Source organism: Emys orbicularis, chromosome 2 (assembly GCF_028017835.1).
Source record: "Emys orbicularis isolate rEmyOrb1 chromosome 2, rEmyOrb1.hap1, whole genome shotgun sequence".
Classification (NCBI taxonomy): Eukaryota; Metazoa; Chordata; order Testudines; family Emydidae; genus Emys; species Emys orbicularis.
Window position 1 is genome coordinate 73,991,582 of NC_088684.1, and position 72,089 is coordinate 74,063,670.

Here is a 72,089-nt window from a genome sequence, read left to right on the forward strand (position 1 = left end):
AGTGTGAAAAAGCAGAGGCCATGACGTCTTCTCATCAAAGTATGACGTACAAACCAGCCTGTGCTCTGATTCAATAGCATGTAGGATTTCCTGATTTTCAGATTTACCATTTGCTGTCATTGTAAAATACAAATTGCTTCATTGAGCAGGCAGTTTGCTTTGGAGCTGAACCCAGTTGTGCTAAATCCAAGTTAGAGATTTATTTCTGATCTCCTGCCGCCTACACAGTCATTACTAACTGAGTTATCAGAGAATAAGAAAGGGAGAAAGGGATCTTTTTATTTATTTATTTTTATAGTAAGTTCACATGAGCTACCCAGCCTCAAGTTGACTATAGCTGTGTTTGCTAATTGCTTATTGAGGGTTTGGGTTTTTTTTAATGCCAATTCCAATGACCAAAACATTGGGGTTTTTTTCTCCTGGTGCCAATTTTAAGAATGTAAATAAATGTTAAATTGAAACAGACTCACTTTTATTTGCAAATAAGGACTTTAATGGCAGCCATATCTGGGTATCTAAAAATAGAATTTCACCCTCATAATTTATTTTTTATTATTATTATTATAGTAGTGCCAATTGTGCTAGGCACTGTACAGACAAGTAACAAAGAAGACAGTCCCTGCCCAAGGACTTCACACTATGGGTATTCTTAGTGCACAAAATGAAATGTCAGCATCATTGGTGAACAGCACAGCTGCAGAATTGCCAATTCCAAACATTCAAGGATCATGAATCAGGCTCCAAAAAAATCATGAGGTTGCCTCAAAAATCAAGAGATTTTTTTAAAAATAAATGTAGGGTTTGGGTTTGGTTTTTGAGCTTTTAGGGTTCATGTTTTTAAGCTTTTCTCCACAATCACCAGGACTAGAGACTTTCCTTTAAAAAAAAAAAAGAATGCTCAGATTCTCACATAATTATATGATTCCTGGAACTAAGGCTTTAAGAAAAACACCAAATATTACAAGACTCTCAATAAAATCATGACAGTTGGCAACGTGGCAACCAATGACAATACAGGAACTGATTCACCCTTTGCCCAGCACCATCATTGGTAGCATTTTAAACTCACTTTGCACTAGGGTAAACTACTGATCCTGCAAGCTGCTGAGCCCTATAGCAAAACACTTAAGCAAGTGATTAAAATCAATGAGACTATTCATGTGCTCAAAGTTAATCACAACCTTCAGTACTTTTTTTGAATCAGGCTCAGAGTGCTCAAACCTTGCAAAACTGGTCCCTAGATGATTACATAAGGTGCTGGGCAATAGAGACTTGGCTACATTGGCGGTGTACAGCGCTGCAACTTGCTGCGCTCAGGGGTGTGAAAAAACACACCCCTGAGCGCAGCGAGTACAGTGCTGTAAAGCGCCAGTGTAATCAGAGCCTGCAGCGCTGCACGCTCGCTTGCAGCGCTGCAAGCTATTCCCCTCAGAGAGGTGGAGTACATACAGCGCCGTGAGAGCTCTCTCGCAGCGCTGGCAGCACGACTACACTCGTGCTTCACAGCGCTCGCTGCCGCGGCAGCGCTGTGAAGTCCCGAGTGCAGCCAAGGCCTTAGATCCACAGTTCCTGCAAAAGGGTGGAGATGACTCATTAAAAGCTATTTGCAGAAAGAGTGTAGCACAGCTCACTCTTACTTATTGACCAGAGGGAGGCACACTTTTTGTCTCAGTTGTTAGAGAAGTTGCCTATGATGATTCTGTAGGATCTCAATCCCCCTTGCTTTACACCTCGTGTAGTGATTTACATTTGCAATGTACGTGCAAAGTGGGGATACCTCATCACCACGACGAGACTGGTTTTGCCTGCAAAATTTAAAATTACTCTGGGCCAAAGCACTAGTAAATGTACAAGGATCAATCTTATATTGGCAGGAACGTGGACTGGGTACCCTAACAGGTGTTTTCAACCACTAACATTTATATGAAGAGAGGCCATACAGACACATTGCATTAGCCTAGTTGCTCAATTCTTTTAGGAATCTGTCTTGTCCCACCTGATCATGAATCATCAATTCTGGAGAAAGATGATATGTAGGAAGAGACAGGGAGCTTCATGTTCTTAAGCCATCCATGGAAATAATGGCACCAGTTTGAGAATAAGTGAGCATAAAGCTGATAATGACTGTCTACAGAGAACATTATGTGATGGTAAGATGAGAGGAGACAGTGCTAAGTGACCGTGGAAGAACGTATCTAGTAGCCAGGAGACAGAGAGCGCGAAGCATGAAGAGGGTGTTGAAAATGAATCATTAAGACAGAGCTGAGCATAAGAGCAATAGGTCCAGCATCTGTTCTCTTTGGTATGGTTATAATCTAAGTTTTCATCTTGGAGGTTAGAGATCCCACCCTACTATTACACTCCTACCTAATTACAAAGGGTTTTCTTCCACCTTGGGTTTATTCATATTTTTATATCAAAAGGCACACTTGATCATAAAAAATCAAGTCTTTGTTGTACATGTTTAGCACAAATGTGTATTTCAGCCTGTCAAGTGTACATTCACAATCAGAAAAATTAGCACGCCAAACCTGGAACCCACCCCCACACCCCCAAGGGCAGTGATCAACTGAAGATCTTACTGAAAATACTATCTGATAGTACCTTACTCCTCAAGTAGTTGCACTGAAAGTAATGGGACTACTTGAGGTGTATGGTACTACTCAGACTGAGTAAGGGTATCAGAATCTGGACTTTAGAGGTCAGGACACTTCACATCTCCAACAATAAGATTCACAAAGGTAATTAGGGAATGTGATGCTCAGCATCACAACATCTAACTTTTAGGAACAACAATGGGATTCACAAAGCCTGCGTTAGGAACTTTGGCTCCCTATAAAATGAATGGAGAGAGATAGGTGCCTTAAACTGCGATTCCCAAAAGCCAACATGCTAGGTGGGAAGGTGCCTAAACTAGCCAATGGGAGATGCCAACCACAGCATGTCTGCTAAGTCCTGCCCCTCTGTGATGAAATGGGAGGTTTTTTCTTAATACTTTGTGTGTCTCAGTTTCCCCTGCGTGTTACACAAAGACCTAGGTGGTGGGACAAGGGTGTGTGATTTTTCCTGAGACCCTAATGGGCAGGTGTGGCTGCCTCTAGCTGCCTGCACATAGAGAATGGCCAAAGCACTCCATAACCTGGCAATAGGTGGTCGGGGGCATCTCACCAGGAGCCAGCCAGCTGCGACAAGTGGGAGCAAGCGGAGGGGTGGAGACCAGGTGACCCTTTTGCCTGGGAAACGAGATAAAGGATGGAGGAGGGGCAACAGGTGTGTCTGATGCTGGGCTGCAGGAAGCTGGTCAGTGTGCTGGCTGGGGCTCAGGGGTGAGGGCTCCGGGCTCTGGGCCCTCCCAAGATGGACTACTGAATGTTCCTGGTTTCTGTGATGACAAGATCTGTTCTATGGTGTATTCCGAAATGACTAATAAACTCTTCTGTTTTAAAACGATTCTAAGGCGAGCCCAGCGCTGCTGCAGCTGGGGGCTGGCAGAGGCCCAGCACCAAAAAAAAAATTATTTGGAGGTGGGGGGGCAGGGATAGCTCAGTGGTTTGAGCATTGGCCTGTTAAACCCAGGGTTGTGAGTTCAATCCTTGAGGGGGCCATTTAGGGAACTGGGGTAAAAATCTGTCTGGGGATTGGTCCTGCTTTGAGCAGGGGGGTTGGACTAGATGACCTCCTGAGGTCCCTTTCAACCCTAATATTCTATGATTCTATGAAAACACTGCTTGAGAGTCTCTTCTGACAGCTCAGTTGGGGTGCATGGTGCTTTGGGAGTGTACAAGTCTTCCCTGGGTGTTCCATCAAGGTGGACTTGCTGCAGGGAGCTCATGGTGTGAACAGGAGTGCTGAACACTCCGAAGTCGGACCCAGGAAGTGCCGAAGCCAAGCAGGCTTCTTGCCCTACTGAGTGTGCCCTGAAGGGAGACACACTGCACCACAGTCCTGGCTGCGCTTCATTCAGAGCACCGAGATTGTGACTCTGTGACACAGAGCTAGGCCCCTAAATCCTGGCTGCAGGGGGACACCTAGCTCTGCTAGTGATTCTCAGCTGTGACCCTCTTTGTAGATAGGTGCCTAAGGGGGTTGTTTTGCAAGAAGCTGGGGGGAGGAACAGGACATCCTTCATAAGTGTTAACCCAGTGCTTAATGTACTCACCACAGATGTGGAAGCCCCCCAGTTCAAGTCTCCCATCCTCCTGAAGGGGAGCAGGTATTTGAACAAGGATCCACAATTTCTCAGGAATCTAACAGCTCTAACCACTGGGCTGTGGGATAGTCTGATCTCGGGCTCCCTCAATCTTTCCTGTTGAAGCTGTTCCACTGTGGATAAATAATTAAAGATTCAGTGGGGGAGGGGACTGGCCTCTGGATCTCCCACATCTTGGGTGAGTGCTCTAACCACCAGGCTACAATGCGCCCTCTCTCTCTCTCCTCTCCTCCCCTCCCCTCCCCCACCCCCGGCACACATCCACCAGATCAGGTCCTGCATACAAGTTAGACAGGTGAACATGTATTGTTCCCAGTTCATGAATTGCTCTGGGGCTTAGTTGAGAGACAGGCATCTGGATGCCTTTAGTGAGGCAGAAGTGTGCGTGCTCACAGGCAAAAACGTAGGCACCAAGGTAACATTTTACTGCAAAAACTTATTTGACAAGTGACTTAGGGAGCTTTGTTCAATGAGAGTTTTGTGAACTACAGTGGAGCCTAAGACTAGGATTTAGACACCTAAACACAGACGTGGGCACTTGGCATTTAGGCATCTAAGTACCATTGTGAATCTAGGCCTAACCCCTTTTTAACCAGGCATCACTAACATGGGCCTACTATTTACTTGATTTTTATATTATGTACATTTCATTGCTCTTGAAAATAAAAGGAAGAACAGCATTGACCAAGCATTGTGCAGGCAGATGCTTTTCAAATTTCCCCTTACAATTCTGCTAAAGCTCCTTGCTACTGACCCCAACACCTAGATTATTTGGAAGGGTTATTTTTGTACCAATGACTTTCCACTGGACAAGACCAGCAAACTTGGGACCAAACTGCAGAACAGATCTGCAAAAAACTGTGGGGCACATGGATCCTTCCCCACACAATACCTTTGTGCAAATGTCTCACACAATAGTAGGTAACTAGAAATACAAGGACTGCTCACTCCTGATATCCCCAAAGAAGTGTGGAGGAGTAAAAATTCCCAATGCATCGTTTCTCCAGCTGTTTGAACAATAATGTTTTAATCTAAAGTGGCTTGCAAGGATATTCAGACTGTATTTGATTGAAATATTAGAGTGTTGCAGTACTAGTTTAAAACTTTTGACTGCTATGGCAGTTTACAAATGAGTTATGAATGTGTGTGTCAGTTTTAAACACATTAAATGATGTCTAACGTGCTCTTTGTGATGCTCTTGACACCTGCTGATAAATTACATGAAATCTGCAGCGACAGTATTAGGTAATGCACCAGAGTTCAATGTTCAAAACATCCTGTTCTTTACTTAGTCGCTCTCTTTGTGATCTAACACAAAAGCAGATAAAAATAATAGAGGCCGTTCAAGTGCCAGACTTACATGGTTATGTTTATTGAAATAGAATTTGTAAGCCTCTTCTTGCAAGACGTTTTTTGTTATATCTAACCAAAAAAAGGAAAATGTTGTGAACTCATCTTTGCAATACAACCAAGTCTGAGTCTTCACTTCTACTATAGTCTGCATTTCTGAGAATTTTGCTGGAAAATAAATTTTTTGATGGAAACACAAAAATAGCATTCTCCAGTTTGATGGGGATGGGTTTAAGCCACACTGCTAATTTTAGCAGACTAGTTAGTGTATGTAAGTTTACCCACAATGGGAATTACACCTTCCAGCTTCTGTGTAAACATACCCCAAATGTAGATGGGGAGTAGTTTGAGAACCAGGATTTTGGTTCAGCACCTTATTAAGACAGAGGCCCTTAGCAAAAAATTGAATGCGGGTCTAGATTTAGATTTTGAGCCCCTTCAAAGTTTGGAAGTGTTCATAACAGAGGTAGTTTGGCTCCCATCTCTAAATATAACATTTTAAGATTCTAGCTGGATTCTGTGCTGGGGAACAAAATTTTAAAACCTGTCTGTGGCCTTGTATAGACATCCAGAACCTTATTATTTAACATTTGTATTATGGTAAACCCTAAAGGCCTCAAACAGCTTGAGCCTCTTTGTGCTAGGTTATAGACAAACATGTAATTAATGACTGTAACTGCCCCTAAAAGCTTCACTGGGAAAGAAGTCCCTGGGCCCCAATCTGGCAATGAGATCCGTTTATGCAGACCTTTATGTCCATGTGAAGTAGTACTGTCACAGATCCCTTTGTGTCAGGGCCCATAATTGTAATTAGCCTCCTATACGCATCCTCAGAAAGCAGGGCCATATTCTACATTCACTCTATGTAGGACATTATCATTTACATTGGAAAGCAGCATGTTCGTAGCACATTGGATTTGAAGTCAAGAGGCCTGACTCAGACAGCATGTCAGTGGATTGTATTCCCAGCTCAGCTATTCATCTGCAGCATGACTGACTTTTCTGTGCCTCTGCTTTCCAAGCTGTAAAAAGTGGATAAAGATATTTACCATTGCTTTGTCAAGTGCTTGGAGATCTACAGATTAAAAGCACCAGTAAGGAGTAATTATCATCACTGGTGGAAGATCTTCTCCAAGATAAAGCATCAGATCGTCAGCTGGCCTACATCAGCACAGCTTCTTTTGAGTATATCAGTTTGGCCCCAAAAATACAATACAGATGCTTATATAGATACAATCTATATACTCCACACAAAGTCCTTATTATTTCCTGTGAACATCCATGTCATAGAACTGCACCTCATGGGAAGCGGGCATTCTAATGCTTTGCAGATAGCAGATGGAAAATGTGATGGAAAACTAAAACCCAAAGATATTATTCTTCCATATGTTTTAATTGCTGTTAATAAAGATTAATTGGTTTGACAATAAAACACACATCAAAATCTCCATTCATTCATGTCTTTCTTTCTTTTTTAATCTTTGGCTGTCTTCAGGGACAGAATCTTTCTTTCTTATACAATTCGTTTTCTTCTCAACCCCAACCAAAGAACAGATTCTGGTAACTGTCTTTTTACCAAAGACAGCAAAAAATCTCATTTTACAGCAAGGAAGTGAACCATAATTGGTACAGGAAAAAAAACCTTCTTGGTGTCTCACAAGGTAAGTCACTAGAGTATTTGTAATATTGTCTGTTTCTGCTTTGGAAGCTTAATTTAAAAAATGAGCATCTAGTTAAGCTCTGAAATTCTTATTTAGGCTCCCAAATAAGTGGCTTGGTTTTCAATTTCTTAGCATCCATCAGCACTTTTGAAAATCAGGCTGTTTATTAGGGATCCCAAATATGGATTTTTGACAGAGAAAACCTAGGCTTAAATCCCTCTAAATATCAAATTATTCTCAGGGTCTTGTCATCTGCAGTTTTTATTGGCCACAAAAGATTGATGCTGCCCTGTAACTGTTTGCTGATTAACACATTCCTGTGGATGCCTAATTAATGAGGGGACTGCATTGTGAAAACACTGTTTACACAGAGCATTTGATCCTCTCTAAATCAATTAGATGTGCCTTCTTGACTGCATTCTCCAGCCAGGACAGCACTTTACTTTTCACCTGGGACCAGAATTCCAAAGCCATGTCACCTCTCAGAAGCCACAGGGTGTCTTGTAAATAGCATGGCCCTACCAATGGAGCCTAATCTATAATAGAAATGCAATTCAAGGGATCTTCTGAGGAATTTCTCCAGCTCTGGAGGAGGTTGACCAGCAATGTGACCTCCAGCAAAGACAACAGAAGGAAGCTCCATTTGACAGATAGAAGAAACTTCTTTATTTGAAATGCATTCTTAGATGCTGTCTGCTCTCTATTGGTTGATGTAGTGCAGACCTATTGCCTGAGGTCCAGACAAGTCTGTGTTACTGATTATGACAATATACCTCATGCCGTTCACAATGCCTTATCTAAGAAAGGGAAAAGTCAAGGGAGAGCAAGTGAAAATCAAAGAGCCAGAGACCTACCTAAAGGACAACTTTATAATCAGAAATGTCCTAAATGTATTCAAAGCAATTGCCCTGTACACACTTTATATTTTATAATTTTACTGCTTTATTGCCCCTCTGAAATCAAACAGGCCCACATTTTCAACCACAGACAACTAAATTGTGCCGATAATAGGGTTACCATTCGTCCGGATTCTGCCGGACATGTCCGGCTTTTTTGAGTTAAAAATAGCGTCCAAGGGGAATGCGTAAAGGTCCGGATTTCCCCCCAATGCAGAGAGCGCGTGGCTGACAGGGCAGCCGGCCGGATCGTGCCACTTGCATGGGGCTCCGAGAGCCAGAGCCCCTCCTCCGCTTCCCCCTCCTCTTCCCTGCAGCTTGAAATCACTCCCCTCCTCTGGCTCTCTCCCTCCCCCTCCCTGCATTCACAGATCGCCGGCCGCATCGGGCCTCCGACAGTCTGGAGCTCCTCCCCCTGCTCCCCCCGCGCTGCCCAGCGCGCCGCTCTGCAGCACTCTGTTCTGAGCGGCACGGTAAGGGAGCCAGGGGGCCGGAGAAGGGGCAGGGAGGTTCTGGAGGGGGTAGTCAAAAGACAGGGAGCAGGGTTGGATGGGTCGGGAGTTCGGGGGGGGCTGTCTGGGGGTTGGGGGGTGTAAGGTTTTGGGCAGTCAGGGTACAGGTAGGGGGTAGGGTCCTGGGGGGCAGTTAGGGTGGGGGGATCTCAGGAGGGGGCAGTTAGGGGACAAGGAACAGGGAGGCTTAGGTAGGGGTTGGGGTTCTGGAGGGCAGTTAGGAGCAGGGGTCCCAGGAGGGGGCAGTCAGGGGACAGGGAGCAGAGGGGTTTAGATGGGTCGGGAGTTCTGTGGGGGGCTGTCAGGGGGTGGGGAGTGGTTGGATGGGGCGTGGGAGTCTCTGGTGTCTGTCTGGGGGTGGGGGTGTGGATAAGGGTTGGGGCAGTCAGGGGACAGGTAGGGGGTAGGGTCCTAGGGGACCAGTTAGGATGGGGGGAAGGTCTCAGGAGGGGGCAGTCAGGGGACAAGGAGCAGGGAGGCTTAGGTAGGGGGTGGAGTCCTGGGGGGCAGTTAGGGGCAGGGGTCCCAGGAGGGGGCAGTCAGGGGAGAAGGAGTTGGGGGGAGGGTTGGGGGTTCTGAGGAGGGCGGGAAGTGGGAGGGAGTGGAAGGGGCAGGGGCGGGGCTAGGGCAGGACAGGGGCGGGGCTAGGGTGGGGCTCCTCCCATCCTCTTTTTTGATTGTTGAAATGTGGTAACCCTAGCCGATAAGCTAGGTGGATACAAATGCAAACAAGTAATTGCATTTGCAAAATATACATTGTGCATGCAAAATAAATAGTTGCACATAAATACAAGCATTAGTGTGGAGAGGTTCATGTGCCATCAACCTGTTTTCCACTTTGCACTGTGAATACAGTATTTGCTTTGCATGGAAAGGTAACCATCGGGGAACAAAGTTACCTGTTGCATCAGCAGGTTATGACTAAATAGGTGGCTGGATTCAATCCAATCAACAGCTCTCCTACAAACCAAAGGGACTCAAACAACTAATCAAGCCCATCCACACCCTGCAAAGGTTCGCATAATACTATTGACTCACGCTCTGCCAATCCTACCTCTGTCTCCACAGCCCTATAGTGGGCTAAACCACTATCTAGGAGGGATCCTTGGATCTAGGGTGACCAGACAGCAAGTGTGAAAAATCAGGACAGGGGGTGGGGGGTAATAGGAGCCTATATAAGAAAAAGACCTAAAAATCGGGACTGTCCCTATAAAATCGGGACATCTGGTCACCCTACTTGGATCTGAACTCTCTGGTGTTGTGGCCCCCTCCAAGCCCAAGGCCCAGATCCATGATTCTGCCTTAACCCGCTGCTGAGTATGTGTGTGTTTTCTTGGCAGAATTTAGGTTGTCTATATTGGGAAAGTTTCACCCAGAGTGTTTAGCTGACCAAAGGAAGCCCAAGAAAATGTAAAATTTAGTGGATACCAAAACTGGAAATATCCCTAAATATTGTCTTTCCTTATGCATTTATGGCCTGCATATGCATCTCTCAGACCTTTAAAACTTAGGGCAGGTCTTCACTACGGGGGGGGTCGATTTAAGATACGCAAATTCAGCTACGCGAATAGCGTAGCTGAATTCGACGTATCGCAGCCGACTTACCCCGCTGTAAGGACGGTGGCAAAATCGACCTCTGCAGCTTCCCGTCGACGGCGCTTACTCCCACCTCCGCTGGTGGAGTAAGAGCGTCGATTCGGGGATCGATTGTCGCGTCCCGACGAGACGCGATAATTCGATCCCCGAGAGGTCGATTTCTACCCGCCGATTCAGGCGGGTAGTGTAGACCTAGCCTTAGTCTCCTCCCTGTGTCCAAGGCATTAGCATTTTTATTTATACTTTTAGAGGAAAGGGATGAGAAACAATTAATCTCTGTGGAGTTCTCCAGATATAGTCCAATGTGCTATGCATTAATTAAAGGATTTTTTATTTTTACGTTTTATTATTAATTATTATTATTAATTTATTATTTATGTATTTATTTAATGCTGCTGGACAGTTGTATCTCTCTGGGGTGCATCAACTAATACATGTTATTTTACATGCAGAGAACTTTTTATAATTTAATCTTTTCTTTTCAGTTTGTACTATACTACATGTGGGGAAAAACAGTATGTCTTTATAATACTGCAAAGAAATGTATACAACCCAAACAAAAATAAGAAATACGGAGTGATCAGAATTGAGGATTATGAAGAAAGTTGATAAGACAAGTTAGCTCTATAACAGGGATGATGCATCTGGGCAGAGGAGAGAGATTTCCAATAAATCTGATTGTGCCAGGTAATTATAATAAATGCAAGCCAGGGAAAATGTTGTACTATAAATAATACTTAGCATTTTTCATTCATAGATCTCAAAGCACTTAACCAATATTCACTGAAGTCAATGGGAGTCTACTGCTGACTTCAGTGGAAAATGGTTCTGGCCCACCCCCATTTCACAGTTGGGAAAATTGAGGCACAAAGAAGCTAAATGACTTACATGATATTACCCACCAAATCAGTGGAAGGGATAAGAGTAGAACTCATGTCTCCTGCCTCTCAGCCAGTGCTCTATCCACTGCAGCCCACTACTTCTTTATACTATAGCACAGTAACAAAGTTTGCATTTCAGTTTTTAAATAAGAATCTGTAATGGAGAGATTTAGAGGCTTGCTCATTTGGTAACAGAATACTGGACTTGTAAAAGAGATGGTTCCATCTAATGTGGAACAGCTGACAGTAGAATCTGAGCATCTCTTTGTTCATATGCAGGATAGTTATGTAATCAGGGTTTATCACAAGTAAAGCATTTTAGTAACACAAACTCAGGCTGTGTGTCTCTGGGCCATAACCGAGTTTGAAACCCACATCCAATCTTGCTTTAAACTCAGTTTCAGCTAAAATAGCCTAACGCAATTTGGTTGACTGGTCTGAATGGGGTCTAAATACATGAGTGTGATTTTACCCAAACCCCATATTACATCTGGTTTTGGAAAAATTATTTCCTGTTCAGCTTTAAAAGAGTGGGGAGCATTTACTGGGGAGCATTATTTATAGTATGATTATTCGTATCATACTACAATATTACTAATCTATTCTTATTAATTAATATTACTATTAATATTAATCTATTACTCTACTTTTGAGACCAGATAAGATTAGGTCCAGGCATGTTCTCCAAACCCAAAGTGGATGTCTAATCATCTAATCATTGTGCTAATTAACCTCAATTATAAATATGAACCCATCTTTACCCCCTCTCCCTCCCTCCAACTCACTGCAATACACAAGCTAGTATTTTGAAAGAGAAAAAAAAAGCAGACAGTCCCTAACTGTCCTCTAACTGCTGCAATCAAGACATGTTCAGTAAAATCAGCATTATCCTGGCAATAAGAACATGTGTTGCCTCCTGTTGTAAATCAAAGCCCCTCCACACATACATACATACCTCACTTCCTGGCCGGCTCTCTGTAACTGCCGCATTATAACGATTTTTCTTTTTTAACAGGCATAGCATCACTGGAGGGAAAAGCTAGCCATAGCAATTTATACATAAGTAGAAGGAAAAGTTTTGTACAAGTTTTGGCTATTTAAAGGAGGTCCCACATCCTCAAGGAAGCAAGTCTGAAGCCCCAGTTATTACAGGGCCAGAAGCGGAGGTATCCTCTCTTCAGTATCTTACTGTAATGGATAATGTATGGATCTAAAAATTAAAACATGTCATTTTGGGATGCCCTGTGGTGAATGGTTCAAACTCTGCCTAAACACACAAAAGAACCAGGTTTGAGCTCTTCTTCCTCAGGCCAGAAGGTAGTTCTGTGTGGGGAGAATGGTCAGCCCCTAGAGTGGAGTGGCTTATGGTGCACTGGTGCAAGCACACTAAGGAGTAGATCTGATGGCCTCCTTGGGTGGAGGGAAGATTGCCTTGATACAATTTCTTACTTGTTAGCGCCTATATACAGTGTTTCTTCCAGGATATAAAAGCACATTGGAAAGATGGTTGAAAACTATTAGCCCCATTTTATAGAAGGGGAAACTGAGGCAGAGAGGGATTATGGACAACGTTTTAAAAAATGGCCACTAACTTTGGGTGCTTTAAACTGGTCACCAAATTTAAAAAAATGAGGGAATGGTAGATACTTTTGAACATTTGAGCCTACCTGACTTACCTCAAGTCAAACAGCATGTCAATGGCAGATCTGAGAACAGAACTCAAGGCTCAGGTCTCCCAGGCCAGTGCCCTTTTAGATGGACCTCACTACGTACACGGATTTGGGGGTGGTAAATTAATCAACTGCAATACTCTTTAAACCTCGCCACTCCATTTCTTTGAGACAAGTCAACTACAAGTTAAGCTTCATGACTGTCAATGGAAAATACATGTTCTATTCCTTGGAACTCCAGTTCTTCAAAAGTTTTAAACTTTTCCTCTTTTTATTTTAATCTTTGAAATCTTGTTATTTTCTCCCAAGACATTACATAGAAATTAAGCTAACTCTTTTTTCTTATTGGTATTTTCCTTACTATAGTAAAATTTCCACCTACCATGAACCTTTTTTTTTTTTTTTACAGAATGTCATAATACAGCTGTATCAAATATGACAATAAAAGGTGACAAATACCATCACAATTTCATCGTTCTCAATTTGAAATCCAGTTGAGTTCACAATATAGCTGATAGAGGTGAAGCTGGTGAAAATGTTTTTGTGAAACATTTCCACTAGTTTATTTTTCGGTTTTGCACAAACGCAAAAGACTTCTATTTTTCCCCAAACTTCATAGACTGAGAGGGTGCAAAAACTCTAAAAGCCATTAATTTCATACATTTCATAAATTTTCACTGCCAAAGCTGCAAGAGGAAGCATCTCTCTAAAGCCCTCTAAAGGTCTAAGAGAAATGAACATAGTGGTCAGATACAGAACGTCCTCAGTTTTAATCCCATCTTTGCAATTCATTAGCCTCAGAATGACTTTTCTCTTGCATAGCATTTCACAACTATTATTCAGTTAGGGCTCACAACACTCCTAGTAGGTAGCTAAATATCATTACCCCCATTTTGCGGATGAGTAACTGAAGCTCAAAATGATTGATGACATGCTCAGGGACACCCAAAAATTCAGTGTCAGAACTGAGATTAAAACTAGTCTCCCAATTCCCACTTCATGCCTTGTCCACTTAATCACAGCTCCACAATCCAAGTCACTTAGGCCAAAAATTTCAAATTTCTGTACCTAAAGTTGGGCACCCAAATCCATCATTAGGCACCTACACCTTTCAATAACTTGGTGACCACATATTAGGTGCCCAAATATGGACTTGGTGGCAAAATATTAGATGCCCATCTCTGAAAATCTGGTCCTAACATTTCTGAACCTCAGTTTCCAAATCTTTAAAAATAGAGATGACAATCCGTACCCACTCCTTATGGAGTGAACATCTTTGGTGAAATCCTGCCCCATTTAGAGCAATGGGAATTTTGCCATTGGCTTCAATGGAGCCAGGATTTCACCCCTTATATGCCTATTCAATAATATTAATAATAATATTGTCTCCCATTTTAAAAACAGGTTAACTCGGAGAGGATAAATGATTTGTCTGAGAGAACGGTGGTGTAGGGATATCACCCAAACACAACACAATCAAAACAGTCAAAAGATTAAAAAAAACCAAAACTGTACAATTATCCTAACAACTGTGACTGGAAATTTATCTTGAAAAGCTTAACGGTCCCTGTGGCCACAGAAGCTGAGGAGTGATTGTTCTGTGTTATGGTGGTGTTGCCCAATAACCCAACTTTGTGCCAACTGACATACTTGGCTGAATTATCCTGTGAATTGTTTAATTTAAACAAACAAACAAAAACAAAACGAAAACCAAAAAATGACTTGTCCTGACCCAAGCTAGATTGCCTAGAGTGCAGTGATAGATAAACACACTGATCAGAATATTTCTCACCAAAATTAAATGTGTATTTCTTGGGCTTTTTGGCAATGAGAAAAAAAAGGTTTAAATTTCTCCACTGCTAATGTCATTCTGTCTTCTCAGTCAGTCATAGTTAATTGTTGTCCCCCTTTCTCCTTCCTGCCCCCCTTTGATTTTTTGCCTTGACTCTTATAACATGAGTAAAGTATCTTCACCTAGTTCTCTTTAGTTGTTGTTGCTTAGATAATGTAACGAAAGCAAAGTTTCAGTACATCTTCTGCATATTGATATTTCAGACACGAGCATGTACCGTCGCAGATTGGCTACCATCTAGAGCCAGTGATGATCAGCAACAGAATGAGCAAATTCAAAATATTGGGCCAGATCTTCAACTAGTGTCAATCTGCACAGCTTCATAGGACATCAGTGGAGATATGCTGATTTAAACAAGCTGATCATGTGACTTTTCCCACATTCTTTTCCTGCTCCGTACTAGGAAATTAGAAACTGCAAATCTTTCTAAACATGCTTATGGATGTAGAAAGCCCTTTCATAAGAAAAAAAAATGTTTCTCCTTAAATGCAGCATAAAGACAGATTCTAAACCCCAACCCTTTTGCCCCCTCATTGTCACATTCCATTCCCAGGCCTGGCTGATGAGGTGGTCTGAGAACTATTCTGGCTGGGACAGAACACATTGCTGAATAGGGACAAGAAAGGGAATGTGGTTTCCTGAAAGGTTTCCAGCAAGTATATGGGAATGGAACTCTTGAAAGAGACATGGAGTTGGAAGCACTTCCCTTCTAAGAAAAACTTCCAATTTGTTCCCTGGGCCAAACGTAATAACAGCTCTGACATTATTATTACAAAGGGGGGGAAAGTCATTCATTCAGCTAGTTGCAGTAATTTCTGTGTTTATAAAACACCTACTTTTAGACCTGAAAGTCATGTGGTTTTAACATACAAGCCCACACAAAAGAGACGGTTGTTAGGGAGATCTCGACCAGTAGTTATCACCGAGTCTTGCTGAGGGTGCCAGGAATGCTTTTGGCAGAAAAAAACCTGAATTTAAATATATTTTTTTAAATTTTTGGCCCTCCCCCACCACCCACTCTCTTCAGACTTATGTGGAATACAATTCCTTGGATTTTCTGCCATATGTCACAAGCTTTCCTGTTTACCGATCATGAACCAGTGCTCCACGTATGAGGAAAGACCTCTGGTGAGTACAGGACACCTGGCAGTGAGGCTTGGGAAATCTCCAGATCAGTAGGATTTTTCCACAATTGCAGGGTTCCCACACACACACACACATCCCCACTGAAAATGTCATATTTTATAACAAACTGACAGAAGTATTTACAACCTCTCACAGTGTAAACACAGTGACCCGCATGGGCAACCACTGTTGTTGTAAACACACAGTAATGGAGTTCTGCTCAATGTGTGCAACTACTACAAGAGTGAGAAGAGGAAGTACAAAGGAAGAAATAAGGAGCAATGGTAGTGAAGACCCAGCTTCTGTCTCTCACCTCCCAAGCAAGTCTGGACTGGGAATACTGTAGACTCCTGCTGACAGAACAAGAGCAGCCGTTCTGGATAGAGAATTGCTGGGGACACTACAAAGGAGGAAAAAAAGGCTTTTAAAAAGGTATATATTTAATAAGGACTTGTCTACACAGGACAATTATACCAACTTCATTAAATCGCTTTAGAAACTGATGTCGTTAAGCTAAATCAATTTGAGACACTCTTAAACCCACTTGTGCCCCCATAAGAGATACTCACCAATTTCGCTACATCAGTTTCTAAACATATTTAGTTAAATCAGGACAATGTTATGTGTAGACTAGGCTCAGACTCGCTGACTTTCTGCCCACATGTTTTCCAACCTGTGGCAGAGAGGGATGTACCACAAACAGGCAGAGCCAGACAATAATTGTATAAGACAAATGAGGTTTTCCTAGAGAGGACAAAATTTCCCAGCAAAAATAGGGCCAGTTTCTGGCACCCTTCCTCACATAGAGCAATTGAGTTCCATGGGACTACTGCAGGACTAAATTCTCAACATGAGTTTAGGGGGCAGAAGCTCATTCACAGAGAATAAAACAAACAAAATTAATGTCTAACAGCCATAAACAGAGAATGATCATTCTCCAAATCTGTCAGTAAATATCTGTCAATCAATGAATGCAATGATTTTCGAAGATGAAGAAACTTCAAGTAAAATATGTACCTTCTATGCCTTCTATTCAGATTTCTGTGATCAATTATTTAACCTATATATTTTTATTTGCATTTTAAAGAGTATTAGAGAATGAGCATAAATTGACACCTTGATCCTAATGCAGCACCCCTTTGCTCATATGAGTCGTCCTACTGACGTTAATGGCTTCATCCCACTGATTACAACTGGTTTCATTGACTCCCATGGGACTACTCACATGAGTAAACACTGGAATTGGGTCCTTTATCATTCTAATTGTATATGCCTGTTCCTGCAGCATTTCCAAACTGGTCAAAAGCAAACCTTCACACAATTTCGGCCTGGTTTTCAGACCCAAGAGGTATGCTTAAGTCTGAATACCTCTCAGAAAATACACCATATCTTGGATATCTATTTGAATCAGACCCCACAAAGCTTCCAGAGTTCTCTCATCACTAAGGACTAGACTCCATCAGCATTACTCATGCTGAGTAGTGCTTTATTCCACAAGTAGTCCCGTTGCAATCTGTCTCTAAAAGAAAAAACCCTACAATAAATCAAAAGTGCAAGGGAAAATATAACAATTCTAAATGTAGATACTATTCCAAAAGACAGAAGTAGCAAAGGCCAGTGATATAATATCATAGTGTCTTGTTCATTAAGGGTATGATTAGACTTAGAGGTGAGGGTGTAATTCCCGACTTGAGTGCTAAACATAGAATGTAGCCTGGAGGGGCTAATCACATAGCTGTCTGAGACCCTAGGCACGTACTCAGGGCAGCTAGCCTAGCCCCTCCTGCTGCTCACGGTGCCGCCGATGCACTTTATTTTTAGCTCACTATCTGGATCAGAGCTAGCGTGGGTATGTCTCCTTGGGCTGAGAATCACACCCTCAATTCGCAGTGTAGACATACTCTGAGAGATCAAGAAAACTATCACTCCACAAAATACGTCAACCACAGTTCTTCCACCAGATGAAGTGGGCTCCGCAAATAAGCCTAGTACCTCCAGTTGATCTAGTCCAGTGAAGAGGATGGCAAATACAATATAGTTTTCAAGTCCATTATATAAAGTCTCTACATTTACCTTTACCATCCTGGGTTATTTTTTCTGCTGAAAAGATACTGGAACTGGATATTGTAACATAGCACCTTATTGCCATCCTCGGTTTTATTAGAATGGTGGTTCTCCTGGATGGCGGCAAAAGCAGTAGTGAAAGATTTACATGACACACCAGCATGAAATTGACATTCTGAATGGCCAGTCACTTTTAGCAACCCTGTCTGCTTCTTGCAGGATCTCATAAAACCAGCATGTGTGCCCATAAATATACAAATGCCATCAGCTCAGTGGAGGAAGTTGCCTTCTCCCCCTACACCCACCAAAGCTGCCTTAATGCAACCTTCATAATTGCAGAGCTGCATAATTGCAGGCCCTGCTCTGAAATTCTGACAGCTCAATCTGTGCACAGACCAGAGGAAGGGAGCCAGAAAACAGCTGATCAATAATCATAAAATATAAGGGCAAGTGACTGAACAGCAGCTAATTAAACTGAGTTAGGAAATTAAGTTTACCCACTTTGTCCCCTATTGTTCTGCTACCATAACACTTATCTGCAAATATTCCATATAGGCCTCATTGATCTCAGTACATGCACTCACACAGGCAGAGCTCAGAAGGGAATTAGTGATAAGCCACTGCTGGGGAGTCGGAGGATCTGTCACTTATCTAAAGGAGAAGTTCAGATAGCTCAGCCCACTGAACCTGGTAGAAACCTAGTTACAGTGGTCCTAAAAGGCTTCTTTCAGATATCCTGCTCCCAGCATTAGACAATGCAGCTTTTTCAATGTGCCTGCAGAGAAAGACAGTGATGATAGCCAAGTAGCCCCACCCTTTACTGTGAGTCTCTGCTTTCTTTTAGAAGAGGAAATGCATGCTAAATCGGCAAGTAAGGTTCAGTCCTTAACAATTGCTAACCATACACATTTTTGCTCCACGTTATAGAAGTCCTTAGGGTGCAATTCACTCATGTGTGGAGAGCACACATAAGGCCCTCTGCCACTTAAGTCTCATGATCGGGCTACAAAGAATGGCTCAATCATGGAAGAGAATCCCTGCACTGCCTATGAACTAGGGGTCTCCACTCCATTCCCATAAGGCTGCCACAAAGAGGACTGTTGGAGGTAGAGGAAGGATGATCTTAAGGCACAATTCCCCATCTGTAAAATAGTGATATCAGTTCCCCACTTCATAGGGATGTGGTCAGGTTTCATTCACTAAAGTCTGTGAAGAACTCAAATACTACCTTGTTGGGGCTATGGAAGAACCTAAATGGAGGTGGGTTAGGGATGAGGCACTTGTAGACCTAATGGCCCACAACCCTGCACAGAAGAGCAATGGCTGCTACCTGCACATAGGTTGCAATAGCAACTGCAGGAAGACTGCTTTGCTGCCTTGCATTTTGCCTCTGGGTTAAGTCCAGCCCCCACCAACCCTGGATAGTTCGCCACTCAGAGCCTAATTACCTGAGATTTGTCAGCAGGGGAGAGAGATGAATTTCAAATAGCATAGGGATTTTCAAATTAATTAGGCATGCAAGTTCATTCACAAATATGGAGTCTAATTTACACACACCTACTACAATTTTGCATGTGCAAGTTGGGCAACTTCTTCTCAGCGTATGTGCAATGTGCCTCAGGTGGCACATGACCAGGATTCATCACTGAATTTGGTCTGCTGGTTGGATCATTAGCGTCCCCAGACCAGGCTGGGGACTGACAGGGAGTGCGACGTGAACGCTGAGCCGTACTTACATGTACAAGTAGACAATTAGGAAAAAATGTCCCCCAATTATCCATTTGGAATATGCAATCATGGTAAGTATATGTGAAAATTTGACTCTCAGTTCAATGTGCATTTTGTAGGCACAATTGTGAGCCTAATTTGTTGGAAAATCAGGCCCTACATTTCTAATTAAAGTGAATTTAAAAATAGTCATTTCCATTTCCATTAAGAGAGAACAGTTAGAGACAAATCAGTATTACAGTTTACAGAGGCCCAAGTCTTATCCTCTTAGCTGGCTTATGCCCAGGGCTAATATATATTTTTAAACTGCTTTTTGTCCTACTCTAATACAGATTTATCCATGAAAATGAATGCTTGATATTAAGCAGTGTTTCGCAAGATAGAAAGCCAGACCCTCAATTGATGTCTATCAGTGATATTGCATTGAACTCAGTGGAGATATGCTAATTTACACCAGCAGATGATCTGGCCCTAATGTTCTTTTTCTGACTGTAAAATCAGATTAAAGCAAACTGATTTGTAATCTACCTTGAACTCCTATGTAATTAAGAGCCAAAATGACATTACTTTTCATCAAATCAGCTTCAAAAATCGCTAAGCTTAAGTCTGCTCTTATGAAATTTCCAGCCAAACTTTTATGGACTATGATGTTTAGCTACTGTGGTTTGGAGAAGCACCTAAACTTGTAGGTGCTTAACTAAATGAACCCCAACACCATTCTTTTGGAAGTTTCCCCCATCACCACTAGTGAAAAACCATGCAGCCCTTGCTCAAGCCAGTCTAAATTCCCTGAAGCACTGTTTCCAGGTGGGGAGAACTGTCTTCACATACACCTGTTATTGTCAGATAGGACAATGGTGAACACATTGTTACTCTACCTCAAACTCATCTGACAATTCTGTCACTCTACCTGGTCCATGTACCCACTGAACTTTTAAAGCAAACACACAGGAACTATTCGTGTTTTTGTTGATTATGCCAGGGCTTATAATAAATCTCTTTGGAAACACTTCAGAACAGGTATCAGCCAGAAAGAACATTTAGTGTGCAAGTTTTGCCAAGGAATTATGCCAGTTTTTACCTGTTGCAGCTGTTGGGAAATGGACCTGTACTTGCTAGAAATCTACTTGTACTTGCATGTCAGGAGTGGGAGTGTGAGCAGGTGTTTGCAAACCACAGTAATATTGCTAACAATACTTGATACCTCTTTAAAAAAAATAAAATAATGCCTGGTATCTAAAATATCTGGCAGCCAAAAAATGTCTCCTCATTTTGGGTTGTCTGAGAGCAATAATCAGAGCAGCCCTGCAAAATGAAAGCATGTGGTACTAATTCCAGTATGCCACATGATGTGACTTCCCTTTAAAGCCAGTTAATGTTTGACGTCTCTCAATACTCCTTCTTGCCTCCAGTCAGAAGAGAAGGAAAGGGGTGGTATGCAGAGCCCTGAAGACACTAACTGTGCTCAATCAGCCCTTTGTCTTTTGTGGCTGGCTTTATCCAGGGGCAACAGTCTCTTTCCATTACTAATAAAAATGACCCCCACTAGGGGTGATGAAGAAACAATAAAACTAATCATTAAGCAGACCTGCTGAGAAGTGAATTCCAGTCCCAGGTCAGATCTAATTGCAGCTGGACACTGAACCAGTGCCCCCGGTCATTTATATTAGCTACTTCATGTCTATTTTTATGTATTTGTGTCTTTCTCTCTCTCCATAAAGAAAGAAATAAAAATACATATATCAATGAAAAAGATACAGACAGAGATAAAAACAACCGCCTCCACTTTCGCATGTCACACAGACTTTCTAAAATATTCACTATTTGGCCAAGATCAATCATGCAAAATTTCAAACAAAATATAACTTTCCAAAATGTTACGAGCAGCTAAAAACAGGAGGTTATCATGAAAGTCATGCTATGATACCTACCAGGAAATACAGTGCACAGGGGGAGAGCAAGCACACATACACACAAGGATGCATATGTGGAGCTGCTGAGATTTTCAAAGCAGTCTAGAGATTTAGATGCATATCTGTGATTAATTTTAATGGAAAAGTACAATTTCCAATTTCAATATGTATGTACCAGTGTATGTATATATATATATATATATATATATACACACACATACACACACCAATGCCCACATGTATTGTACATTTACATATAAATAATATTTTAGGCCTCTCTCTCTAACACTACCCTTCCCTCTCCCTTTCCATCACTATCAGAACCTAAGCAGACTACTCTCCCTTTTTTCCCCAACTTCATCCTTAACTGCCCCCACGACTCTTTCGTCTAGACTCCCAACCGGCTATCTAGCCTTTAATATTTCCTTCTAGAATCCAAACAAGACCCCTTTGCATCTGGTTGAACACAGTGACCCTCTCTCTTCAAACCCAAACAACATTTTTCCTAGAACTCTTTTAGGGGAAGGGTCACTCTGCATCCTGTTCAGATATTACGGTCATGGGACAGTATAAGATCATAGACAGACAGATAGATTTGCCATCATGGGCAGGTTCTTAAAATTGAAACAATTGTCTAATAACTTACTGAGTCCCTCAGTGAGTGTTTGTAACAAGTTGAGTAACTGTTTTATAAATAAAAGATTTCAGCTTGGCAGCTAACTGTGAGTCAACCCAATTCTCCTCTGGCTTTTTTCCCCTCTACGGCTTTTATGACTTGTCCGATCTGGATATTGAGCCCTTTCTTGCAAGTATCTCAGTCCAGTCCCCCTGATGTTATCCAGGGCTTAAGGCCCTCAACATGTGCTTTGGATCTGATCCCCACCTGGGTGCTGTGCTGAGGGGGTGTTTATCAACTCTGGCAACAACAGATCAGGACACAGGAAATTTATCACTGGAATCTGGAATTGTTCCATCTAATTGTAAGCAGACTTTAACAACTTGTTTACTGAAGAAAACTTCCTTATCAGGTGAGGAAGTGTCTAACTTCCACCCAGTCTCAAATTTATGATTCTTATCTAAGGCTTGGTCTACACTAACTACTACATCGCTCAGGGGTGTGGAAAATCCACATCTCTGAGTGACACAATTATACTGACCTAACTCCCGGCATAGACACCGACACGGGCGCAGATACCTTGCGTTGACAGGAGGGCTTCTCCCATCTACATAGCTATGGCCTCTCAGGGAGATGGAGTACCTACGGCAACAGAAGCAGCCCTCCCTGAAGCACTATAGCGTCTCAGTTGCATCAATGCAGCTGCACCTCTGCAGCCTTCTAAGTGTAGACAAGCACTAAGACACTTGAAAAGGATTTTCATTCACCTCTGGGATCATCTCTCAAAATTCAGTTTAACTGAAAAATGACAGTCTGGCCCTGTAGTATAGTGGCAATTTTGCCTAAGGCTTATAGTGAGTTTAGTATTCTAGTAGTAGTGACTCTTAGATCTTGTATAGTGGCTAGGACACAGGACTAGAGGTATATCTACACTGCAAGTGGAGGTGTGATTGCAGCTCAGGTAGAGATACCCACGCTAGCTTTAACCTAGCTAGCACAGTTAATAGTAACAGTGAAGACATGGCAGCATGGACCCTAGCATAGGCTAGCTTTGTAAGTACACATCCAGTGTTCCAGTACTTGGACAATCCGTGCTGACGCCCACACCACTGTGTTTTTACTCCAATTTTTAGCTAGATTAAAGCTAGTGTTGGTACGTCTACTCAAGCTGCAATCACATCTTTGACTGCAGTGTAGACATACCCTAAGACTCCTGGGTTCTACTCCCACTTGTGCCAGTGAATTAGAGTGACTTTGGGCAAATCACTTAACCTGTGCCTATGTTTAACCCATAAAATTGAGTATAGTATACTTCCCTATTTCTCAAGGGTTTTCTGGGGCTTAATACACATTTGTAAGGTGTTGGAAGGAATCATTAGATGAATGGTGCTATGGTAGTGTAAAATGTTAGCCTTATTAGTAGAGAAAAGGTGGGTCTCTTTCATCAACAGAAGTCGGTCCAATAAAAGATATCACCTCACCCAGCCTGTCTCCCTATTATCCTGGGACCAAAATGGCTACAACAACACTGCACTCAGCCTTATTATTAAACATTTGAGGGCTATAATTCAGTTATCAGTGACTCCCAGACTGTGAGCTCTTTAGGGCAGGGATTCTGTCTTCCTGCATGTATAGGCAGTGCCCAGCACATTGTAGGCATTACTGGAATATACATAAATAGCAAATATTAATAATGTTAAAATAATAACTGTACACTAGGCACTTTTCATCCAAAAGTCAAAAAGTGTTCGCAAACACTAATGAATTAAAGACTCACAGCTCCCCTGAGAGATAGAGAAGAGATTTCCCTGCTGAAAGGCAGGATTTGTTTAATGGGGTGCAGCAACACTCGCCACAGTTTAGCGCAGGAAGCAGAGAAGAATGCCACCCCTCTTCCCCGTTGAAACTGCCGAGGGAGTTTAGGAAAAATTTAATAATCCCAGTTGGAACTGGGTTAGGGCACTTGAATTAACATCCCCACTTTTAGAAAAAAACTATTATGGGATCTTTCGTAACCATAAATGGTAAGGAATATGATTTAATACCTCATCCAAATGACAGCACCTGTAACAGCAGTGTTCCCTGGCCCCTTGCTGAGACATTGGTTCTGTGCTGACTCAGATGAAGGCATGCTACCAATAGAATAACCAAAATTGCTGCACAAAGTTGCTCATTTGAGGTCTTCAAGTACTAATCGAGCCCAACCCTTCTTAGCTTGTGAGATCCAACATCATCATAGCCAAGGCATCGAAAATGTCAGTTTGAGGAGAACTGGTAGTTTGTATAAATTGTTTAATTTTCTGATCTCATGTCATTAGTCCAAAGACATTATTATTATTAATGGTTTTCCAGAACAATAGGGGGATGTTTATAACCAAAATAAAATCTGTTTTCATTGTTTTTTTTTTAAATTTATTAAAATAAAACTATTTGAAAAGACATTTATAGTTTGGTTTGGTTTTAACAAAAAACCTAACATGCTGTGGCTAATCTATTGGACTTTATTCCTTAAAAAAATAAGTGGAAAATTGCCATTTTATGATTTTTTGCTGCAACATATTCATCATCACCATCATTACACAAATGTAGGTGTGATTTGGGGACCAAATTTCAAAGCACCCCAAAATTCAAGGGTATTTGGCTTCAGTGTTCCAGTCTGGACTACTAGGCCCTGATCCGAAGCCCAGTAAAGTCAATATAAGTCCTTCCATTGACTTTTATCAGTTTTGGACTGAGCTCTTAATAGAGATAATCAAGAATCATGAATTGTGGAGTTGGATTTCGAAATACAACCACTACCAAAGTTCAAGGGTGTTTGAATTCAGGATTCCAGTCCCAGATGCTGGAATGATGGTCTGGAGACTGTCCTCTATTTATCCAAAGAACAGGCATAATACAGACTACAGAAGCAAAGATACCCCATATTGCCTTCAACAATTTACCTTTCTGTCTTAAAGGAACCACCTTTGTGGATGAAAAGGTAATCCAGTTTCTACACATGGCCATTCACCATACTAGCGGAGTCTCAAGACTCCTGTTTTCCTGGAAATATGTTATTAATTTTATATTCGGACACTGACATTCTAAATTATTCAGCAGCTGGTTCTGCTCATTTGGCAACAGCAGGCACATTGAAAAGCCAATATATGCAAGTGTGAAAAGTAGAGATTTAGTAGGAAAATTCTTTAATGACTTTGATATAGTTAAAAATTATAGAGATAGAGAGGAAGAGTTTCAGGTTCCCCTAAGCACAATTGAGAATATGTAGTTTTCCACCCCCTTTCCTGAACTTGGGAGCAGCCAGGGACCTGTTTGATTACAGCATAATTTAGAGCAACCTCATGATTGCTCTAATTTACGACAGTAATAACAATCCCATAGGAACTTTTTCATTCACAGGTTCATAGATTCCAAGGCCTAGAAGGGACCATTGTGATCATCTAGTTAGATCTCCTATATAATAGGCCATAGAACTTCCCCAAAATAATTCCTAGAGTGTAGCTTTTAGAAAAACATCCAACCTTGGTTTTAAAACGGATAGTGATGGAGAATCCACCATAACCTTTTGTAAATTGTTCCAATGGTTAATTACTCCCACTTTTAAAAATGTATGCTTTATTTCCAGTCTAAATTGATCTAGCTTCAACTTCCAGCCACCGGATCATGTTGTACCATTCTCTGCTAGACTGAAGAGCCCATTATCAAATATTTGTTCCTCATGTAGGTACTTATAGACTGTAATCAAGTCATCTCTTAACCATCTCTTTGTTAAACTAAATAGATTGAGGTCTTTGAGTCTATTGGTATAAGGCATGTTTTCTAATCCTTTAATTATTCTCATGGCTCTTCTCTGAACCTTCTACCACCACAAGATCACTGGAGTACACCATGCTTTGGCTATGGCCCCTATACACAGGATCCAGGAGTGGGTGATGTAGAGCCAGTTACATTGGCTTTATATCATTTGAGGATTCTCAGCTGCAGCCAGCTTTCCCCTCAATTTACACCACTGGAGTAGCACTGGAAAGGTAGCTAGGATCTGGCCCATAGATATCAAGGTAGAAACAAAGACAGAGATGTCTATGGGACCTTTTATGACATATTCCTGCTGGGATTCAAGTCAATAGCAAAACTCCTCCCACTGGCTTCAGTATGAATAGGAATAGGCTTTTCATAGAATCATAGAATATCAGGGTTGGAAGGGACCTCAGGATCACGCTCTCCCACAGAAAAACCAGAGGGAGTGTGCTTTCTTATAGGGTTTCTGGGGTAGAATCGTTGAGTAAAGAAATGCAGAAATTAGACTCCCAAACTCTACTGTTCCACCAAGATCTGCTAGAGGCACATGGCAATCTGGGAGGAAGTCTTGTATTCCCATACTGACCCAAGTTGCCCCCTCCCTGTTTGATGGCCACATGGTGCTGTTGGACCCCCTGCTGCTGCTGGAGAGAACACTGGCCTTTGATGGGAACCTCCCAGGGTTTTCCTTCCACTTCTGCAGCATCAGGACATTAAAGGGCCTATGCTGCTATGCCTGTCCTCCCCCCATCCCCTGCCCCTGCAACAAACTCTCATTTTATGTTGCTTTTACTTTAACACAAAAGAATGGCCTTTTATTAGAGCTTTATCTTCACTTAGGCTCTAAGAATCCATACTGAACATTTTGTTGTTATGGCCCCTTCTGGGTTTGGAGACATACAAGTTTTGTGTGTTTGGCTTCATGCACTGGCATTTTTACATGCCTTTATCTGTACAGTATTGCTGAGTATACTTACAATTATTTAAAAAAATCCTAAGAATTCATTAAAAATAAATCTGTAGAAAACTTGACCTGCTGTACACATATTTCCTCATCACTTGAACTTTCACATTCGGCTGCATTTTGTGTATTTAATTTTGGCCATTTGTCTCACACTGTTAAAAGGCCACGTCCCATAGTTGGCCCAGGGTACACTGCAGTTTGCTCCATTAACTGAGTGTGAGGCATAGCATTTTCACATAATAGAAATACTTTTTTTTAATGTAAATTTTGCAATGCTAATTCCTTGCATAAGAGACCTAGGGATAAGTAGTGGATTATAGTTCAACCTTCCCCTGGTGTCCATAAATATTTACTGTTTCTTACCCTGTTTCAAGACACAGATGAAATTCATCTTCCTGGGGGAGAGGGAAGGGATGTGGAAGGGAGAAAATCATCTTTAAAGTATAAATGTGAAGAAAATGAAAACAGATGCATGGAAAGGAAAAGAGAAGCTGGTGGGAACATAACTGAACTGAAACACATTTTCCCTAGGAGATGACAGCATTGTGCACTTCCTTAAGGCTTCCCACAGACAGACAACTCCCCTGTGGAAAAGCTCTCAGGAGGAGGTGGAACATAACCTCAGGGAAGAGAAACAAATTGGAAATGTGTCACATTCCCAAGTGAAACTTCTAACTGAATTTGCATTGTCCCATCGTTAATTAAAACTCACTCCTTCCCAAAGAACTAAGGGAGAATTGTCTTTAAGTAAGAAAATAGAAATATGTTCTAATCCTGTTTATTTGCAGAGGCCTGGCCGGCAACAGACGTGCAACAGGGTGATCCCAGTCTGCTCTAAACTGACACAGTGACATGATGACTGGGCTTTGAAGATAGAGCAGCAGTGTTTATGTAGTAAGCAGCCGTGGTGGAGAAGGGAGGAAGGGGGAGGAGGTGCCGGGAGGGAGATCGGGAAACTGTAACTCATTGTGGATGGGCTGAACTGGCCTGGGTGGCAAGCTCTTAAAGCTCAGAACATTCATCAACCTGCCGAGCGGGCCCGACATGCTGGAGCCACAGTTGCTCTTGCTCTCTCCCTCTCTAACTGTGTCAAGCATGATGTAGTCCAACTGTGCGGAGACAGCACAGCCCGGCCAGACAAGCTCTGGTCAGTGCAAATAATCACAGCTCTGACTCCTTTCTCTGTTACTCAGCAAAGCCTGGCCACAGAACACAGAGTTCTCACAGGAAGTTTACGTCAGTTCTCTTTTACTGTTACCCACACACACGCATACACACACACGCACACACACGCATACACACAGAGCCAAATTCATTCAGAGTCTAACTCCATTTAAGGCACCGGAGTTACACCCGGGATTAGTTTGACCCGGTCTCTTTAATATTGCAAATACTTCAGAATTTGAGCCCCAACTCCAATGTCACTTACATCAATTTTACACTAGCACGACTCCACTGGTTTCAGTAGAATTACTCCTGATTTACACCAGCATGAGAGGAGAATCAGGCCCCTAAGCCTTTCGATAGGGTTTTGAACAAGACAAACTGAGTTTTCTGATCTCTTCCATTTTTCTGAGGTAATTTGGGTTAAACTATTGAGTTCATTACTGTTCTAATTCAATGGAATCCTTCTCAAATATGAGATTTCTAGCCTTGAAATGTGAAATATTTGAAATTTGTTTAGTTACTTTTCCTATAGAAGCACCTCAAGCCCTAACATTTGCTTCCTGAAAAAGCTGTGCAATGAGAGTGCAGTATAGCTAAGATATGGTTTTCCACATGCAGCAGGAATTTAGCTGTAACTGTCTCATTAACAGAGACCGTATGGCTAAATTCCAATGTACCATCCTTCATATTTACTGATAAGAATTTGGCATGAGCCTAAAAAGGCCAAGCAGTTCAGAGGTTAGGTTACCGCCATTTATAATACGTTGTCCCTAACTATTGTGGCTCACTTGCAATATGAAGATGCTTGCCTTTTCGAGGCTCCCTGATACACATCAGCTGCAACACCTGGCCATATCAGAGTGAGCGTCAGCTCTTCAGATCCAGGCTTTGGTCTTTTTAAACCAGAGCCAGAACACTACCTTATTTTGGGGGATGGAAGGAGGATTTGTTCAACTCCAGAGCTTTTGTTTTAAAGATTTTTGTTTCTTTTGTAGACCCTTGTTTAAATAAGCTATTTTTTTTAAAATGCACATAATAGGACTTTCTAAATTAATATGATTTTTCCAAACGACTTCTGCCAGCTTCCATACTATATAAACCCATTTCTGGTATTTTTTCCACATTATTTTCCAACTTTTCATGGAATGCTAAAAGTTTCGTTGGACCTCATACATTCTATGATCATTATATAGGCCTAACAGATTTCTGTGTTATTATTATTATTTATTCTATGGTAACCTATAGTGAAATATGAACGATAGTGCCCTTCTTCCCACAGAATCCACACACCCTTTGTCCACATAGAAAGCATCTCTATTCAGGACAGCACTTAAGCATGTGCTAACCTTTAAGCCTGTGGTTAAATCCCCTTGAAGTCAGTGAGACTCACGCTCATACTTGTGTTAGTCTGAATAGGGATTGAGGTAAGCACATGCTTAAGCACTTTCCTGAAACAAGGTCTTAAAATGATATACAAAGTATGAACAGGGATCACTTCATAGTCATTGAAATGCAGTAATCTCTGGGCTAGGGTGACCAGATGTCCCGATTTTATAGGGACAGCCCCAATATTTGGGACTTTTTCTTATATAGGAACCCGCCTCCTGTCCCGATTTTTCACATTTGCTATCTGGTCACCCTACTCTGGGCTGATATCGCGGCACTACACAACAGTTCAGGACAGTAAGTGAAATGGAATCCTTTATTCAAATGACATGATAGCAGAAATGGTAGGTGGACAAAATGTAATTATCCAAGTAGGCATCATGCAAGGAAACAAGGACTAACATCACTACACTTGAGGAAAATACTGTAGGATTCTTAATAACCACAAATGTTCAGGATCTCAGTACCATGTCTCCTCCAGAATATGGCACCTCCAGCAGCACAGGTTAATGCTTGGTCATTGGTTCAGTACTGACTCAGAAGAGAGAGTACCTCCTACTAAGACCACTTCCTGTAGTACCTTGTGTATTTGTGGGAGGCCCTCAATTCCAAATACCAACCTGGTTCAGTCCAGCTCAGTGTGCAGGACCCAACAGGATGACATCCCAAAGTAGTACGGCTCCAGTGGGGAATCCTCCAAAAAGGAAACACTGCCACGCGTGTAATGCTAAATATGGCTTCTGTGCTTGTGGGCTAACACTGATTACCATGGTCAGTCTCAACTCCAGCATTCTGCTCTTTCAACATATACAGAATAGTTAGCATTGTCAGCCCGGTATTTACCTAAGAAAATGAGCTGAATTCAGCAGACTGCATTTCAATTCCACACAAGCTTAGAAGCTGTGGCAATTAGTAGTCAATTTAAGGAAATCCACATTGCAGGCAGCAAGTGCAACTGTTTTGGGAGGTGGGGATATGTGAGAGCAAAGGAAGGATTAGATTTAAAGTGACATTGTTCCAATTCATAGAGTAAGATGCTGCATTTTTAACAAGTATCAGGCTTTGGCTGCTGTCTAGAAAACTTCATCTGCTATGCAGGTGCTCTCTATATCAGCTGTTACAGGATGAAGGGCAATAGTGAAAAGTTGCATAGGATTTCTCACACCGAATCAGATCATTGTTCCATCTGCCTGCTTCTCTACTTCAGGCAGTGGGCAATACTGATGTTTCAGAGAAAAGTGAGACACAAAACTATAATGCACATGTCCAATTGGGCGAGGTTGTATATGGAGGTGGTCAGGACTCAAAGCCAGGGTACACAACACACCCTGCTTCCCCTGAGGTGCCACTTTCTGCTCCAGAATCTTAGCTTTCATCTTTTTAAAAAAGTAATTATCTAGGTTCTATGTTTACAAAAAAAACCTTGAAAACATGAAGTTAAGTGTAACCAAGACAGCAATATATGCCAGAATTTTCAGAGTGCCTGAAAAAATAGATTTGGGAGAGGTGAGCTGCCCCATTTATTTCAAGGGGTATTAACTCAAACACCCATTCCACCACTCACACTGCCCCAGCTACACTTCTATTTTTAGCACACTAGCTTGATCAGAGCTAGCAGGGTATGTCTCATGGTGGGAATTACACCTCCAAGTCCAATGTACACATACCTGAACTGACACCTAAAGTTAAGTAAATTTGTCCAGTGTCACAGAGGATGTCAGTGCCAGAGCCAAGCTTAGAACTTCTGGCTTCAAATCCTGTACCTAAATCATTGGACCACTGCTCTGTCTGTTAAACCTACATGTTTAAAACTATTATTGTAGATTAATGTATCTCTGTTTAACTAAAGCATGCAGTAATGTACAGCTGGCCACCAGGCCAGTCAGAGTGCATAGGTAAATAATACTACTACAATTCTCAATTCACTGCACCCACAGCCATTGAGTTAAGTAGAAATAAATGCATTGTAACAGAAGATTGCAGTAAGATCCAGGTCTGTTGCTTTGAAAATGAGCATGCCTTGATGTTTAATTTTCCATGAGTGCCTCAGCATTTATGTAGCAGCAGGCAACCATTATCCTGTGACAACATTCTATTCTGATGACATTATCTTAACCCTTTCACAGTTGGCGCTACCCACTCCTGTTGTGCTGTCGGCATCCATTAACATTCCATTGACATCAATGAAATGTTAGGACAGAGCAGATACATTCTGCAGCAAAGCTGGTGCGTTCTTACCTTGACATACCTGAGTGTTTGGCAAAATTCATGCAGTTAAGTGTAACACATTGTGCCAGCTCTTCATCGAGCTGAGTTCAGAGGCATGTTTTGTGTTTGTAATTAGAGTCAGAAGGAACGATTAGATCATCTAGTCTGATCTCCTGTCTGACACTGGCCTTAGAGTTTCATCACGTTATTCCTGGGGTTAACCCAATAACTTGTGCTTGACTAAAGCATATCTTCCAGAAAAGCATCCAATTTTGATATGAAGACTTCAAGTGATGGTGAATCCACCACTTCCCTTGGGAGTTTGTTCCAATGGTTAATCATCTGCACTGTTAAAAAAAATTGTGCCTTATTTCTAATTTGTATTTGTCTGCCTTTAAGCCATTGGTTCTTGTTATGCCTTTTTCCACTAAATCAAAAAGCCCTTTAGTACCCAGAATTTTATCTTCATTAAGGTACTTATACACTGTAATCAAGTCACCTCTTGATCTTTTTTAAAAGCTAAATAATTTGAGCTCCTTTAGTTTCTCACTCTAAGGCGTTATTTCCAGCCTTTGAATCGTTTTTGTGGCTCTTCACTGCACCCTCTCCAATTTTTCAAAATCCTTTTTAAAATGTGGACTCCAGAAATGTTATCATTGTTATCATCAGTGCTACATAAATCACTTCCCTACTCTGACTTACTACTCCCCTGCTTATATATCTGAGGATCGCATTACCCCTTTTTGCCACAGCACCATACTGGGAGCTCATGTTCAGATGTTTGTCCATTATCACCCTTAGCTCCTTTTCACAATCACTGCTCTGACAGGATAAAGTCCCCCAGCTGTTGAGACAGAAACTGATAGTAACTTTTCTAAAACATCATGTTATCCTAGAAGAGAGGATCATTGCCATCTATCACCTGGGATGGAAAAAAATATTCTAGAGCTAGGTTTTCCAAGCTCCTTGAGAGAAGGAGGCAGGAGGAATTACCTTTGGAAAATTAGGGAGATATTTCGCACTTTATTTTTAATGCTCTGGTACACTTTCACTGAACATACTTAGCGATGTTAATATTATTAAAATTATGTTTCATCACCATTTAAGAATTTAGAGAGGGGAATAGCAGAAAATGGTGTTTCATGTGCCTCGTATATGTACCTCTGCAGATCCTGCCATCTAGAACAAATTCTTTGTAAATTGCACCGTATCAATTTAGGCCCTGATTCTGCCAAGATTTATGCACATGCTTAACTTTATGGGATTACTCAGAGTGAGTAAAGTTAAGCATAGGTGTAAATCTTCGTAGCATTGGGGCCTTATAATGTATCTTTCTCCCGTGCCTGCCAGTATGGCTTTTAATTTTAAAATTAGTAAGAATAAAATTGAGATGACTGAATGCTTTATTCACTGTACAACAACTTCATACCACTGTTTTCTATACTTTTTACCAGAGGTTCTCATATTATTTAATTCTGCAGCTACAATTTGTATGGGAGATAGCAATGGAAAATAAAGGCTCAATTCTCTTTTCCAATCAGAAGCTCTTGTCTGTCCTGCAGATCACTATCAGAATTCTGCAACTGGGGCTAAATCCTCAGACCTCAGTGGTTCAGGAGCCAAATTAGTGATCAACATTACCCAAAAGAGCCACAGTGGTGTGAATTCATTGTTTCATTTACCAGAGTATTATTCATATTTAAACAGTATGACAGGAAAAATATTTAGTTTTTATATATATAATTATTATTATTATTCTCACAGCAAATAAGTTAAAAACATAGTGCAAGTTGATAACTTAATTGGTTAATAACATAGTAAAAGCATTCTGATTAGTTAACTTAGACTGGTTAATAATTAAATCACACCGTGTTTTAATATCATTTGCTGCAAAGAGCTGCAGGATACACATTAAAGAGCCACTTGCCGCTTGCAAGCCACAGTCTGAGTATCACTGACCTAGACTAACTCAAATAAAACACCAGCTGAAAATGAGTATATATATATATATATACTCATTTTCAGCTGGTGTTTTATTTGAGTTAGTCTAGGTCAGTGATACTCAGACTGTTTTATATATATATATATATATATACACACACACACACACACACAAAAACACCAGAGGAAACTGGGGACTGATAGTCAAATTGCTGTTGGATGAACCCTAGAATTGTTACCAGTGTTTAAAGCAATATACTCTGGGCCTGATTCTCATTCACAAGAAGGCCAGTACAGTGTAAAAGAGCCATATTGTAAATGAGACTCAAGCCCTTGAACTAGAAGAGAGAAAGTACAGCTAACTTTGTATTCATGGTTCTGGCTGAGTTTACAGTTGTACAGTAAAGGCCTGATTCTCCACACATTAATGCAAGTGAATAAAACGGGACCACTTACCTGCATAAAGTTATTCAGATGTAAGAATATGTGTAGGATCAGGGCCTAAGAGGGTAGCATGTGTATGGTTGTTTATGTGAAATAACAAAACCAATAAAAAATAAGTTTGTTAAAACAGACATAGTTGGCACTGAGGCAGTAACTAAATCTGCTGAGACTGCACAGCCTGTACTGAGTTTACTGTGTTCATTGAGGAAGAAAGACAAGCCAGGCTCCTAACTAAGAAAATTAATTAGCCCAGCTTTTTGCTAGCAGGGTATTTCTGTTTAATTCGCCCCTAGGTTTTAGGTTACAATGATTTAGGATTAGAGACAGAAAAGTATAAAAGGAAAACTTGGCTCAAGGCCTTGAAATGAAAAAAAAAAAATCCTTCTGGTTAAAATCCTTCTGCAGTACCAAAGATGTAGAGGTGTGTTCCTTCCAGTCATGCTTATAGGGATATTTCTCATGAGATTAAAAACAAAAAAGATACATTCGTGCACTAGGGATTAATTAGGAACATATAGTTCCCATGAATTGCACAATGCAACCCGCTCTCATAGCATGATTTCTTACTAGTCCAAGAGTTTAAAATTATATATATGAAATCTTTCCTCATCTGAGGACAAAAAAAGGCCTTCCATTTCTACAGAGATATGTTGGAAATCAGCAGGGCAACAACCATGTATGAAAACCTGCACATTTCTGGTCTGAACATATTTTATTTCTAACTTTTAATAATGAGTTTGGTGATTTCCTTCTTGTATTTCTAGCTTTGGGACCAACCTATTTGAACTGAAGTTAATGGAAGTCAACCCCAGGGTTGTGAGTTCAATCCTTGAGGGGGCCACTTAGGGATCTGGGGCAAAATCAGCGCTTGGTCCTGCTAGTGAAGGCAGGGGACTGGACTCGATGACCTTTCAGGGTCCCTTCCAGTTCGAGATAGGATATCTCCATAAAGAAAAGAAGCTCCAGGTGCTTGAAACTCTGAAAATCACAATGTAGGGATGAAATCCTGGTGACACTGAAGTCAATAACTTCCATGGCACCAGGATTTTAGTGTAGGTTCTAAATTTGATACCCAAAAATCAATGCACCCAAAATTAGCAGCCACCTTTGAAAATTTGTCCCTAAGCTTATCTGCGGCTCAGCTTCCTTATGTGTAAAATAGTATATTTATCTGCCATACCCAGGTATTCTGAAGCTAAATGTATGTTTGCAAAGCAAACATTTTGAGGTCTTTGGATGGAACAGGTTACAGAAGTACAAAGTACTTTCATCTTGCCTAGATACAATGATGTTTGAGCACATTATAAATACTTACATAGAGAGATGCAGGAAGGGGGAAAAGGTCCTACGAGTCATTCATTTGATTGAAAATCTTTGGCAATCTTTAGCTGAAAATGCCAGTTTGCACTAATGAAATTGAGGCGGAATATACTTATCCTAACCATTGTGCAGTGAAATAGTAAGGAAGAATGGTATACTTGTCCTGAGTATCTTCGTTCTTACATCTCCCAACATAAACACAGTTTTGCAGTCAGGCGAAACGTCAGGGTTTTTCTTGCCCATAGCAACAAGTCATCCCCTCATAAGCAGTGACAAATTAAGTGTTAACGTTAGTAGAAATGAGATTTTTATTAATGTGCATTTAACTTCTGTTTAAAGATAGCAACAGCTTATTTCATTCTCTTTGGAGTCTAGTCTCCTACCGCTGCTTAGGAGTTACACCTGTAACTCCCATTAGGTTAATAAAGTTACACTCCCTATTCCCCTGAAGACAACCATGGAAAAATAAATCCCATTTTCTCTAAAGGATTTGTGTTCATCCAGGCAGTGGGGCTGTCTGTGGGGGCATAAGAGAGGGGGACAACTGTTTGGTAGTGTGAACAGATTACTCAAACAGAGACAAGTCTTTCAAACAGTTTCAATGAAGAGTTATTGCCATCTACAAATAGCTGTTCTTAGAAGGCTATCATCTTAGATATTTCTGTATAATAGAATGTTCATCATGGGTTATTAAGATTAGGTTACTGTGTAGGTGGAGCAAAGACAAAGCATTGCTACTGTGGTACACCACCATCACTAATTTCAGGAATAGCCCTGATTTTGTCCTGAATTTCTTTGATACCAGTTTAATCCTTTCACTGTCTCTCCGACTCACTCAATCTCTTTCACACCCCCACAGACACACCCCAGTGCCATTAGAACCAGAAAAATGAACAAAAAGGTATTAGTGACTTTCCCTACATTTTTATCATGCCTTTTGACCCAGTATTAAAGGTAATTGTAGTACAAAGAGCTTTTCAATGAGAATGTAATAATATAAACCCCATTAAAATAATTATGACAAAAGCATGGTTTCCATGTCACACAGAAGCTAACGTCACTAAATCTCTAGAAGTAAGTAGTATGATTGGGTGAGTTGATTTTGTGTGTGTGTGTGTGTATATATATATATATATATATATATATATATACTCTCATAGCAGTGAGAAATCCCTTTGGGCATAAATGTGTCTTTTGTTTTGCTTTAATTTTTCCTTAAGCAAAAAGGAGTGGGACTCATTCTTAAGGTGTGTGAGACTTTGTAGGTCTGGTTTTACAATACAACTTTTTGTCTACGGGGAGACTTGTTAAACACTGAAAGAAAAGTCACACACTGAATGAGTGACGCCACCCTAAGATTGATTCCCAAGGGAAAAAAAGGACTCAGTGCCGCATTAGAATCATTAAGGTGACCGACAACACCTTATAGCAAGCAGGTGATAGTGTACAAAATCTTGGCAGGTTGCATAATAACATTAAACCTTATGATCTAATTATTCACCCCTAATATAAAGGGCAGGGTTCCATGGGAAATACATATCCAAAGCCGGGCTGGGAAATAGTCTTAACAAATAGATTTCACAATACAAAGGGAAGCACAGTCAAAAGTCTAACATGGGAAAGTTCACTGATGAGATGAAGCAGTTTAACATAGTTTGAACTGGAGTCCTGTACATCACTAAAATTCTGTGAGCCTAATTCTGAATAATAATTTCACATGCCTTATAAAAGAAAGAGGTGTAAGCACATAATTTGCTGTCTTGAATCCCTTGTTGCAACCATTAATGTTATTTTCATTTGAGGAAGGAGGGTGATTTTTAATTTTAAATTTAAAAAAGCAGTGAAATTTTTTTCATGGAAATATGTACAGTTGCAATTAAAAATAATATTGCTGACTTCTGGACAACAGTGAAACTTATAACGGCTGGAGCAATATCTCCTGTTCAATCCAATGAGAAATCCCACAGGAGTCAAGAGATCTTGTTCTAAATTGGTGCTCCTATTTAATGGCCACTTCGGTATGTCTTACCACATGGACTTGAGCATTTTGCATATACCAAAAACGTACAGAAAATATTTAATGAAGCCTCTAAAAGTGCATGCATAATATTTGCAAGTGCATTCATTCTCATTCATTCAAAACCCCATATTTGTTTGCAAAAAGAAAACTGTGCATGTAAAATGAGTAACTGTTGCATAATTATTCCTCTGTGCATGTAAATACAGATTTTTGTGCAAGTGCATTTCTGCAGGTGCACTTCAAAATGTAGCAAATTTGAATGTGGTCTGTAGTAACTACCTGAGCTACTGCAGTCCAATGGGAAACTACATATTAGAACACGTAATAAAATAATCTCTTCCAAAATGCCATTAAAAACAAATAGACTCTGAGCCTGATCCTCAACTGCTATAAATTGGTGTAGCCTGATTGACTTCACAGCTAGCCTCCTGTGTGCAAAGTTTCATTTCCAAGAGGAATTTTACACTGAAACTACAAATTACTGAAAAATAGGGTTCAAAGTACAAACACCGGTATTGCCAGAGATGGATGGCTATATCAGGCCAAATCTTCAGCTATTGTAAATAATATCTAGCTCTTATTTAGCACTTTTCATTGGTAGAGCTGAAAGTGCTTTACAGCAATATAATCATCTCCATGGCCTGGTCTACACTAGGAGTTTATGTCGAATTTAGCGCCGTTACATCGAATTAACTCTGCACCCGTCCACACCACGAAGCTATTTAGTTCGACATAGAGGTCTCTTAAATTCGACTTCTGTACTCCTCCCCAACGAGGGGAGTAGCGCTAAATTTGACATGGCCATGTCGAATTAGGCTAGGTGTGGATGGAAATCGACGCTAATAGCTCCGGGAGCTATCCCACAGTGCACCACTCTGTTGACGCTCTGGACAGCAGTCCGAGCTCGGATGCTCTGACCAGCCACACAGGAAAAGCCCCGGGAAAATTTGAATTCCTTTTCCTGTCTGGGCAGTTTGAATCTCATTTCCTGTTTGGACATCGTGGCGAGCTCAGCAGCACTGGCAACGATGCAGAGCTCTCCAGCAGAGATGGCCGTGCAATCTCAGAATAGAAAGAGGGCCCCAGCATGGACTGATCGGGAAGTCTTGGATCTGATCGCTGTGTGGGGCGATGAGTCCGTGCTTTCCGAGCTGCGCTCCAAAAGACGGAATGCAAAGATCTATGAGAAGATCTCTAAAGCCATGGCAGAGAGAGGATACAGCCGGGATGCAACGCAGTGCCGCGTGAAAATCAAGGAGCTGAGACAAGGCTACCAGAAGACCGAAGAGGCAAACGGACGCTCCGGATCCCAGCCCCAGACATCCCGTTTCTACGAGGCACTGCATTCCATCCTAGGTGCGGCCGCCACCACTACCCCACCACTGACCGTGGACTCTGAGGATGGGATATTGTCGACGGCCGCTTCCTCGGACATGGTAGCGGACGGGGAAGATGAGGAAGAAGATGAGGAGGACGAGGCAGTCGACAGCACTTACCAAGCTGATTTCCCCGACAGCCAGGAGCTCTTCATCACCCTTACAGAGATCCCCCACCAACCATCCCCAGCCGTTAACCCGGACACAGAATCAGGGGAAGGATCACTCAGTAAGTGTTTAAAACACCTAAACATTTATTTTTAACAGAACAGGAATATTAACAATATTAACAATGGGTTTTGCATGATTACTTTGCCCTAGGCGCTTAACGGTTCAGTCCCTGGCAGTGCAACTGCTGAAAAGATCTAACAATGTCCGGTTTAGCATGATTGTTCTGCCCAAGCCGCTCTACTGTTTAGTCCCTGCCAGTGCAGCTACAGTAAAATCCGGTCTATATGTCCGGGGATAGAGCAGAAATCCTCCATGGACATCTCCACGAAGCTCTCCTGGAGGTAATTGGAAAGCCTTTGCATCAGGTTCCTGGGGAGAGCAGCCTTATTGGGTCCTCCGTAGTAGCAAACATTTCCGCGCCAGGAGACAAGCAAATACTCCGGGATCATTGCCCTGCAGAGCATGGCGGCATACGGCCCTGGTCTTTACAGGCTTTCCCGAAGCATCCTTTCTTTTTCCGTCTCTGAAATCCTCATCAGAGTGATGTCGCTCATGGTGACCTGCTTTGAATTAGGTAGGGGAATGTTAGTATTGGGACTGCTTGCCTGTTCCTTTACAGAACTGTAACCGGCGGCTTACAGCCACGCGGTGGAGGCGGGAGAGGGGCAGCATACAGGGATCTTTCCCTGGGACAGCCGCGAGGGGGTGGGACAGGGGCAGAGTTCATGCTTGCCGGATTGCTGGCAGCAGGGACTGGCATTGCTTTCAATGTGAAAGGAGGCCAGTGCTACTATTAAAGTTTTAAGCAGCCACAAGTCTACGGCTTACCATGTCGGCCTGCTACACAAATTCCGGTGTCCTGCCCCGCTTCTCTGATCTGCACTGCAAGACCCCAGGCACTGAATGCGAAGGCTGAAAATTCGACCTTGTCCTGAGTGCGCATGTGATAGGTGCTGTGCATGGTCTTGTTCACAGAGAAAGACTATGTTCTTTGTTCACAACTAAATTTATCTTTCTGAGGAATTCACTCCCTTTTTCCCATTCCCACAGCTGCGACTGTCTCCCGACCTAGCCTGGCATCACACTCCCAGAGGCTAGCGCAGATTAGGCATAGGAAGAAGAGGACACGGGAGGACATGTTCACGGAACTTATGGGCTGCTCCCGAGCCCAGGCAGCCCAGCAGACCCAGTGGAGGGATAACTTGTCCCAAATGCACCGATCACACATGGAACGGGAGGAGAGGTGGCGGCAGGAAGACCAGCAGGCGACTCAAACGCTGCTTGTACTAATGAGGGAGCAAACGGACACGCTCCGGCGCCTTGTGGATGTTCTGCAGGACCGGAGGCAGGAGGACAGAGCCCCGCTGCAGTCTATCTCTAACCGCCCTCCCCCGCCACCAAGTCCCATACCCCCCTCACCCAAAGTCCAAAGAAGGAGGGGCGGCAGAGTCCGTGAAAACTCTCACTCCACCCCTGCAGACTGCTCTAGTACTAGGAGGCTCTCATTCCCCAAAATTTGACAAGTCCTTTCCTTCCCGCCTCACCCAAGCCCCCGTCCAAGTTTCACCCCCCAGTTTCATGTGTAGTTGCTAATAAAAAATACGTTTCTGTTAATTACTGTTTCCATCATGTTCTTTTAGAGGAGAGTCTGTCTGAAGGGGGGGGAAGGGGGTTGGTAATTGGACAGGACAGTCACCTTTACCAGGGTACAGAGGCGGGGGCAGGTTCAGCAGCAGGGCACACACACAGTGCAGTCACTAGTTACCCTGGTCAGTCTGGGAGGTGGTTTTCATGTTCTGTGGTGGGGGGGTGGGGGTTGCTCTGTGACTTTGTGACGGGGGTGGGCAGTTAGAGATCTTATGCAGCGGTCCTTATCCTGGATCACAGAGCCACGCAGCAGGGGATCTGTAACCGTCCTCCCCCTGCCACAAAGTCACAGGAGTTTAGAAGCGTCATTTGCATCACTACACTACACCCGCTCCCCACCACAGTCTGCGTCCCAGGTTCAACACTTTCCCGCGAAAACAGTAATAAAGAAAACGGTGTTCATTAACAAAATTCAAGTGATTTTATTTTTAAACGTGTGTTGGAAGGGGGGGAACGGGGTATGTAACTGGAGAGGATACTGAACATTTAGTGGGTAAAGAAACGGGGGCAGGTTCAGCTTCTCTGTACACAAACTTAAAAGTCACAGGTTACCCTGCTCACTCAGGAACCTAGCTTTCAAAGCCTCCCGGATGCACAGCGCGTCCCGCTGGGCTCTTCTAATCGCCCGGCTGTCTGGCTGGGCGTAATCAGCAGCCAGGCTATTTGCCTCAACCTCCCACCCCGCCATAAAGGTCTCCCCCTTGCTCTCACAGAGATTGTGGAGCACACAGCAAGCTGCAATAACAATGGGGATATTGGTTTCGCTGAGATCACAGCGAGTCAGTAAGCTTCTCCATCTCCCCTTGAGACGGCCAAAAGCACACTCCACCACCATTCTGCACTTGCTCAGCCGGTAGTTGAACAGTTCTTTTTCAGTGTCCAGGGCGCCAGTATAGGGCTTCATAAGCCAGGGCATTAGCAGGTAGGCTGGGTCCCCGAGGATGACTATAGGCATCTCCACATCCCCAAGAGTTATTTTGTGGTCCGGGAAGTAAATACCTTCCTGCAGCCGTCTAAACAGACCTGAGTTCCTGAAAACACGAGCGTCATGAACCTTGCCCGGCCATCCGACGTTGATGTTTGTAAAACGTCCCCTATGGTACACCAGTGCTTGCAGCACCATTGAAAAGTAGCCCTTTCGGTTGATGTACTGGCTGGCCTGGTGGTCCGGTCCCAGGATAGGGATGTGAGTTCCATCTATAGCCCCACCGCAGTTTGGGAATCCCATCGCGGCGAAGCCATCTATGATGACCTGCGCGTTTCCCAGGGTCACTACCTTTGAGAGCAGTACCTCAACGATTGCGTTGGCTACTTGCATGACAACAACGCCCACGGTAGATTTGCCCACGCCAAAGTGGTTCGCGACTGACCGGTAGCTGTCTGGCGTTGCAAGCTTCCAGAGGGCTATGGCTACTCGCTTCTGGACAGTCAGGGCTGCTCGCATCCGGGTGTCATTGCGCTTCAGGGCAGGGGACAGCAACTCACAAAGTTCCATGAAAGTCCCCTTCCGCATGCGAAAGTTTCGCAGCCACTGTGATTCATCCCAGACCTGCAGCACTATGCGGTCCCACCAGTCCGTGCTTGTTTCCCGGGCCCAGAATTGCCGTTCCACAACATCAACATGACCCATTGCCACCGTGATGTCCTTGGCGCGGGGTCCTGTGCTTTCTGACAGGTCTGTGCCACTCTCAGACTTCAGGCCCTCACCGCGCTGCCGTAGCCTCCTCGCCTGATTTCTCTGCATCTGCCTCTGGGAAAGGTGGATGATAAGCTGCGAGCATGATAAGCAACGGCCATAACTGCAGCGATGGTCGCAGCGGGCTCCATGCTCGCAGTGCTGTGGCGTCCGCGCTGTCACTGACCAGAAAAGTGCGCAAACTGATTTCCCACCGGCGCTTTCAGGGAGGGAGGGCGGTAGTGACGGACGGATGACGACAGTTACCCAAAAGCACCCTCGACACATTTTTTTACCCAGAAGGCATTGGCGGCTCGACCCAGAATTCCAATGGGCAGCGGGGACTGCGGGAACTGTGGGATAGCTGCCCACAGTGCACCGCTTCCAATGTCGACGCTTTCCCCGTTAGTGTGGACTCACAAAGTCGAATTACTGTCCTTAGTGTGGACACACACGTTCGATTTTGTAATATCGATTCCACATATTCGATTTAAGTAAAATCGAACTACTCTCGTAGTGTAGACATACCCCATGTTACACATGGAGAAACTGAGGCTCGGGGAGGTGAAGTGATTTACCCAAGATTACCCAGCAGGCTACTGGCAGTGATGGGTATAGAATCCAGGTCTGCTGACGCCCAACGCAGAATTCTATCCACTAGGCAGACATAGCTTCATTGATGGAGAAACTCCACTGTACACTAGTCGAGGATCTGGTCCTTTATTACTAAAAGCAACAATTAAATGCATACAACCTACCAATTGCTGTAGCCATTTTTGTATTTTTTTAAATTTTTCAAGAATGCATGTATGTTAAATATAGTCACTCAAAACACTTTTTAAAAAACTTGCTCTTTATAATAAACAATGACTTTTTTATATAATAATGGTCTTAATCTCTGTATTAACCAATTGTCTAACACAGGGAAATCCCAAACTTTCAGCTCTATAGTATAATTTATACAATATGCTCAACATTTTCCCACATAATAAACGTGGGAATTCCATAGAACCAGTCCAAGGTCTGAGGATTTTTTTATGAATCATGTTTGCTGCCACACCCCCATCTATAGCAATACTCCTAGGAGCCAAAGAGTTTCTGCAATGGGCACTGAAAGGAAGTGCAGTGTGCAAAAGCAATATTTATAGTAAAAACTGAGAGACAGAGTATGCTAATCATATCTCGGAGATTATCAGAGAAGCATAGAAGTGCTCTAGGCCTGTCGAAAGGTCACTTTGGAACACCGTTATGCTTCAGTAAAAGGGAACAAATCAATGAATAAATTAAGATATATTCTCATTCAAAAATTGCATTCCTGCTATGACAAAATCTTTGTCTTAACTTTTAGCTAGGCTCTGTTTGTCTAAGGTGCTATTCATTAAAGCTGGTTGGGAAAAAAAAGATGCTCTTTCATTGTACCTGTTACTTAATTTGCACAGTTTATTGCAACAAAGGAAGGGTGTCATGTTAGAACACATACAGAGAAATCCCATTGTCTTGTCTTTAGAAAAGGTATATAAGATTCTTCAGATAAAGCTCACACACATTTAGCCTAGCTGGCTAGCAATTTACTGGCTTCTCTGGCAGTAGTTTTCATATGAGAAAAAAACCAAAGTGCTCCATTACCTGCTTCTAATGTGATGGTTTTAGTTAGCACACTGAAACTGATTAGTAGGCTCTGATTTGTGTTTTCAGAGCAGGGGATCTACCAGAAGAATGGCTTTATTCTTAAGCTAGGTGTACTTACTATATATTTACTCTCTCTCTTCTTTTTTCTCCAAATCTATGAAATACTTTAAGTGCCATTGTTTAAGTCCTTCATAGGAGTATAAATATACAGTAAAAGAAACATTTGAAAAACAATATGAATGTCTGTCATATGTAGTAAACCTTTTTATATATTGTATCAAGCAGGAGAAACCTATCCCTTACTTTTCAAACCAGGTTGGAAGGGTTTCTCCACATTGATTTTTATTAAATCAATGGAAATAATACATCTATTGCCCTGTGAACACACTACTTTGAAAAGGAAAAAAAAAAGGGGGGGGGGGAGGGGAAGGCTCCAATACATGCATAATATACGGCGGCTGTTTTTGAAACTAGGGATTGCAAGTGTGCTACTGGCTCTGTGTGAATCCAGGGGTCTTCCTGTGCACAGCCAGCTGCAGCCTCAGAGACCTAGTGGGAATTAGTGCTCAGAGCATGGAACTAGAAGTTGGGCTTCCTGGGTTTGGGTCTTAGCTCTATCATTGATTCAGTGTGTGACATCAAGCAAGTTAATTAAGTGGTGTAAAACAGGCACAATAAAATTTCCCACATCACAGGAGCGTTGTTAGATTTAATTCATTTGTGTTTATAAAGCTCTTTGGATAAGAGATGCTCTGGAAATAGATATTATATCATAAATGGGCATTTGTCCTAGATTCCAGTGGAGTTGGGAGGCCAACTGGGTCCATGAAAGATGGAAGAGTTCTGGCCAGCAAAGGTTGGGTAGCATGATGTCTTTCTTAGGTCCACTCAATTAGCCTGTCATCAATCCTAATGCAAAGATCAGTTAAAGCTTCAGAAGTTCCACCCATGCTAGTTCGTCTTTGATAGAGTCATTGACCCCCTGCCTAGAGTGGTGTCACTGCACAGCCTCATTCCAGTGGATGTCTAGGCCAGACACAGAAATTCACCTGCATACTTAGCTGGTGGGAAGCAACTTCTGCAGTACATTCTTATTTAAGGTCATCAAAGATGCCCACCATTGCCTGTACAAAGTTCTTGTACAGGAACGGGGACACCCATTTCTGGGCCTCTCTCGTGAGCAGACTAATTACTAATCCTACTTGGGACCAATATGTGGGGTACAACTGTGACCACCACATGAAGACAGGATTGCTTAAGGAACCCACAAAGCTTGGCACAGTCCCCATCAAACTTAATGGGTAGGGGCACCTTGGACTCATGGGATGTGGATGAGAGAGTTGGGGGAACAGAAGCTACTGCCTGGACTTGTATCTGAACCTGAGGGATGGCATTCTGGTCACATAGCACAGTGATGTCCTGCATGGCTCCAACAATGTCCAAGAGGTAAGCTGAGCTCATGTTGGGTCCCTTCTGGAGGGGACCTCCATGCTTTGGGGATGAGGTCCCTTCTTATCTCTTAGGAGGCTGCTCAAACTGTCACACACCAGGTGGTGTGACCTAGTGGTCAGAACAGGAGTCAGGACTAGTGGTTGGAGCAGAGCCAAAAGGCAGAACCAGAGCCATGGTGGGGGAACAAGCCAATGCTCAGCACAGAAGTCAGAACAGAACTAGAAAGTGAAACTGGAGTCCTGGTCAGGAGACAGGTCAGAGCCAGGCAACTGAACAGGCAACTGGAATTGTGTGCAGGAGACAAGACAGTGGCCAGAGCTAGGAATCAGTGGTTTGGAGGAAGGTAGAGACTAGGACTGGAGTGGGAACAGGTACGGGTTGGAGCAAGGACCAGAATGGGAAGCAGGTCTGGCACAGCTGCGGGCGTAGAACACATTGAGAAGCCACTGTACTGTTGTTAAAAGGCTTAAATGATAATCTTCTGGCTCTTCTGTCCCATCAGGGAGCACAGCCACTTAGTGAGAGCTTATTGGGCCCAGACAAGCTATTTGGGTTGCCAGATGACCACACCCGGAGACAGCTGAGTTCCTGACAGAAGGCAGGTGCTGTCCCATTTATTGCATTACTCAGTTTAGGCACCTCATCCTTGATCTGTACCATTCCCCCGATATTCCAGCCCCAAGTCTCTTTTGAACAGACATTGCCAAGCTTTCCAAACTGAGGTAATTTTATATGTAGATTCATGTTTACTGGAACTAGATGGAGACAATCAGGGTATGTCTACTCTGCAAAGAAGAACCCATGGCACCAAGTCTCAGAGCCCGGGTCAATAGACTCAGGCTCACCAGGCTCGGGCTGCAGGGCTAAAAATAGCAGGTTAGGTGTTTCCACTTGGGTTGGAGCCCAGGCTGTGAGACCCTCCCCCCTTGCCAGGTTTCAGAGCTTCGGCTCCAGCCCAAGTGAAACATCTACACTGCTATTTTTAGTCCCGCAGCCCAAGCCCAAGTCAGTTGACCTGGGCTCAGAGACTCGGCACTGTGGGTTTTTCTTTGCACTCTAGCCATACCCTTAGACTCATTTTTTCACTTCTGACTTCAGTCAAATTTTAGCCAAGCTCTGCAGTGGTAAAATACAACTGCGCCGCCTCAGCTGCGATAATTATCAGTTTGTTTTCCAGCTTTTATCAGGCTGAGGCTCCTGCTTTTTGAGTTATGTTTATTACTACTTGTTTTATGTTCCCTTTGTCAGAAATGTGCTACACTTTGATCACTATTTTGATTAAAACTAGTGAACTGAATTTCTGGAGAAAGATTAAAGGTCATAGTTTCTTCAGTTATTCTAGAAACACCATGGCTATGGCTGCCTATGAGGAGCTGTATGAAAAAACCGTTTTACTCCGAGCCATCTAAATTACATTCAGCAATGCCTACCTAGGAGGAACTTGGTGGAAGCAGACAAAGGAGTTGATGGGTGCTCCACCATCTGCTCTGACTGTATGTCCATGTTTGTGACCAAAGTCCACCCTCTGGGGCTATGATTATTTGATCTACTACCTTTGGACTGTCACATAGCACAATGCACAATTAACATGTAGAACTCATTGCCACCAGATGTCATTGAGGCAGGGCCATCCCTAGGGGGGTGCAGGGCCGGGACAAATGTTTTAACATTTTTTATACAGGTGAAATCTGTTTACAGTGAACTGCAAGGGCAGCTGCTGGCCGCAGGTTAAATATTGACAGCGCCCAGCTGTATAAATATAATGTTGTTATATTATATTGTAGTTCATTTTAATAATTATAATGAAGTTCAGATAATTAAAAAAAAACCTCACCGATCACGATCAGTGTCGCGCCGTTTACATTCTGAAATCCACCTTCCTGGGCTTCCTTGCAGCAACTTCACTTCCCAGGTGCTTATGGTCTCGCTACCCTCAGTGGATTTTTTTTAAAAGTAATTACACATTCGCACAGGCTTTACTTTAAAAGTAATTACACATCTCAGGAACTGGGTGGCTCTTGGAGGACCTATATGTGCCCTGGTGCTGGAGGACCCCAGACCCTCCAGCATGGAGGAGGGGCTCTAAGATCTGTTTTCTCTGGGGGCTGGGAGAGGGAGGGGAGGTGGAAAAGCAGATGGATGGAGGACCCCAGTCCTGGTGGGTGGTGGAGAGAGCAGAGTTGTAGGACCCCAAGTCCTGGTACTACAAGGAGGGGGACCCCGAGGCTGGAGAGATGAAAGGCAAGGAGGACCCTGAGGCAGAGGGGTGATAAGGGCTGGCCCTGGCCTGGAGGTGGCATTGGAGGACCCCACTCAGTGCTGGGAGAGGGGAGAAAGGGCAGTGGAAGGGGGAGGTATGGGGCACTGGGAGGACACTAGTGCTGGGCAACGGGCGAGGGACAATGGAGACTATTGGATGGCACTCACCTGTGCTGGGGCGAGGGGGCCCCCTGTGCTGGTGGAGGGTCCCACTGGAAAAGTGACGGGTCAGTCCGAGGCGGAAGGGCAGGGTCAGGGTCAGCCTGGGTCATCTTTCCCAGGCACTAGTGATTGGGGGTGCTAGGACCCTGCGGCAGCAGGCGACACCGGGAGCTGGCAGAGTGGAGCAGAGCGGGCTGGGGCCAGGTCGCTCGCTGCTGCTGCCGCAGAGACTGAGCCTGAGCCCAGGGGGCTGTGGGCAAGAAAAAGAAATAAATGTCCAGGCTGGTGAGTGCAGGGCGCGAGCCCGATCCCTGCTGCCGGTGCCAGGCCCCCCGCTAGCCCCCCGGGACGCCCTGCCCCCCCCCGCATCCCTCTGAAGCACAAGGTCCCCCAAAGCGCAGGGCCCAGGGCGGTTGCCCCAGTCTGGCCTATGGACGGAACGGCTCTGCATTGAGGCCAAGAGTGCAGAAGGATTCAAAAGAGGAATTAGACATTTATAGGGATAACAAGAATATCCAGACATGTGTCTGACGAAGCGGGTATTCACCCACGAAAGCTTATGCTCCAATACATCTGTTAGTCTATAAGGTGCCACAGGACTCTCTGTTGCTTTTTACAGATCCAGGCTAACACGGCTACCCCTCTGATACAAGAATATCTAGAGTTATAATAATAAACACTAGAAAGAAATAAAAGAGTTTTGGAAAGGATATAAATCCTCTTCCTGCGTGGGGTTAGCAGGAAACATTCCCCGCAGGCAAGTTATCCCATAACTGCCTCCTGCAGGGTTCTGAAAATCTGTATCATTATTTTTATAAATCCAACAATTATACATTACTTACTCATAAGTATTAAAAATGCATTACAAAAAATCAATTTTCAAAAAAGAGTCACAAAATTCAGCAGTGTTCCAATTATTTATTTACATTGGGACACTGCTGAATTTATTTTATATATATAATCAACAGCCCTAATATATATATATATATTAGGGCTGTTGATCAGTCACAGTTAACTCACGCGATTAACTCAAAAAAATTAATCGCGATTAATAACAGTTTTAATCACACTGTTAAACAATAGAATACAATTGAAATTTATTAAATATTTTTGGATGTTTTTCTACATTTTCAAATATATTGATTTCAATTACAACACAGAATACAAAGTGTACAGTGCTCACTTTATATTATTTTTATTACAAATATTAGCACTGTAAAAATGATAAACAAAAGAAATAGTATGTTTCAATTCACCTCATACAAGTACTGTAGTGCGACCTCTTTATCATGAAAGGGCAACTTACAAATGTAGAATTTTTGTTGTTACGTAATTGCACTCAAAAACATAACAATGTAAAACTTTAGAGCCCACAAGTCCACTCAGTCCTACTTCTTGTTCAGCCAATCGCTAAGACAAACAAGTTTGTTTACATTTACAGGAGATAATGCTGCCCTCTTCTTATTTACAATGTCACCTGAAAGTGAGAACAGGCATTCACATGGCACTGTTGCAGCCGGCATTGCAAGATATTTACATGCCAGATGCACTAAAGATTCATATGTCTCTTCATGCTTCGGCCACTGTTCCACAGGACATGCTTTGACCTCTGGCTACAGCTACAGCTGTCCCCATCCCCCCATTCATCTTCAGGGGGATCCCTATCCCCTGCTTAGCAAGTGAGGTTCAGTTTAGGGTGAAATCCTCAATCAGAGTATGCTAAGTATAGTTCTGCTACCCTTTACTAATACAATAAGGATAACAACATTTCATTATCCCAGCATTCAATTTAAAAATGTTTATTAAAGCTAATATTAAAATGATCTAATACACAGGTTTAAAAAAAGAGTTTTTGTACATCTGGGTATGATGCTTAAATTTTCCAAGAGTGCAAAGTTTGGTTTATAAGGTCATAAAAATACATATAATACATAATCTGCAATAACCCAAATTAAGGTTAATAAATGTAATAATACAGTTTAAATATTAGCATCCAAATATTTGGATACATCACTCATAAAAAGTTATACTAAGAGTAGCTTGTGGAAAGCAAATATAGCAATGAGTGTAGATTGCCACTCAGTAATTGAGAATTTAGGATAGGTTGTCCCTCAGTAAATACAATCCATCAGAGAAATACTTCAGTTACTTTCCTGACTTTGTTTCTCAATGGGACTCTAAAGTGAATTGTAACCCAAAGCCAGCCATAATTGATCACGTTGGCAAAACAGGTCTATCTGCCGAACACCTAGGCAGAATAGGTATGTCTATGCAAATACGGACTGCTCAAAAGCTTGTCTCTTTCACCGACAGAAGTTGGTCCACTAAAAGATATTACTTCACCCACCTTGTCTCTCTCTCTCTCTCTCTTTCTTTCTACACACACACACACACACACACATACACACACACTCCTGTGTTTCGTAAATACACTTCTTATGGCATATTAACTCATTTCCTGTACTCTTATGGAAGAAGACAACTATGTTTTAAAGGTCTAAAATCTGTGAACAGATGGAAGATGATGCAATTGACTGTAGACTATCCACATCATCAAAAGACTTTGGAAATATCCACAGATATTGGCACACTGTACTTCTTATCTTCTATATTTCCTTGCTTTTCTGTAATATTATGAGCTTTGAACCCTAATAGTGTATTAATCACCTGATAGGAATACCACAGATTGCAGCGATCTGCTGGGAAACAGATTTCTGAATGACTTCACACTGGTCAGAAGTTCATGATGTCTGTGATTTATTGACTCTGGTGAGTTTCTCATTGCTATTGAGAATTTAAACTATTTCAGCTGCTCTGAGTGATGAAGCATGGAAGGAGAGTGCAAGGCCACAGCAATGTCTATGAAGCCCAAGGTTGGAAAGAGACTTCTCCAGAGTGTACTGACAAATTATGCATTTAGTCCTCAGGTAAATAAGAGAAGCTGATTCTTCAGCTGTTGCAACATTTCTTCCTGGATGTGCCATAAAGCACTACACATATCAGAAGAATAAAAGACCCTTTGGCTTTCCCTAGGCCAAATCCTGAGGTTCTTCTTCAGTTTTTATTCAGTCCTTACACAGGCAAACTATCATACACACCACATGCTTCTCTGCAATAAGAGTGAGAGGTCCACTCCTGGGTATGATCTTGTGTGTGTAGATCTAAAAGGAAAATATCAGGCCCTGGGTAAAGATCTCAAGATCTGAGCCCTGAAAATTACTTGAGAAGGAGACAGTAGGAAAGCCCAAAGACTCTCTATGGAGCAAAGGACATCATTTGTGTAGTTTGGCCAACATACTTCAAAATTACCAATTCACTTTTAAAGCAATTTTTGTTATTAATATTTTCCCCATCATAGAGCTTTGTTCTTTAACTTTTTTCAGGGTTGTCACTCTAAACTTTTAAATATGTCATTAATATTTTCTTCCGTTTTTGTGCATGATTAGAGGTAGTGTTTAATTATAGAAAGCTATTGCATAAGATTTTACGTAAGTAACCTTTTGCAGTGTCTAAATAAACCTCAGGGAATCAGATTGCCTTCGGAATAGATATTGACTCAAAACAGCTTAAAAGGCTGTTTTTACATGTTATAATAGAAGGATGAAACTATTAATGACCTTCCAAATGTTTCAAGTGATGATACAAAAAAATCCAGATCCCCAGAAAGATTTTTCATTTATAAAGCTAATATATTTCTTGTTATTGTATAGAAGTTTGAGCGTACAAAAAAACACAAAGGCCTGATTCTCTACTGCCTTGAATCTTGTCTAGTCATTTGCAAAGTAGGTATCAAATACTACTATTCTGATTTGGCACAAGTGTAAATGACTAGACAAAGTGCAAAGTAGTGGAGAATCAGGCCCTCTGTATCCAATTCATAACTGGTAATAAACAAAATCAGTGAGTCAAATCATTATCTTTTCATAACCATCATTATGCAGGTATAAGTCTCATGAAATTGGGGACATAGCAAAAAGATCTCTCATTTAATTGTCAGGAGACAAGAAACCACACAGGGAAAGAAGCCACTGTTGCATGAATGGGAACCATGATCCAGATAAGAAATTCTTCCTGGTATTATTTCCCTTCTTACCCTGATGTCTTTGTCCTCCATTTTAGGAAGCTTTGCTGTCCCCCTTCAGTAGAGGGGAGGTTTGAGACACTTCTTGCTGCCATAATCTGCCATCATACACACCTCCCTGGTAGACTTTCAATTGCCCAGGTCCTTATGACGGGGGTGAGTGAAATCCTGACCCCAGTGAAGTCAATAGGAGTTTTGCCATTGACGAAGTCAGGATTTCACGCAAAGTTTATATTGGTAAAAGCCCAGGCTGAATGTAGCACATTGCTTGTAACGTATTTTGAAGCTGGGTGCTACAGCGCAGCAAGTATTGTTATTGTTGTTATCTATTATTATTAGGGCTGGGCTGTCAAATGATTAAAAAAATTAATCATGATTAATCGTGCGATTAATAAAATTAATCGTGATTAATCGTACAATTAATCACACTGTTAAAGAATAATTGAATACCATTTATTTAAATATTTTTGGATGTTTTCTATATTTTCAAATATATTGATTTCAATTGCAACATAGAATACAAAGTGTACAGTGCTCACTTTATATTTATTTTTTCTTACAAATATTTGCACTGTAAAAAAACAAAATAAATCGTTTTTTTCAATTCACCTAATAGAAGTACTGTAGTGCAATCTCCTTATCGTGAAAGTTGAAATTACAAATGTAGAATTATGTACAAAAAAATAACTGCACTCAAAAATAAAACAGTGTCAAACTTTAGAGCCTACAAATCCACTCAGTCCTACTTCTTGTTCAGCCAATCGCTCAGTCAAACAAGTTTGTTTACATTTTCAGGAGATAATGCTGCCTGCTTCTTGTTTAAAATGTCACCTGAGAGTGACAACAGGTGTTTGCATGGCACTGTTGTAGCCGGCGTCACAAGATATTTACAGACCAGATATGCTAAAGATTCCCTCATGCTTCAACCACCCTTCCAGAGGACATGGGTCCATGCCGATGACAGGTTCTGCTTGATAACGAGCCAAAGCAGTGCAGACCGACTCATGTTCATTTTCATCATCTGAGTCAGATGCCACCTGCAGAAGGTTAATTTTCTTTTTTTTTTTTTTGGTTCAGTTCTGTAGTTTCCTCATCCGAGTGTTGTTCTTTTAAGACTTCTGAAAGACACCTCGTCCCTCTCAGATTTTGGAGGGCACTTCAGATTCTTAAACCTTGGGTCGAGTGCTGTAGCTATCTTTAGAAATCACACATTGGTACCTTCTTTGCAATTTGTCAAATCTGCAGTGAAAGTGTTCTTAAAACGAACAACATGTGCTGGGTCATTATCCGAGATTGCTATAACATGAAATATATGACAGAATGCGGGTAAAACAGAACAGGAGACATATAATTCTCCCCCAGGGAGTTCAGTCACAAATTTAATTAACGCATTTTTTTAAATGAGCGTCATCAGCATGGAAGCATGTCCTCTGGAATGGTGGCTGAAGTATGAAGGGGCATATGAATGTTTAGCATATCTGGCACATAAATACCTTGCAATGCTGGCTACAAAAGTGCCATGCAAACGCCTGTTCTCACTTTCAGGTGACATTGTAAATAAGAAGCAGGCAGCATTATCTCCAGTAAATGTAAACAAACTTGTTTGTCTTAGTGATTGACTGAACAAGAGGTAGGACTGAGTGGACTTGTAGGCTCTAAAGTTTACATTGTTACATAACTGCAGTCAAAAAACAAAACAAACATCTACATTTGTAAGTTGCACTTTCACGATAAAGAGTCTGCACTTGAGTACTCGTATGAGGTGAATTGAAAAATACTATTTCTTTATCATTTTTACAGTGCAATTATTGTTATTGTTATTATTAAAAATAATAGAAAGTGAGCACTGTACACTTTGTATTCTGTGTTGTAATTGAAATCAATATATTTGAAAATGTAGAAAAACATCCAAAAATATTTAATATATTTTAATTGGTATTTTATTGTTTAACAGTGCGATTAATCACAATTATTAATTTTTTTGAGTTAATCGCATGAGTTAACTGTGATTAATCGACAGCCCTAATTATTATTATTGAGTGAATGACAAAGAAGAAAGGTAGAAAACCTCAAAATGAACTGGAAAGAAATGCTGCTTTTTCAAATCTTTCTCAAGGGACAGTTAATGAAATTTTTCTAACCGTTTCCTTTAAATGTGTCTAGTAAATTTCTCTTCCAAACTAAGTACTTTGTTGGCATGTTAATCAAAATCAGACCTTTCCACCAAGTGCAGTCATCCTGACTGCAAAAAGTCCCATATTTTCCTTTGCCTTCTTTTCCTGGAGCTTTGTTATTGCCCTCTATGGATTTACTTAAAAACTCTACAGTCAGAGTTGAAGGCCAGAAGGGAACACCAGATCATTTAGTCTGGCCTCCTGTATAACACAGCCCACTAAACCCAACAACCAAAATTAGACCAAATTATTACAGCCCACAGGAGACTAGACTGTGATGTGTCACAGGCAGAGAATAGGAAGGACTGAAGTGCAGCAGTGCCTGAGGCCCCAGAAATGGCAGGGAAATGATTAAGTGAGATAATCCTGGCAAGTGACCTGCACCCACACTCTGCACAGAGAGGTCATCTAGTCCAGTCCCCTGCACTTGTGGCAGGACTAAGTATTATCTAGACGATTCCTGACAGGTGTTTGTCTAAACTGCTCTTTAAGATCTCCAATGATGGAGATTCCACAACCTCCCTAGGCAATTTATTCCAGTGCTGAACCACCATGACTGTTAGGAAGTTTTTCCTAATGTCCAACCTAAACCTCCTTTGCTGCAATTTAAGCCCATTGCTAGCCAAGGCTAGAGCAGGACTAGGAACAGGACAAGAGCAGGCTAAGGCTTGTGGAGTCTGTTGCCTCTATCAGGCAAGGGAGAGTTCCAAGCCCTAGAGTGATGCTGAGTAAACTGAGTTTCTTTTCCTTCTGTGAGGATTATACGCCTGTCCTGAGAATCACAAGGGCAGTTCCTGTCTTGTGGATTGGCAGGAGCCTAGCACAGGAATGACTCATCAATGCATGTGGTTTAATCAGGCTCTAGTTCAGGGATGACTCATCACCTTACAACATATGGTGAGCAGTTAGACCCTGAGCATGTGGGCAAGAACCAGCCAACCAAGCATCTGAAAGAGAGAATACTGGGTGCACCTCAGATCATCCTCTACCCCATTTAATGTCCCATCTCCAGCTCTGGCCATCCCTGATGCTTCAGAAGAAGGAGATAAAACAAACAGGATATTGGGGGTGGGACAATCCTGCCTGACCGCTGCCCTTGGCCAGCTGAAGCCCTGAAGCATGAGCTTTGGGAATTTAGGACATAAACTGGAAGTCAGCCCTGGGGCTGTTGAGCCCTGCCCCCCACCATCATAAACAACCCCATCATACAATTGCGCTCATAAATTTGTCCAGCTCTCTCTTAAACTAATTAAGTTGGTTGCCTCCACAATTCCTATTGGGCAGCTGTTCCAGATTTGTTCATGGCCAGTTTATATCCATTTGTTCTTGTGCCAACATTGTCCTTTATCTTAAATAGCTCTTCTCCCTCCCTGATATTTACTGCCCTAATATATTTATAAAGAGCAATCATATCCCCTCCCAGCCTTCTTTTTTTCTAGACTAAACAAGCCAAGCTCTTCTAGTCTCCTCTAATAAAGTAGGTCCCTCCATTCCCCTGATCATCCTTATAGCTCTTCTCTGCACCTGTTCCAGTTTAAACTCATCTTTTTTGGACATGGGTGACCAGAATTGTACACAATATTCCAGATAGAGCTTAAAATGTTTTCAGCAACTGCAAAACCCAATTGAGAAGGGAGTAACAACTGTTTCCTTTCTACCTGTCTGTTGAGCTTTACAAGTACAGTGCGGCCTTTGCAATCCAGGTCAGTGGAACGGAGAGCTTGAGATTCAGTAAATGCTATGGATGATGAGCTATTTCAGTAATTGGGCTCTGTTACGTATTATCAGCAGAGAAGACAAGAGGTGATCATCAGAAAGATAATTATCCCAATTGGTTCTGTCACAGATTCATTCAAAATGGTTTTCTAGTTGCATGGACATCAATGTAATCAATGAAATGCATTAGCTGCTACTGTAGGAGCTTGCCTTTAGACCTTGTCTGACTGTCATTTTCAATCAGGCTGTAGCATGGGATCTCTTCCCAATATCTTCAGTCTACAAGGGCGTTGCAGTATCTCTTTATTTCTTGTTCATTAGCAAAGAACATCTGGGTTTAGATACCCAGGGGCAGATCCTCAGATAGTGTAAATTGTCAGAGCTCCATTAACATCTACAGTGCTATGACAAATTTTCACCAGCTGAGGATCTGTCCCCACATCAGCAGATGTGAGCAAAGGATAGACTAGAGTTAGGTCACAGAGTCTACTCCAGCAATTGTGATTCAGCCACTGGCACACCCGCTCAGTTGAGAATTCCCAACCACAGCCTACAAGTGGGAGTTTTTACATCTTGATTCATCACATATCGTTTGCTTCTTTCACTCTCTCCCTTTTTTGGTCATCTCAGTACATAGGAACATTCCCAGGGGTTGAAAGCTTCACTAATCTTAGTCATGTGGCCCATGCTGAGAGACACATGAAGGGTATCAGAGTCAACTACATTAAAAGGGGACTCTAACACACTCTTCTATGATTAATCCATGGTACAATAACCTGAATAGGGCCATTTGAATCAAGGAATAATTTGTCATTAAGTATTCATCTAAATATTTAATAGATTTAACTATAGCTGAATAGAAACCTTAACAACCACAAGCTAAGAACAACACCACATTACTCTCAAAAGAGTTCCTTAATATCACATTCCTCTGACTTAAGCCTAGCCCAGTAACAGCCTACTACTGCTGATGTGCAGGATGTCTGGATATGAGTTGGGGAAACCCATGCATGTTAAGCCCCTAGAAAATGAGATCATGCTAAATTGATTGAGATTCAGATTTATAAAATGTATGTTACAAGGCCAACAATTTCAAATGTGGGTGCCTAAAGTTAGGCTCTCAACTCCATAGTTAGACACCTCAATAAGTAGCTTGATTTTTAAGTGGCAGATTTCAATAAGTAGAAGCTCAGTATTTCTGAAAACCAGGGCACTTATTTAGGTGCTGAAATAGGGATCTAAGTGCCTAACTTTAGACATCCACATTTGAAAATGTTGGCCTCAGTGCTTGAGGCTCTGGACATATGCACAAGTAGCGAAACCAAAATGAATCAAATTTTAAAATAGTTTATTGGCAATAATTGGCTATAAAAAGGATATGCTGCACAGTGAAAATTAGTCCAATAATTAGTCCAATAAAAATGAGGCAACATCCTAGCCAATGGCCAGGACCATTCTTAAAGACATAACCACAGCCTTTTTTACCACCTTGTCTCAGGCAAACAAGATGACATTGTTAGTTTTGTGATGGTGGAGATAAGTATTGCAAAACTACTCCTAGGCCTGGTCTACACTACCCGCCTGAATCGGCGGGTAGAAATCGACCTCTCGGGGATCGATTTATCGCATCCCGACAGGACGCGACAATCGATCCCCGAATCGACGCTCTTACTCCACCAGCGAAGGTGGGAGTAAGAGCCGTCGACGGGAAGCCGCGGAGGTCGATTTTGCCGCCGTCCTCACAGCGGGGTAAGTCGGCTGCGATACGTCGAATTCAGCTACGCTATTCGCGTAGCTGAATTTGCGTATCTTAAATCGACCCCCCCCTGTAGTGTAGATGTAGCCCCAGTGAAGCAATTCATGGAGTACCACTGATAATGAGGAGGTAACAGGATTCTTTTTTACTCTCCCCTCATCCTTTCTTCAGAAGAAACAGAATGCCATACAGGTCAAAAAGGCCCCAAATGCAGCAAATCACATAAGCATGTGAGTAGTCCTATTGATTTCTATGAGCTGGGCGAAGAAAAGGAGGAGGGAGAGGGAAGGAAAGTGTCCCTAAAAAAAAATTGGACTTGAAAAGGTTACCTAAAAATTAGGCAGATTAACAGCTCCTTTTACCATTGACTTCAATGGGGCCAGGATTTCACCCTAACTGTTTTGCCTAATACAAAAAAGCATTACCTTTTGCTGGAGTAAGTCGTTTTGCAGTGTGTCAGCCATAAAAGACAGACAGATGCAAATAGGCTCCAGTATGCCAACCTAAAACACTAGAATGTAACTAGAGCTTCCAACCCCACTGTGTAAATGGGCTCACACCTGTTAGCAGTAACAGTGAGTAAAGATTACATTGTGATGTGTCAACCCTCTCTCCCCTGCTGCTGTGGACACACTGCTGTCCTCTGGAAATGTTACTTATTTCCTCCGCAGCCCTGAAGGCCTGTGGTGGGTCGGCTCCACTGATCAGCTGGAGATTTTGTTTAGAAGGCTTCTTCATGCTGTTTATGTTGCTGTCAAGCCCAGCTCACCACAGACCTAACACTGCCACCTCATTGTTTACATACCTCCATTCCAGGACATTACCATCCTCAGCTACTAATGTGCTCAGTGTGTGAGAGAGCAGTTTCTCTTTCTCTCTTTTTTTAAATAAGGTTTGTTAATTGCAGTGCTGTAAGATATGCATTGAAATTCCACCCAGAGAGACCTCTTGCTGTCAATGTTTAATTATGCCCGCATTCCTATGTAAATAGAGTTTTAACCAAAGGAGAGCTCTCCTTTTATGGAAGATAAGGGCAGGAACATCTTTACAAGAGAAGGAAGACTTGGGAGCTTCTGGGCTTTTGACAAGAGTAACTTTTTGAATGCAAAAAAAGTATAAACTGGAGCAAGGTCTGCTAAACACAGACCAGTCCTCAGAGTAGCTCTTATGCCTTGCGCTGTGCATCTTCCTCGTCTGATGGGCAGTTTTATAAGACATATTTAAAATGCCAGTGGATATTTATCATACATATTTAGATTGTCTCTCTTTAGGACTATCCATGAAAAATAATGCAGTCTATAGAACATCCATTTTTAAAGGAGCCGCTGCTCAGGAGAGATTTCTCCAGGATAACCACTGCTTTCCCCCCAAGCTGGGTATCAAATGTTTTAGCAGAATCTTCACTATTCAGTTATTGTATGTAAAAACATCTGCAGAAACACTATGTTGCATCTCAGTTTAACCACAGATTGTATATCACAGGATAAATATATATTTTTAAAAACTATAATAATCCTCATGTAAGACTTCAAATACTGAAAGCTCACAAACTCAAATGAATTCCCGGTCTTCCAAATTTAGACGCATACTACACTGCAGATATCTTGGTGCTGGTAATATATCCCTTCAGGTAAGAATTCCAACCCACAATACCTTTGGATTTGGAGAAATTGTGCCAAGCCGTTTGGGACCTTTCCTCACAGATGTGAACCTCAACACAATTATCCACGTCTTTGTAACCTACAGCCTGAATTACTTTAGAGCAGGGGTCAGCAACCTCTCAGAAGTGGGGTGCCAAGTTTTCATTTATTCACTGTAATTTAAGGTTTCGCATGCCAGTAATACATTTTAACATTTTTAGAAGATCTCTCTCTACAAGTCTATATTATATAACTAAACTATTATTGTATGTAAAGTAAATAATAGTGCAGCAAGGTGAGCGGGGCTGGCGGCTGGTATCCCAGGCTGGCAGTGGGCTGAGTGGGGCCGGTGGCCAGGACCTCGGATGGCACAGGGCCGGTGGCCAGAACCCCAGACCAGCTGCAGGCTGAGCGGGGCCGATGGCCAGGACCCCGGCTGGCAGGGGGCCGGTGGCCTGAACCCCAGACTGGCTGTGGGCTAAGCTGGGCCAGCGGCCGGTATCCCAGGCCGGCAGCGGGCTGAGCTGGGCTGGCGGCCGGGACTCTGGCTGGCAAGGGGCCAGCAGCCGGAATCCTCGGCCAGCAGCGGGCTGAGCGGGGCCGGTGGCCAGGACCCCGGCTGGCAGCCGGAACCCCAGACTGTCAGCAGGCTGAGCGGCTCAGCCCGCTGCCGGTCTGGGGTTCCATCCGCCCGTTCCTGCCAGCCGAGGTCCCAACACCAGCACCGCTCAGCCTGCTGCCGGCCGAGGGTTCTGTTCATCCAGGCAGGCAACGGGCTGAATGGGGCCAGCGGCCGAGACTCTGGCTGGCAGCAGAGTGCCACTAAAAATCGGCTCGCATGCCGCCTTTGGCACACGTGCCGCAGGTTGCCGACCCCTGCTTTAAAGGGTAGTACAGAACTGATGCAGAATGTTGTGGCCCTCTCTTTTGAGTACACTGGGTCACTAAGGCTAAAATCCAGATTCCTGCACCCATCCTGAATAGCTATGCTGAATGCTGGGAAGATGAGAGGCATGCAGGTAGAATCCTGTAGTACAGCTGCAAAACTATTCCACGGATGGGAGATAGTAGTAAAACATGTATGTAAGTGTTTGCAGGAACAGGGCCTGTGTGAGGATGGTGTTTCAGCCTTTGTACAGGTCAAACTCCCATTGAGTTCAATAGGAGTTACAACTGCGGACGGGACTTTACATTGATGTGAGCAATCATCACTTTATATATGAAACTGACATCTTTCTGCACTTGAAACCTACAGTCATACCACCAAAATACATCCAAGCTCTCATTGCCCAGAATACCAAAGACCTAGGATTCAGCAAAACTGTTACTGTTTCGTGATACATTAATCTGAATTATTAGAGACACATTCGGGAACTCATACTTTCTAGCCAATGGTTCTGATTTCTTTCGGCCAGTTCTGGGTTGAACTTATGGAAAGGAGAATTAGAATCATTTTTGCTGTGCAACCTTATAATAGCATAAGTATACGGAATGGGCTAAATTCTGCTCTCGGCTGCAACATTGCAATCTCAGAGCAGAATTTGGCCTGATATCTATTGCTTGCTTTGCTTACAGACCCCCTAGACACCCTACAAATTGACCCCTGTTGGGATGTTTCAGTGAAGTCTTTGTAATTCGTTAATTTCAATGCTGGGTACAATCCATGTGGTCTAATATTTGTCTATGTATTTTGACCTAAGATTAACAGTAGAGTGCATTTATTTAGAGTTATTTGTGTGAAATTGATTTTATGTTTATATGTAAATTTTGTTTTTACACTTTTTTAATAGGGAGTCATGGGGTATGTTAAGTAACACGGATGTGCTGTGAGGAATATCTCACAGCTGTTGCTATCAAAGTTAGGGCATGTCTGCTGCACTACCCTGCAGTTTGAACTAAGAGGGTGTGCATAGTAGCGAGCACCAAAGGGCTTCATTGTAACTTTCCCATGTGGATGCTGTGGGCACAAACGTAAAGGTCTTGAGTTCACACATACAGGAGTTACAGTGCAGCACTTTGGTGCATGCTGCTATTCACACACACCCATAGGCCGAACTGCTGGGCTGCGTAGACATGCCCTACCTTTGGTAGCTGGGGTTGTGAGATATTCCTCACAGCCCTCATCTGTGTTACTTAACATATCCCATGACTATTTAAAAAGTGTAAAAACAAAATTTACATATAAACATCAAATCAGTTTCACACAAAGAACTATACATAAATGCACGCTGCTGTTCACATTAAAACAAAAGGCATTTTATTTGGTTGCAAAGGGTTTTGTAAACAAGAGATCTTATTGATGGTGATACTGATATGCCCTAATGAATTTTTAATGTATTTGGTTGTTTTACTGGATCATATTACAAAGAAGCTGAAGACACAGAAGTGTGGTATTTCTTCTACTAGCCCTTGTAAGAAATCCAGCAGAAGGAGGCGAGCAAATGTGATGCAGTCAAAACAGGACTTTGAAAAATAACTCAAGGAAGCGTTTAAAGAAAAAGTGTTTTGTGCTGGTTTTTAGAGTTAAATTACTGTCATTGACTTTAAAACCTATATTGCTGTTTCCTAAGACTGATTGTGCCTCTTCGGATTTTTACTTCATCGCCAGTATGATACATGGGGCTATGATTTGCTGGCAGGAGGTAGGAAGTGCTCAGCTTTGAAGACAAATTAAAGGCCACAAATTGGCAACGATGTAGGAGTAGATTCTCATATTAACACTTGCATGATTTTCTCTTTAAAGCCAATGGGAGCAATACAAGAGCTTCAAGAGGAGGGTATACCTCATATATTATTGTTACAGTGTTGACAGACTATGCAAAAGGAAATTCTGTCAAGGGATCCCACATTAATAAAGAAGATTAAGAGGATTATCCAGCCACAAGAAATCAATACGTTCTCCACCACGGAAGTGAAGATGTTGAGATGGTCAACTGGTTGGACACTCCGTGGTAGAAAACGAAATGAGGTTGTGAGGGACCAAAGGCGGGTTGGTGCAATTGAAGACAAGTTGAGGGAGGCTAGGCTACGTTGGTATGGACGTGTCCAGTGGAAACCTGAGAGTTATATTGGTAGGAAGGCCCTTGCAATGATCTTGTATGGAAGACAACCAAGGGGAGACCAAACACTTGGTACATGGACCAGATATCAGCAGACCTTAGAAAGACCAATATGAATGATAGCCAAGCATCCAATCATGACTTTTGGAAGAAGACTATAAAAGTTGCCAACCCTGAATAGGGAAGTGGTAAGAATGAAGAAGATTGAGAGAGTCAAATCTTAGAAAATATCTACAAAGTTTCTTCATATAGTAACACTTTGTTATTAGCATTCTGATGTCTGTGGTAGGTTTAAATCTCATACCAAATACTGAGCAACATCAATCTTGGAACTTAAAGCAGAATAAATTATTATATACACATCAATCATCCCATTTTTTTCATTGACAGATCCCATTTTAAGGATTCCTTAGCAACCTGTCAGTTATACTTTGAAAAGCTTTCTCGTTTGCCTTGAGATTTGCTTGAAAAACCCATGTGATGGGCTCAGGGCATAATGGTAACACAGTGCATAGTCACAGAGAATAGCCACATTCAGAAGGGGCCACGGGCATGTGATACAGTGGGTCTTTAGAGTGTTATTGCCGGAGGAATTGACATGCTAGCACTCCATTCAATGGGCTGCTCCTTCTGGCTGATCTACAGAGCACTATTAGTACTGGTCAGGAAGCCAGGTCACTTGCCTAACTTCCTCATGAGAGAATGGGTTTAGAAATAAGAGAGGGACTTCATCGCATACAAAGACATGAAAATGGTGTCCACAAGTGAGCAGAAGGGGGAGCCTTCACATATTGGCTTTCAGCTGAGTGCCAGGCATTGTGGGAAAGGACACACGTTCCGATGTTCAGTTCTTTAGTTTAAAGAAAAGTAAAAATGAAGAGGGTCTCCTTTCCACAGAACACAGTGGGGATTGTTTCATTGTTTACCTTGTTATCCCCCTACATTTGTTTTATCCACCTGTTGTTGTCCTGTGTTTGATTATAAATTGAAAATATGCCCCTAAGCTGCAGTCTGTGATTTTTAAACTGAAATGTTTGAATAAGGCCAATCAGTTCACGAAGGATGTAGGGGGTACCATATTCCCCAGCTGCCTACCATCTCTTCCCCTGCTGCCCCAGGAGTAGCTCTGGTGTGAGCTGGGGGAGCTCTAAGAAGCTGCTATCCCTTCCCTGTTTCAGCTGCTGAGCCGCGAATCTATCTCCCCTTGTAAGTATTTTCACACTTGCTTCTTATCAAACTGTCTGTACTGAGCCATCTTGATTATCACTTCAAAAGTTTTTTTTCTCTTACTTAATTGGCCTCTCAGAGTTGGTAAGACAACTCCCACCTGTTCATGCTCTCTGTATGTGTGTGTATATATATCTCCTCAATATATGTTTCACTCTATATGCATCCGAAGAAGTGGGTTGTAGCCCACGAAAGCTTATGCTCTAATAAATTTGTTAGTCTCTAAGGTGCCACAAGTACTCCTGTTATTTTTCCTGCTAGCTGCTTGCTGCATCACAGGGAACAGAGAAGAGAGCAATCCTGGTTGTTCTATTGCCTGCTTCCCTGCTGGGTTATAGGAGCCCGGAGGGAACTGGGTAGGAGTATGATTTGCTCTGCCTGAACCTGAGGGTTGTTTGGAAATGGCCTTTACTATATTTTCATGTCTGTCCTTTTCCTTAGATCATTTGCTGGAAGATGCTTGCACTTCCATGTTTCTCACACTCAGAGGCACGTTGGGTTATCACACAAGAGATTTGCCTTGGCAACCTGCTTCACAGGAGAGACTAAAGTTGAATTCTCACTGCAGCTGTCTGAACCAACAATCCTGAAGAGCTGGGAGGAGCGAAGGGGGGAAAAGGGGGTTGGGTGTTCTGCTCTAAACACCAAGTCAGGCAGCAGGTAACAGAGATGACTGAATACATAGTTTGAAAATGTAACATTTTGTAAAATTGCAGGATTTATCAAAGCTTATTAGCACTGTGGTGCAGGTGCCGACAGTCATGACATTCCACAATGAATGAATGAATGAATGAGCTTTGGGCAGAAAATTAAGTGGGAAGTATGAACAGACTGCAAAGCACGCTCTCTCCTCAGCCTATGCTCCCCAAATGGTGCTTCCCAACCACAAGATCTGCCTAAACCCCTTGACTTCAGAATTATTTATATTTGCAAATGTTCCTCTCCAGACCAATTCAAATTCAACCAGTAGGATGGAACCCACCTCCATGGCACTTAGGAGATGCAAAGTGTATGCAGGACTTCCACAACCCAGAGAGCCTTGTGCAGGCCATTCCCAAGGCAGTGAATTCTGTCCAAAGTTAATTTATTCACACGGTCACAGAAGCACCAAAAGGACATTTTGCAAAACTTTTTGCTTGGGTCTAACAACAGGGCACATCTCCTCAGAGAAGTGGCAAGCTACTAAAAGAGGTGAGAAAATCCAAAGGGATTAATTCCAGATCAAACACCAATTAATGTCCAAGGAAGGTTCCATTTAGGGTTCTAGACCAAGATTTTGGAACAAGCCAAACAGGATAGCAACTAAGGAATCTGTCCCCCATTTTATACTGCATGCTGAAACATGACACTCAGCTAATCTAAGTATACACATCTAGTCAGAATAGACATGTTGAATAAAGATACTAAGTCATTACCTTGAGAGAGTGTGTATTAAGGATCTCAATGTTTTAGGACACAACTTGGAGCTGGCAAAAACAGGATAGAAATGGGAGTTGTACTCTTCCATCTGAAATCAAAATTGGGCTTCATATATGATGCAGCAAAATGGATTGAGAAAAACATATCCAAACACATAAAGGGTAGCTTCCTTCAACTCCCATTTGAGTCCTACATTTTAACATGAGGGCTAAATTTGGGTCCCTTAAATAATAACCTCGCCAAGGTGATTATATCACATAGTCCGTGTTACCAAGCACCAATAGTGGATCACCATGACAAGAACTCCTTAGCCATTCTACAGGCCACTGCCTGGATGAGATTACCTTTTTCTTTTTTTAAATGGGAAATTATGAAATCACACTGAATAAACTTATAATGTTTAAGTGTTCTGGAAAGGGAAGCCTACTGCGCTTGTAAATTCTGATATCATAATAGAGGAATGCCACATATCCATTACGCAAGCTTTTCCATACCACAATATATGTCACCCTTTCCTCCAGCTGATCGTCTTGCTTAACCTTCTGCAGTTTCCATGGTATCATGAAGAGTTTGCTATATAGTAATATTTACTTTTCCCCATCTTATAAAAAGTGTCACCCAAACCTTACTGATTTAGGATTAGTTCATGGCTAGTTCCTTGCACAGGTGCTCTAGGGAAGGTTCAAGGAGTACCTGCTCTCTCAAATGCACTGCCTACACTTTTCAGTGCATGTGGACTGCTCCCTACTAGTGCTCCATGCAAAGAAAGGCAACCAAAGAAGATAGGAAGGGTCAGAAAGGAGGAAGGGTGATGGCTTCCCCCACATTGTACTACCCAGCAGGGGTGGCTGACCAAAGAAGGGAGCATACACTGCATCCTCCTAGGTATGCTCCCACTGTGCATGAGGGAGCTTAAAGTCTGGTGGCTCCTTGAAGAGCAATGCATTCTGTGCTCCTACTAACAGTGCTATGTTGCACAACTTCCAACACAAGGCAATGATTAGCTGCCCATTTGGCACTTACTGTTAACTAGGTAACTGGCTGAGTTAATTGCTGCTGACATTTTCACAGTATTACTAAATACCAAAGGTAGACATCATTGTAAGTATAACATACATGTGCTCCTGACTATATTGAGGTATATTCTCCTCCTCGTGCATTCTCATAACAACTGTGAATATTAATATGAGTTTCCAGTATGTGTCATAGGGGTGAAAAACTCTAGTCTTTGGAGAAGAGAAGCTCCAAGTAGACTATTTTCACCAAAACCAAGACTCAGAAATAGATACCATAACAAGTAAAAGTCAGAAGTATATTGACCTACTTCCACACTTCCAAGAGTTGAATGGGGGACTTCTATTTATTAGTTTATTTTCACTATATTGTCAGAATGGGTGGGTGCCCAGAAGAGCTGGATAAACTCATCAACTTTGGTGGTTCTGCTTTCACCAAGTGAAATTCATGTCACATAATTATTGTTAGAAATCTACGGATACAGTTTGTATTCTTCAGACCTTGACAAATGAGTGGTGTGGTAGAGTATGCTCTGAGATATATGCACCTCATTTTCCAGAATCCAGCCCTGGTACATATAACAGTATATCTAGTGTAATGTTTCCATTTTGCAAGAAAACTCCAGGAACATATGCCTTCCATATTGTATGTCAGAACAGAGGTGTCATAAAACTGCCAAAGCTGCATGTGGCACTTTTTGACTTGTAAGAAGAAAATTTGGTGTTAATGGATATTATGTGCATTACAGCTTCTGTGCTTGGCAATCTGTTCCCCTATTCTGGGGTCACCTACAATCTCTGCCTTGGAAATACAATTAGAATGCAGAAATATAGTCTAAGAAAATACTGAGACAGAGAGTAAAACCTCCTGAAAATGGAAAACTCCTGCCATCCTTTAAATGTATCAGAATCTGAAAAGAACATGGAAACTTTCCATTAGCTTTCCATTAATTGAAGATAATTAAGAACAGAGTAATGATGACCTCTGAAACAGTCTTTGCCTTTGGTAAATGGATGGAATAAGTAGAGCAACAAATACAATTCAGGAAGATTCAAAGAGACAATTACTTTTCTAAATGTTACTGACTATTCTGAACTTCTGAGCTCTCTCCTGACTTTATTTTGACAATGAGAAATTCCAATATTCAAAAAGCCTTTAGCTCTTATTTTCTGACCATTAAAGATCAATCCTATAATGACAAAGTGTTCTGTTGGATAGTTACCAATTATGTAGTGATTGTGAAACCAATCCTCCAAGGATCATTTTTAGGCCACTCAGACAAATCCAAGCTATCCCGTCAGAGAACAGTAAATGTTATTTGTGTAGGTGACTGCATGCATGTATAAATTCTACTAAGAAATAGAAATAATTACCAGATGTCGGAGAGATTACAGACAGATTACATAGGCTTTAAACGCTCATATTTCCCTGTCTATATGGCAACTCGGTGTGTTAAAATGTAATTTTTACTCCTACTGCTCTCTCGCTTCTGTTGGGATTTGAGCTCAGGGTTTCAACTCTTTCAAATATATCCCAGTTTTTACAGCTTCTTCTTCCTCTATTTAAGGTGGGTGAGGTAGGAAGAGAGATTGGTGTTAGGAACAGCACTTGCTTTCCCTTCCTCTTTCCCCATAGTGCATGACATGCTGCTCATTGCATAAAAGCTAGATACGCTCTTCAGAAGCCTGAAGGAATGCAAGAAGCAGCTGGGGGAAATATGCAGGAATCTCTGTGAGATCCAGACCTAGCACTGGAGATTCTTACAGCACCTTGGGTATTTTTCTTTATTTGTTATAGATGCTTTAGAAATTTTGGCCCCAATTCTCTGGAGTGTTAGGGCTGTACCAGTGTGACATAAAGTAGCCCAAATGCCACTTTAGGATCCCACTCACATAGTAGAATCCTCCAGTGGAGTAGAGCTGCCATAGCTGATTCTCAGGCAGCCACTTCCCAGCTCCCAGCATATAAGGGAAAAGGAGACAACACAATAGTAAAGCCCCCTGAACTGTGCCTAAGTCTTGTCTACCCTTCAACCCCCAATTACAGATCCAAAAAATGGTAGGGCAGACAAAGCCTCATACTCTCTCCCCCACCATCCTCCTCAAGGATAAGCTTGCACGCTGATTGTATATGGAAAGGATGCTGTGCAAATTAGAGAATGGGATTTGGTTTTTGGCTGTTTGAACTCACTATTCAAGCTCTTTGAAAATGGGGCTTTTAGGCTTTTCAAAAGTTTTCAAATTTTTGAAGTTTGATTTTTCATCAAAAAACTGAAAAACCCCAAAACAGGGGGGAAATTGCCAGGTCAGTTGGACACCAAAATGTTTTCAGTTTTTGACTGAAAATGTTGGGGGTTTGGCTTTCTGACAAAAAATTAACTAATTGAAAATTTTCAAGAAAAGCAAATACTTTCTGCAAAAATATTTGTTTGGTTAAAAACCTGTTTTCTGTTAAAAAAAAAAAAGTTTCAATGGAAATTTTTCAAAGAACCCTATTTGGTATGCGATTCTGAATGCTAACAGAGGTGGTTTAAAGTTAAATTGCCCCCTACAATTTTCATAGAGATTAGAATTTCACACACTAAAAATGGGTTTCTTTTAAGTGCTAACTGTGCATTCTGAATTGCCAAACATTTAATTTTCTGTGTGGTCATTAACAGTGGCATACATACTCACGAAACAAGTCTGAAATGTTCCTCTAAGTTTCCAGTCTATCAAGAAAAGACAAATGGTAATGCTGTTTCTGCCTGATGGGGTGGACTAGGCCCTGAGGCCCCCTGCTGGAGGCATTGTGGCCCTGCCACACCCCACTCCAGAAAAGGGCAGTGGAGAGGTCCTCCAAGCTGCCTCTGTGTGGGAAGCAGCCAATCAGGACCCAGCAGACTAGTATAAGAAGAGGTGCAGAACCAGAGCAAGTTCTGTTCCTTGCTAGAGCTGGAAGAGAGTGGATGGTGCTTTGGGCTGGCTGCTGGGACTCCATCAGAACAAGGCCCTGAGACAAGGGTGAAGAATGTGCTGGAGGCACAGGGAAGTGGCCCAAGGAATTGTAGCACCAATGCCGTTTATTTAAAGGGACATGGTGGATGGCTTCTAACTATAGAGTCCTTGGGCTGGGACCTGGAGTAGAGGGTGGTCCTGGGTCCCACCAGCCACTGGGTAAGTGGCCTGGACTTTGATGCAGCCCAGAAGGGGAACTGAACATTCTTAGTGGCTCACCTGAAGAGCTGGGGCCAGAAGGAGCCCTGGGGGATGTGGCCCACACTAGGGCCGGAACTGCTTAAAGAGCAGGGATAATTCAAGGGAGCCCAGCAGGGGCTGAGAGACAGTTTGGACCAGGTTACTGTGATAGGCCCTGCTGGACTGATTGAAAAGTGAGCCCCAGGACTGGGCTGCAGATCAAAGGACCTTACAGAGGGTGCTGAAATAGGCCCCTTGTTGGACTTATACCCCAGAAGGGGTTTTCTTTGCTTTTATCATGCACACAGACTGTGTGTGACTCCACCAGAGGGCTGAGTCACCGAAGACCCACCACAAACAGGTAGAGAGAGAGTGCGGGCACACACACTTGGCCAGGGGACACTCATGAGAGATGAGTGACACCCCATTACACTGCCTTACAATATCATTTCATTTTGAGAACAATTAATGTCAGAACTGCCACTCATTCACATTCAATTCAGCAGTATGTTAGGTTTTAGTATGTCTAGTGGTTTAACACAGTGATTTGCATTGCTAAAAGCAACACCTGGATGCAGACTGTATAACCCTGTGACAGAGGATCCTAACAGAAATGAAGGATTTGTTCCCTTCCTGTTTGGAATGGGTGCTGCTGGGCACAGCTTTCCCACAGTTCTGCCCAACTACCCTACCATATACGGATCACATAAGCCATCTATGATGTGAAATACATCATCAAAGATCTGGAAAAGAAATGTCAGATAACATTGTAGTCATTGACATTGCACGGGGATCCAAGTAGATGGAATGTAAGTTACCTGAGTTGGAATGGGCCAGGACACTAACACCCCTTCTCTAACTACTCAGAGTACAGTTGTCAGGGCCATATAAATACATTAGGCAGATTAGATAGAGAGATGATCAATACTCTTTTATGAGAAGCTGATTGAGATCTCTCATGGCCACAGATGGTTGGAATCTTGGTTTGTATCAAACCAGTAGTGCCATTAAGAGATACTGAGCTGTTGTTTCAGTGAATCTGGCTGTATTCAGTCATCAGAACTGCAGAGCCACCCTCTGCAAAATTTAATAATACCCCTTCTGACAATTCAGTCCTATACATAGGTGCATTTATTCTCAATGAAAACTGACTTCTGCTTTATATCGATTGCATTCATGTTCCCAGGGGTTATATTTTTCAGTTGCTGGAAGTCACTGGATCATTCAGCAGGCTCTCCAGAAACACGAAGCCCTTGAATAATCTACTGTCATTATCTCTTCTCAAACATCACATTCATCCTTTATCAGTAGGGGGAAAAAATAACATCAATGAACCCATTGCCTCTTAGAGCAGATTATATGGGAATTCAAATGTCCTTGTAAAATTCACAGACTCCTAAGTTCACAGGAACAGCAGCAGAAGAGGAAAACTGCTCCACATCCTGTAGAGAGGAAATGAAAGGTATCAGGGAGAGAAGAATGTGCTGTGCGGTGCGAAAACTCTATTTTGATCCTTGATGCTGCACATCTGCCACATTTTTGTGTAGAATCACCCGACTTAGTGGGAGAATATAGCATCTTCAGTCTCATATTCCAGACTCTAGCTGTCTAAACTGCCAGCTGTGGGAACACCCACAGGAAGCATTGGACCCTGGAAGAAAGTGTGGGAGTACATCCTGTGGGGACAGATAAAAAGTCAGAGCAGGGCTATGGGAACCTCTTCAGAACAAGCATGCAAATATAGTTTCACAAGTTCAAGTCCCAACTTTTTGTTTAGGGATTTTTGTTATTTGTTGCTTTTTATTTGGCTTTAACTCAATTTCTATAAATGTATCTCAGTAAAAGATGAATGGAATCAAAACCATAAAGCATTTCTTTATTCTTCTCTTCGCTGTCAGTTCAGCTGACTGCACAAAATGCCATACCTTTCTTTTTTCACACTTCAGGATAGAAGAATTGCCACAGGGCACAGACCATTGGCCCATCTATTCTAATATCCTATTTCCAAGCAAGACCAATTTGGGTAGTTTTACAGCAGAGGTACCCGCCTTTTTTTCATAGTGTGGAACACACCTTAATAGAGAGATTGTCTCATGGTTACCACTCCCCCACACCTTCTCCCCTCTGCCCCCCAATAGGCAACCACACAATTATCCTGGTAGCAACTACAGCAGAGGTCCCCAAACTATGGGGCACACCCCCTATGAGGGTTCAGAGGAATCTTCGGTGGGGGCATGGCAGGGCCCTCCCTGCCCCCAGCTCTGCTCCAGTCCCCCCCACCCTGCAGCCACATCCCTGGGTCCCGGCCCTGCTTCTGGTCCTGTCCCCAGCCTTGGCTGGGAGCAGAGCCAGGAGCAGAACCACACCTGGCCCCAGGCCCAGCTGCCGGCCCCCACTGCAGCCCGGATGTGGCTCCACCCCTGCCCCCAGCCTCGGCCCCTGGATGTGGCTCCATCCCGGACCCCATTCCCAGCCCCAGGCCCACTCCTAGCTGCAGTCCCAGCCTGGGTCCCCCCTTACCCCATCCACTTCCCCCCCCCACCTCAAGCTACAGCCCCACTCCCAGCCCCGGCTTGGGGGAGGAGGGGTAAGGGGGGACACGACCCTCAAAAGTTTGGGGGATCACTAAACTACAGCAATTGCTTACATGGAAAAGTAACACTGGGAAACAATTTCATATATTGTAATGATCTTTAAAATGAATTAGGAGCTAGAAGTAAGTAGAAGGAGCCAATATCGTGTAAACTGCCCACTCTCCACCGTTTCTTCACAGAATGCCAGTAAGTGCTCAGGGTCTCCTCTGCTCTGAAGAAAGGCATAAACCCCCTCAAACCCCTAGTTTTATACTATTATGCATTGGGGGAAGTTTATTACGTACCTCAATAATATACCCTAAAGTCTGAGGCTTGATGGTCCTTAGGAGATCCTGATTCAATTCCCTCATTTAACAAGTCATTTAGCCTCTCTCTGTGTGCCTCAGTTCCCCATCTGTAAAATGGGGATGATAATAGCAGTTCTCTGTCTCACAGGGGTGCTGTGAGGACCAATACATTAAAAATATTGTGAAGTGCTTTGAGATCTACTGATTAAAAGTGCTAAAAGCTAAGTATTATTAGTAGTATCATTTTTATCTT